Source organism: Pteropus vampyrus, unplaced genomic scaffold (genome assembly GCF_000151845.1).
Source record: "Pteropus vampyrus isolate Shadow unplaced genomic scaffold, Pvam_2.0 Scaffold1000003297, whole genome shotgun sequence".
In the NCBI taxonomy this organism is placed as follows: domain Eukaryota; kingdom Metazoa; phylum Chordata; class Mammalia; order Chiroptera; family Pteropodidae; genus Pteropus; species Pteropus vampyrus.
The window spans coordinates 1-68,084 of record NW_011917699.1 but is presented as its reverse complement, the minus strand read 5'-3'; the positions used below and the strand labels follow the sequence as shown (position 1 = coordinate 68,084).

General features: G+C 35.6%; 4 protein-coding genes and 1 pseudogene across 4 annotated transcripts; 2 read left to right on the top strand and 3 right to left on the bottom strand.

Moving 5' to 3' along the window:
- Nucleotides 1-11,984: 11,984 nt before the first annotated feature.
- LOC105311351 (olfactory receptor 11H6-like) lies at nucleotides 11,985-12,953 on the bottom strand. The gene has a single exon (XM_011387329.1). It carries the CDS (start codon nucleotides 12,951-12,953, stop codon nucleotides 11,985-11,987), a length of 969 nt encoding a protein of 322 aa, XP_011385631.1.
- Nucleotides 12,954-18,453: 5,500 nt separating this feature from the next.
- Nucleotides 18,454-20,000, bottom strand: LOC105311350 (annotated as a pseudogene).
- Nucleotides 20,001-31,817: 11,817 nt separating this feature from the next.
- Nucleotides 31,818-32,758, top strand: LOC105311346 (olfactory receptor 4Q3-like). Its single transcript, XM_011387326.1, is given in 2 exon segments — nucleotides 31,818-32,724; nucleotides 32,727-32,758. Coding segments are annotated over 2 exon segments (939 nt in total).
- A 15,783-nt stretch (nucleotides 32,759-48,541) lies between these two features.
- Nucleotides 48,542-49,480, top strand: LOC105311348 (olfactory receptor 11H12-like). Its single transcript, XM_011387328.1, has one exon. The coding sequence runs from the start codon at nucleotides 48,542-48,544 to the stop codon at nucleotides 49,478-49,480; it is 939 nt and encodes a 312-aa protein (XP_011385630.1).
- Nucleotides 49,481-60,840: 11,360 nt separating this feature from the next.
- Nucleotides 60,841-61,806, bottom strand: LOC105311347 (olfactory receptor 11G2-like). Its single transcript, XM_011387327.1, has one exon. It carries the CDS (start codon nucleotides 61,804-61,806, stop codon nucleotides 60,841-60,843), a length of 966 nt encoding a protein of 321 aa, XP_011385629.1.
- Between the last annotated feature and the right edge of the window lie 6,278 nt (nucleotides 61,807-68,084).

Genomic DNA, 68,084 nt, shown 5'->3' with positions numbered 1-68,084 from the left:
TTTCTGGTAGCTCAGGTGTTTCCATGGCTTTTTGTCCTTGTGAGTCAGGTTTTTTTAATTTCGGTTGGCTTTTGTGGGTTTTCCCTCTGGTTTTTCTTGTTTTATGTTATATACTTCAGTTCTGAATCTTTGGCATGTGGTTACCATTACGAATATGTAAAGGATAGTTATATATATACAGTCATCCATTTTCTTCTGCATGTGCCTTATCTCCATTCCCCTTTGTGAATTTGGATATTTGAATCTTCCCCTTTTCAGTCGTTGTTGTCTCAATTTGTCCCTATGTATGGTGAACATTCATTACTATCGTGCTAAAGCAAATCTCTTCTTATTTTTCAGCTTATAATGCCCTGTTCCTAGAAAGGGTTAAACTCCTCTGCTTCTCTTAACCTGCTAGTCACCTTACTACTAAATATGTATTTTTTTTTTTTTTTGTCATTTTGTTTTAGGTGAGCTGACCTCTTTCAGTATTTCCTGTAATGTGAGACTCGTGTGGAGAATTCCCTTAATTTTTGTATGCCTGGAAAGGTCTTTATTTCTCCTTCATATCTAAAGAAGAGCTGGATACATTAATCTTGGTTGGTAGTTCATTTCATTTAAGAGTTTGAATATTTGATTGCACTCCTTTCTAGCTTGTAAGGTTTGTGCTGAGAAGTCCAATAATAATCTAATGAATTTTTTTCTATTGTGTCTGTTCTCTTTTCCCTGGCTGCGCTGAGAAATCTTTCTTGTAGTTGATTTTTGATAACTTTAATACGATTTATCTTGGTGAAGGCCTTTTGGGGTTGAGATAATTGGGTGTTCTTGAATTCCAAGCTCCTGCTCATTCTTTAGATTTGGGAAATTCTCGTCAACTCTTTGTCTGAAAATGCTTTCTAATCCCTGTTCTTTTTCCTCCTCTTAGAGAATTCCCATTATTCTTATGTTTCCTCTCCTGATTGTATCAGCTAGTTCTTATATTTCTCTTTCATTATTTTTCATCTCCTGTTTCTCTCTTCTTCCTTCTGATTTATTTCTACATTTCTGTCTTCAATATCACTGACCTTTCCTCTATTTTGTCTCTATTTCCCAAGCTTGCTATTTCATTTTTCATCTCTTGCAGTGTGTTTTTTTTTTTTATCTCCAGAAGGTCTATTTTGTTCTTGATGAGGATGTCAATCTCCTTGCTTAAAGAACTTATTCTGCTCATATAGTTGTTTTTTCAATTCCTGAAATTGTTGATATGAATTGTTTTGAATCTCACTGAGTTTTTTCAGAAATATCATCCTAAATTCTCTATCATTTAAGTAACATATTTCTATGTCTGTAAGCTTATTTTCTGGAGATTTTTTTCTTTCTTTCTGAGATAGCTTTTCATCTTGGTTGTTCATAGTGTTTAATGGACTATTTCTCCACCTGGGCATTAATGGAAGTGTATCCTGCTGTATTAGCTTGTTGCAAAGAAGACATTTTTCTTTTGGTTTTCAGTAAGTGGCTTCTATGCCTCTCAGATCCCTGCTTTATGTAAAGCCTTAATGATGCCTTTTTTTTTCTTATGGATGTTTAATCATGTTCGCTACCCTTGGTCCCAGTACCTGTCAGTGTTAGCAACAGTTTCGATAGTGTTTGCTCAGTATCCCCTGGGGCTCTGCGGTGTTAAGTCTTAGAGGATATGGGGGGAGGGGGGTCTCTGGGTTGATGGATGGGGGCTGCAGCTCAGCTTCAGTTTTGCAACCACAGCTGGTAAAAATCAATTGTTATTTCTCTGCCATCCTGTTTCTTTGCTTTCTGCCCTGGTGACTGGGCACCAATGCCAGACATGTGGAGCTCACTGCTCTCTCAAACGAGGCTGTTCAGGGAACTCACCAGACCTTCTCCCTTCCTTCCTCCTCCTACAGGGAGCTATGGCTGCAAGAGGCAGCTTCTTTGTTTCTCCCAGTTCACCACCCAACACCCAGGATTCTGACCTGTGGTATTTCTTATCTGCAGATATCATGCTCAGATGTGCTGGTGTGCAGTTGGGTGTTTTTGTTGTTGTTGTTGAGTTTTCGATTTTCAGCTTATTGTTTCAAAGGGAGAGATCTGACGACGTTCTTACTCTACCATATTTCTGTAGTCACTCTAAACAGGGTTTTAAAGAAAACCTAACAGAGAGTTTAACATTTGAACAGAGGATTGAAAAAGTGAAGGAACAAAACAAGAGAATACCAAGATGTTTTAGGTAGAAGGAAGAGATAATGCAAGGAACAAGAGGTAAGAATATGATTGGCACGACAGGAAAAGAGCAGGGAGGTTTCTTGTGCTGGAGTAGTGAAAACTGGGAAGAATGGCCCTTTTCTGGCACCCAGTCTTATTATTTCCATTTCTTCTTTGTTTAGCATCTGTACTTCATTGAACTCTTCTTTTTTATATATAATTTTATTTTATTATTAGTTTCAAGTATACAGTACATTAGTTAGACATTTATGTAGTTTATGAGATGATCCTCCCTGATTATTATCTATCTGGCTCTACACATATCCATTACATTACTACTGACTGCATTCCCTATGCCATACTCACCATCCCTGTGACAATCTCTCAACTACTAATTTGTACTTCTTAACCCTTCACTCCTTTTTCCCAGCACCACCAATCTCCCTTCCCTCTGGCTGTCACCATATTGTCCTCTGTATTTTTGAGTCTGTTTTGGTTTAGTTCGTTTTTTTTTTTTTTATTCCTTAGGTTCTGCATATAAGTGAAATCATATGGTATTTATCTTTGTCTGACTTATTTCACTCAGGATAATAACCTCTAGGTCCATCTATGTCATTGAAAATGGTAAGATTACATTTTTTATGACTGAGTAATATTCCATTGCATATACAAACCATAACTTCTTTATATACTCTTTTTTTTAAAAAAATTTTTATCTAGATTTATTGAGATATAATTGGCATATAACAATGTGTGGGTTTAACGTGACAATGCTTTTGATACACTTATATATTGTAAAATGACTACCACTATAGCATTAGCTAACATCTGCATCACCTCACAAAATTACTATTTTTATTTTGTGGCGAGAACATTGAAGATCTACTCTCTCATGAACTTTAAGTATATAATACAGTTTTGTTGGTAATAATCACCATGATGTATTAGATCCCCCAAACTTATTCATTTTATAACTGAGTGTTTATATTTTTTGACAAACATCTCCTCATTTCCCATATCCCACACCCTCTACAACCTCAAATCTGTTCTCTGTTTTCATGAGTTCAACTTTTTAAGATTCTACATACAAGTGATATAATACAATATTTGCCTTTCTCTGCCTGACTTATTTAACTTAGCATAAGCCCCTTAGGGTCCATCTGCATTGTCACGAATGGCAGAATTTTTCTTTTTTGTGGTTGAAACTGAGAATAATATTCTGTTATATATATGTACCACATCTTCTTTATCCATTCATCTGTAGGCTGTTTCCATATTGTTTTCCCAAGTGACCATACCAATTTACACTCCTACCAGCAGTGTATGAGGGTTTCTTTTCACCCGCAACCTCTCCAATGCTTGTCATTACTTGTCTTGTTGATAAAAGTATAGCTACACCCACTTTTCTCTGGATGCCATTGCCTGACCACCATTTTCCACCCTTTCACTTTAAGTCTATATTTGTCCTTGTAACTGAGACGTGTCTCTTGAAGGCGGCCAATGGTTGGGTTTTTTTTGATCCAATCTGCTACTTTGTGCCTTTTTATTGGTGAATTCAGTCCATTTACATTTAGGGTAATTATTAATATACGAGGTTTTCCTATAGCCATTTTATCTTTTGTTTTCTGGTAGCTCGATGTTTTCATAGTTTCTTTGCCCTTGTGTTTCTGTCTTATTTTAGTTTGGTGGTTTTCTATACTTTTCCTTCTGTCTCCTCTTTTTTTATGTTATATGTCTCAGTTCTGGATTTTTTTGTGTGTGGTAACCATTACATTCGTGTAAAAGAAAGTGTCATATGTACAGTAGTCCTTTTTCTTCTGCATACATCTTATCTCCACCCCCCTTTTGCAAATTCAGCCTTTTCCCCGCCACCCCTTTTCTGTTTTTGTTGTCTCAGATTATCTCCATTTATGCTGCAAGTTTATTTCTGAGTTGCAGTAGCTATTATTCTTCTCTTTTTAAAATATTTTTACCTCCTTTAACTATTATGTAATATTTAAGTGTATAATACCATATTCTGAATAAGGGTTGCAATTTCCTTTTTCTATCTGTCAGTCATCTTACTCATAGTTTTGTATCTTTCTGTCTTTTTGTTTCAGGTAGAATAACCCCTTTTAGTATTTCCTGCAATGTAGGCCTTGTGGTAGAAAATTCCCTCAACTTCTGTATGTCTGAAAAGGTCTTTATTTCTCTTTCATATCTAAAGAAGAACTCTGCTGGATATATTATTCTTGGCTGGTAATTTTTCTCTTTCAATAATTTGAATATCTGATTCTACTCCCTCCTAGTTTGTAAAGTTTCTGCTTAAAAATCTGATGATAATCTAATGGGGCTTCCTTTGTAGGTAATAGTATTTTTTTTCCCGTGGCTGTCTTGAGAATTTTTCTTTCTGATTAACTTTTGATAGTTTTAATGTAATGTGTCTTGGAGAATGGTTTTTTGCATTGTGATAATTAAGCATTCTGTTAGCTTCTTGAATTTGAGGGTCCAGTTCTGTAGGTTTGAGAAGTTCTTGTCAATTATTTGTTCGAATAGGCTTTCTGTTTCCTTTGCTTACTCTTCTCTTTCTTATATTATTCTCTTCCATTATTCTTATATTGCTCTTTCAAATGGAGTCAGATAGTTCTTGTAGAGTTCTTTCATTTTATTTAACTTTCAATTCTCTCTTCTTACACCTTAGTCATTTCTAGATTTCTTAGAGCTCGCTAATTCTATCTTCTATCCGGTCTGCTTGGTTTGCAATGTTCTCTAATGCATTTGTCTCATTTATTGAGTTCTTCAGCTTCAGAATTTCTGTTTGGTTCTTTTTTTTTATAGTTTCAATCTTTTTGATAAAGTACTACTTTTGTTCACCGATTTTATTCCTGAGTTCATTGAACTGCCTTTCTGAGTTTTCTCATATCTTGTTGAGGTTTTTTGTTTGTTTGTTTGTTTTATAATTGCAATCTTAAATTCTCTGTCATTGAAATCACAGTATTTCATGTCTTTGAGTTTGGTTTTGGAGACTTTTTATTTTCTCTCTAAACTACCTTGTTACTACATTGGTTATTCATGGTATTTGATGGCTTGTTTTCTGCCTGGGCATTTGAGGTAGTGAACTTTTATTATTTTTTTAAGTACTGTTTTGCTCTTAACAATGCAGCAGGTTGATAAGTAAAGGTTTTTGTTTTATTTTCCAGTAGATGGTGCTATAGGACAAGTTTTTTATTTTTCTTACATGCACTACTGGCATTTCTGGTATCTTGGTGGGGTTATGTTACCTTGGTCATGGTATTCTCCAAGATAGTGGGCGTCCTCTCAGTGTCTAGGTTGCCTAGATCTCATGGCGCCACCCCCATGGTGGGATGTAGTGAGTGATGGGGCTCTGGATCTGTGAGTTCACAGAGCTACCTTATAACCAGAGGCTGCCAGCCATGCTGTGCTATCTGAGGTGTCTCTTCTGCCTCTACTGGGTTCTGTCTCTACCAGTTCCACCACAGTGGGTGGGGGAAGGGTAGGCATGGGGAAGCAGGTTCATGAGTTTGCAGGTTTACCTCCTTGCTAGTAATGGTGGCTGCTAGTCCACAGTTACCTCTGTGCTGTGTTTCTGCCCTTGTCACAGGGTTTAGTTGCAATGGGCACCAGCTACTCAGGCTGTACTGTTGCTTCTGCCCCTCCTACTCTCTGAGAGCTACAACCCAACTCCTCCGCTGCTACTGCCTCAGCTGGGCTGGAGTGGGTGCTTCTGTGGCCCCTGTTTCTGCCCTTCCCTCTGTCCCACCTCCCCTGCTTATTTCAATATGCCTACTTTCAGACGTTTCAATTCATGAATTTCTCATATATATTTGTGTGTCGAGTAGATCCTTTGTTGAATTACAGTTGTCCAACTTTTAACTTTAAAGAGAGAAACAAAGGAGTCTTCTCACTCTGCCATGATGTGTATGTCTGGGAGGTTTTGATTACTGTTTTAATCTCTTTATTTGTTACAAGTCTATTCATATTTATATTTCTTTATGAGTCAGTTTTGGTAGTTTGTGTGTTTTTAGAAATTTGTCCATTTCATCTAGGTTACACACACAATTGTTCATAGTACTCTTTTATAATCTTTTTTATTTCTGTTGATAGCAATGTCCTCATTTTGTTTTCTGATGTTAGTTATTAGAGTTTTTCTCTTCTTTCTTAGTTAATTTAGCTAAAGGCTATCAATTTTTGGACCTTTTCTATGTCCTTTTTAAAAAACCACTTGTGATTCTTAGAAGATTTTTTTCCTTTTTCTTTATAAGCAGGCCATGATTTAAACATTTTGTAATTATTAACTCACAGTAGTCCTATAAGCAAATCTATTGATATTATTCTCATTTGTAGATGGGAAAACAGGCACATAGAGATTGAACAAATTGCCTTACTGACACTGATACAAAGTGGCAGAGCTGGGACTTGATCTCAGGTGAACTGGCATTAGAGGCTATGCTCACAAGCACTTCACCATTCTTTTCAGTGAGAACTTCATTTCTTAAAATTAAATTAGGTTTTCTAGATATTTTGAAAGAGCATGTTGAACAAGTCTCTCCTTGCAAGATATTTTGTCCTGTCCAAAATGTCCACTGAGACATTTGGCCCATGACAAAATGTCCTTGATATTTGGTCATATTTGTTTTTGTCCAAAACACCCATGGAGATATTTGTTCCATGCTGTAAACAAATGTTATGGGCTATTTGAACCCAGGGATGTTTTCGAAGTGTGGATTTTTTTTTTTTTTTTGATAGAACCAAATAGCAAGGACCATTTGGCATGAACCAGATATGCCCATGGATGTTTTTGATAAAACTAAATTTTATGGACTTTTTGGTGTGGTTCAAATGTCTCTATGGACATTTTGGACAGAACCAAATGTCTGCTAATTTTCTCAATGGTTACAGGTTACCATGTGTTTGTGTTCTTTTACACCTTTCATCCAGCACTGGTTTTTATGTTAGTTTTATCCTTCCTATCTTTCCAATCTATCTCTCAAAGGTCAGCTCAAGCATGACCTCATGTTCTCTGTGAGAGAGTGATCTTGGCTTTCCTTCTTTAGTATTGATGAAGACTTTATAATAGCACCACTAAACATTTACTTGTTTTCATATAATAATTTTTAAAAATCTTTAAAAATTTTTTATTTTTCAGTTACAGTTACAGTTGACAGCATTATATTAGCTTCATGTGTACAATATAGTGATTAGAAATTTAGATACTTTACAAAAATGATCACCCTAATAAGTCTAATACCCATCGGACACCATAATAACTAACTTTTAATGAGAACTTATTCTGTGCTGAACTCTTCTTTTTATGTAATTTCACTAAATTCTCATAACATAGACTAAAATTTTAATCCCAATTAAAAATGAGGATTTGAGACACCAAGTAGTTATATAATCAACTCAAGGTAATACAGCTAGTTAAGAGGTAAGCTGAGATTTAAACTCATGTAGATTTGCTCTAGAGTACTTTCTCAGTCATGTTATATACTTCACATGTCATCACTGCCTTCCTTTTTCAGTTTCTGAGTCCTGTATTTTGCACTTGTGTATTTCCCCAAGCCAGGGCCTAACATTTAGCATATAGGAGAAACTCAGCAAATGTTTGGAAGGTGAATAAATAAAACAAATGAATAAATGGGTGAAGAAATGTTTCAAAGGAGGAAAAGAAAATCTTGAAAAAGAGAAAATATATCATAGTACAATATCCCAATACTGTATTCTGACAACTTAGTTTCAGCATCTTTGAGTATGTGTGTGATGGGGAAATAATGGGCATTTTGTCAATAGTAAGCCCATAGCTCAAGGAGTTCCTATAAGAATAATGTGAACAGAATTTGGTTTTCAAGGCGAGATGCAGTTTTAGGATCAATAATATCATTCATTTGTGCCTAAGATCTTAAAACAGAATCAGGTACATTGTGTGATTGGATAAAATTCAAGAAGAAACTCAGGAAAGATTCTTATTCCTGGATATATAGATAGGGAGGAAGTCCTGGAAGGATATAGGGAAAACTAAAGACACAACTATTCAGGAAATTAAACTTGTTGAAATATATAAATTGCATCATTTACCACCACACAGGGCTGATAGAACCCTGAGAAGGAGATTGTCTCAGGGAGACAGCTTCAAAAGCCTGAGACTCACTGAGTCTAAACCTCTCCCCAAATACCTCTTCTAGTCCACTCTGGTGCACTTTCAGCTCATTTCAATGGTAAATAGCACCATGAACATTTTTTGCACTTATATAACGGCTTTAATCGTTTTAAATTGTATACCACTGTAAGACATTTGCTTTTTGACATTTTACTAAGTATTTACATATGTCAGAAAATTACACACAACTTAAATGACTATTTTAGAAAGCAGAACTAAAAAATTGGCAAATAAGAAAAAACATTTTAAAATTATTAATAGCACTACTAGTCCATATAAATAAAATTGTTATTAATACCTTACTGTATTTTCCCCATTTTCTATTCCTAATATATTTGTAATCATACTATAACAATTTTGAATCTTATTTTTTTCACTTGATAACTTATCTTAAGTCTTTACCCATATTTTAGGACCATCTTTAAAACTATTTTAATACTGGTAAAAAATTCTATTATGTATACATACTACAGTGGTCTTCACATTTTTTTTTTAAATTAGGGGATGTTTAATTAATTTACAACTTCAGATTATTTTCTGGGGCTGATTTTCTATAAGAAAGTATGAAGAATTGAGATAGGTAAGAGCAAATGTATATAATATAAAGGAGAGTTGGTTTGAGGAGGGAGCACAAAACCAAGAAGTAGAAACTCTTGTTACACTTGGTCAACTTATGTGATAAGTTTACACCACTGGTGCTATTGGGAGGACATGGTTAAGGCCCTCAAAACAACAGATGCTTAGTGACACAGCACCTTGTGTCCTACATGACCTCTAAGCAGCAAGTAAATTTTCAAAGGACATTTATGAAAAGCACAAGATATAATGAATCTGTTTGTGTATGTGTGTATTTTATGTAGGTGTTATTTTGTCCCTGAAGATCTAGATATGTGTTCAGTATATTGGTTCTGAACCAATTTTAGTTGTGAGGATAGGTTCTATCTCCCAATTTCTTTCCGGATTTTGCTGCTAATGGTTCTTCATTGGCTGCTTCAGCTAGCAGCATGTGATCTCCAGATAACAGTTCCATTATGTTGACTCAGCTTCATTTCCTGAAGAAAGATTCCCCCACTTTACTCTGAGGCAAGAATTAGAAATAAAGAATAAGCCTTCTTAACACTGCCAAGATGAGATTTTTGAGTTAACATTTTATTTTAGTAAGAAAAAATAAGATTGCCATAGTAAATTTGTAAAACACACCAAAAAGCAGGACAAAATCATCTATAATTTTACTACAAGATTGCAACCGTGACATTTTTTATGTATTTCTTTCCTGTATTTTCTTAATTATAAAATAAGTTTGGAACCAATTATATTAGTCTTTTTTATTCCAGAAAAACAAATTTAACTTAGCATTAAGTTGTTAGCATTTTTCCAACTCATCAAATATATTTCAAAACATGATTTTAAATATCTGTATTCTATAATTTGGATATATAATAATTCATTGAATTAATCTCCAATTACTGAACATTTGGATAGTTATGATTTTGATATTATTATTATTTTATTTTTATTAAATTTATAAATTTATTTAGGATGAAATGACAAATTTACTCATTATATTCAGAAAAATGGTAGCTATCTCCATTTATTTGCATATCTATATATTTTTCGCTGTTTCAAGGTAAGCATTTGCAGTTTTCTTCATGTATACTTCATTCCTCTTTGGTGAATTTATTTAGGAGGTATACTACATTTTTGTTGTTATTTATTATGAATGGCATTTTCCTTCCATTATATTTTCTTCATGATTATTACTTTGTGTATATTTACTTTGCATCTGGCCATCATTTTAAAGCTTCTTATTGATTTTAATTATTTTTTGAAATTAATTTTATGAGAATTAACATAGAACATTTACTAGTCTTTGGTAAAGACAAATAGGCAGAAAAATAAGTACTGAAATGAGAGCAACTTTCTGAGTTTCAGTCCAAAAGATAATTGATGAGTATTAGTGTGCTATGTTTAATCCCTATCTTTTCCCTTTTTTAGGGGAGTTAGAGGGTTAAACATTTGTCTTCCCCTTTCATTCAATACTTCTAGTGAGAGAATGTGGGGATATGAGCTGCATGTGGCTCACTTCTTCCCTCCCCTACCAAGGAATATTGTTTAAGGCTCTGCAGGTTGTTCCTGGTATAAGGGAACCTGTCCAATAGAAGGAGGGCGACTGTTACCTAGCTAGTGCCCTGGGAACAGAGATGTGCTCCATGATGTGTGTTTAGGTCACTCCTGAAGAAGAGATGAATAAAGGTGCTTCTGATCAAGACTTGAAGCTGAAGGGCTGCTTTGAGATTTTTGTTATTTATGCAAAGGGCTCAAAAACTAGATTTGGCCTTGCATCCAAGCTTTAAGTCATGCTATCACTCTACATAGAACCTGACTTTCATCTCCCTTGAATAACTAAAATGGAGATAGACTAGTGAATCTGGTCTTTTGTGCTCTTAAAGCACAATTTCACTAGTAGATGATATGCCCTCTCAGAGTAAGATTTATTTACTAAAATGCAATATAATGATTCCAGGCCACTTTGAAAGTTAACTGGACAGTATTATACTTCATTTCAGATAATGGCCGTACTATCTTATTTCTATCCTCAGACACACACACACTATCCTCTCTGTATGGCTAATGATAAAGCACTTAAAATATGAATTATTGTTTCATTAAGTTTTTTTTCCAGGTAATCTTATTTCTGGGTCTCACTTCTGTTTCAGGTGGTACTAAAATAAAGATGGAATATATCAAGTTACAAAAACCTAAAAATGAAACCAGTTAGAGAAAACTATTTTCACAAATTTCTTTTCAAGAATTAGGTTTGCTAAGAAGAAATTTGACAAGCCTACTTAACAAAGAATGTCAAAGCCCAAAATGGCTTACATACGGACAAAATTATTCTGAATAAGCAAGAGAAAGATGTTCTGGCCACTCCTGTGCATGGTGAGAAGAAGACGAGGAAGGTAGGGAAAAAGGTAGCACTAGATATGAAAGCTTGAGTGGGTGGTCAGTACAGTGGCCCTTCCTCTGACTCTCCCTAACCTCAACCTGTAATCAGATGAATAAACCTACACGAAGCTGGAATGAGTTTGGTTTGGGGTAAAATGTTGAAGGGGATGAGTCTAACATCCAGATTGATGTGATCAAAACAAGACAGCAGGTGGATTCAGGAGTGTAAGGAGAAGCACACATGAACATGTTTCTATGGTGTGTGTGTGTGTGTGTGTGTGTGTGTGTGTGTGTGTGTTTGTGTGTGTGTGTGTGTGTGTAGGGAGATAGTGATGGGTACTCCAGACATTTAATCACTATGAAACTGGGGGTCCGACAAATTTACCTAAATCTGTAAAGGATAGAAACTGACCAGTTAATCTTTGGGTTATACACGATTTTTTTTTTCCCTTCAAAAATGCCTGAGGATGTCTGGCATTTTCCTGTTTCCATGCAATGCACAGAGGAATATCAATACAATAAAGCCTAGTACAAATAAATGATTTATGCAAGTTCTGGTAAGATCTTATTTGCTATTTGTTTCATTGAAATGCATCCCTAAATATATTCCAGGGAATATAGGAAACATATTTGTCTCTCAAATTTAATTAAGACCTTTAACCTTCTATAATTTTATATCACTATACATCCTACTCGTATATGGATTCTAATTCTTGAGAGGCTGTCTTTGACCAAATCTCATAATCCTCAACAGTTTCCTCAGGGCCTCCTTCATCTCCTTATTCCGGAGGCTATAGATCAAGGGATTGAAAAATGGAGTTAACATAGAATAAAATAAAGTCATAATTTTCTGAATCCCTGATGGATTATCTGCTGTTGGGCTCACATACATGACCATGATAGAGCCATAGAACAGGGACAACACTACCAGATGAGAGCCACATGTGGAGAAGGCCTTATGCCGGCCTTCTGCTGAGGGGACCCTCAGCACAGCTCTGATCACCTGGGTGTAGGAGCCGGTAATAAAGAGGAGGGTGGAGAAAATGAGAACTGAGTTAAAGATGGAACAGGTGATCTCAATGGTGGGATCTGGCACACAGGACAACTTTATAAGGGGTCCTGGGTCACATAAAAAATGATCAATAGTATTGGGGCCACAAAAAGGAAGCTGAGAAATAAGATAAACTGGGAGGAGAAAATAGGAGAAGCCACATGCCCAGCAGCAAGCTCCTATTCTCATGCAGCATTGAACTGTCATGACAGTGGGGTAGTGCAGAGGCCTGCAAATAGCAAGGCACCTGTCAAAGGCCATGGCAGATAAGAAGAAGGTCTCAGTGCAGCCCATGGAGAAGAAGAAGTAGAACTGCAGGAAGCAGCCAGAGAAAGAAATGGTGTTGGTCTCAGAGAGAAAGTTGGCTAGCATATTGGGGATGGTAGAAGTGACATACCAGATCTCCAGGAATGAAAAACTAGCCAGCAGGATGTACATGGGTGTGTGGAGATGGTGGTCCCACCGCACTGCACAGATAATGCAGAGGTTTCCAATTAACGTCAGGACATAGATCACAAAGAAGAGTGAGAATAGGAGGATCTGAATCTTCCAAGTACAAGGGAATCCAAGAAGAATGAATTCGCTGACAGAGTCAGAGTTATTATTCCTTCCTGGGTTTTTCATTTTTTTCTCCTAAAACTGCAATAACAAAAGTGAAAGTAACAAACAAATAAGACAAGCAAAAACTCATAGACGCAGATAACAGGAGGGAAAAGGAGAATAGGATGAGATAAAGGTAAAGGGGTTCAGATATATAGTGACGGAAGGAAATTCAACTTTGGGTAGTGAACACACAATACAATATACATATGACACATTATTGAATTGTACACTTGAAACCTATATAATTTTATTAGCCAATGTCACTTCAATAAATTTAATTTAAAAATTTATAAAGAAAAAAGACACCACCATATTATAAATTACAGATATTTTCTCATTAAGACGTTCTATGAATTTCTTTATAATTCATTTAGCAGGGTAGTTTTAGATTACTTCAGAATTTTCAGCATTCTTTGTTTCAGTGTGATACTGGAAGACATAAGGAACTTGAGTGTGTGGGTGCTTATTACAGCCTTACCATGGTGGTCACCATGCCCATTATGGTCCTTTAAATACCTGCCTCTGTTTAGCGTTCTCAGAGCTACATAAAACAAGTTAGATGCTCTCTTGCCAGTCAGAGGCTTTCAACTTAGTTCAGAAACATCACCTTTGGCCAAACATATGTAAGGATGTATGCAGGTTTAAGCAATTGTACAGTTCAAGGTCTGTATAAATAGAAAACATTGCAAGAATGTGTAGCCAGCCACAAAGCAAGATTTTGCTGACAATTGTAATCTTTCATAATAGCACATGCATAGTTTCAGATGGGTTTTATTTTTTCATATAGTATTGGGAGCATTGGAAAAGAGATGAGGAAAATGACTTTTAATCAATGATTGCTTATAGCAAGGTCAATTTTGACATTTGTATGCCTTCTTTTTTTTAAAAGATCTCTGTGTAAGAAATTCCACAATTTGAATTGTCAATTTCTCTCAGCATTTAGAGAGATATGTACAATTCTCCAAAGTACACTTTACTTTTCCTTGGTCCTCTTTGCAGTTAAAAATTTGTTGCTGAAGAGGATTATGCTTCATGCGTTGTCAACTTGAAAAAACATTTTAAATGATATTGGTATGAATAAAAGAATTTCAGACTATAAACTAACATGATTCTCTTTTAACTAAAATTCACCCTAAGTACAGTACACAGGTTTCAGTCCTCAGGTGAAATTTATCAGATGTTGGGAAAGTACCTCATGATGGTATTCTCTATATATTTTGCCATATAGAACAAAAATAACTACAGTGTTATATCTTTGAAAGCACTCTGAGATTTTAATCAAATTAATTGAGAATCTGTACATAGACTATTCATTCTCATTACTCCCTTATTACTTGACTATTTCAAGTGTGCCCTATATAGAGGCCTGGAATGTCCTCCCCCCCATCACCACCCATGGCCAGCTAATATTTACATGCCTTAATTTACTTCATATAGATTTTTGGTAAAAATCAGAGACTCAAACAGACCTTCCTTAATTTAGCCCATCGTTGCTACTCTGTTTCCCCTTCTTGTTTTAGTTATATTCAAAGCACACGTTAGTGTGTCTTTTCTGTCTCAATCACCTGAAAATAAGAGGAGGACATTATTTTGCTCATTAACATATTCCTAGATTCTAGGACAGTGTCCTGTATATTATAGGTGCTCATTAAATATTTGTGGTCTCAATCAGTGAACATGCCCTCATAGTAACTAATTAGAAAAACAATTGCTTGTAGTCAGAAAAAAATAAATTTAAAAAGGATGCCAAAACTGGAATCTCCAGTTTGCTAAAAACAAAAGCAAGGCAACAAGAACTTCATTTGTTATGGGGATACACCCTCAGTGCAAATAAACAAGAGGATATCCATGACAGGTGCCACTTAAGACAATCCCATTGACGCTACCTCCCTCAAATCACTTCATCTTTCTTTTTGTCCCCTTTAACCACTCTGCTTTGTGCTCTGTTTCTTATTGTTGCTAAGTTAAAATCTGTGTGTGTACACACTGTTTTTTTGCTGTCCTCTCTCGATCTTTTTTTTTTATCTGATTATCCATATCTTTAAATATTTTTATTGAATGGCTTTTATAATCTTTTTCTCTTATTTTTAAATAGGTAAGAAATCTATTCTAGATTTCTCCTTCTTAAAGAAATTGTGCTTATAGTTTATAACTGATATTTTATTCCTCTGTGGTTAGCCACTGAGCTTTAATAGAAAAATATTCTTCTCTCATTGCCCAATGTTTTCTTCTGCCCCATATTCAGGATCAGGAAATTTGATATATGTGACTTAAATGAGAAATAAGGTATAGAATAAAGCTGTCATTCCACAATCTTTTCCTCTTCTATGTGGTTTTGTGGTTCAATTAACATCTCAATTTAAGTAAAACGTTGTTATTTTTGTTAAATATATTTACTTATATATTTATAAATAAAACACATTAGCCTACCATTTATTTAAACCAGCTCTGACGCTAGAGGCTTTATTATATAGTTGAGAATCTAACCAATGTCTGTTATGAGGAAATTATTCTAATTTATATTTTCAGTGTTAGAGGAAAGTGAAAAAGATATTGTAAAAAAAAATCTTGAGTAGTGCCTTACCTGAAGCTGCCGTGTGAGAATTATAGAATCTAGTAAAGAGCAGACATCCAAATTTGGGTTTCTCTGTCAAAGAATCTATAATCAGCCTTCGTCTCCTCAGTTAGCATTAGCCTCGGAGCACAAAGTATGCAGCAAAGCCAAACATAGTGGTGCTTGCATCCACTTTCTTAAAAGGCTTCCAAAAGGGGGTGAGTCATGGAAGGTAATGCCAGGTAAAGCAATTATTTGAGCCCACAGAATCACCATATTGCTTAAGTAACTTGAAAAGGTGGTTACATGCAGTTGAAAAGGGCATTGTGGACTTTCCTAATTTGGGAAGAACCAATTACACCCCTGCCTTAAAGGAAAGTATGCAGCAAACACATTTGGAGCCGTGGCTATTGTGTCCTTGACAGCCCATCTTGGAGTGGTGGTGATCCAGAGGACTCTGTGTGTATACTGAGGCATTACTACTGAGCTCCAGGCCCCCGTACACCTTTTTAAGTGCCAAGGTTTATTTCTGACCTTCCTAGATCACCCAACTTTTCCCAGTGGCCTGATCTAGAGATGACAGTGCCAAAATTTTGGCCAGACCTCAGAAAGTATTTCTTCAACTGAGGTCTAAATTGGTCTGACCTTCAGGGGAAAGGGGAAAGATGATGAGGCCAGAGTCTAAGCTGGAGAATGAGTTGTCCTTACGTCTTGGATCAGAATAGTAACTGTAATGAGAAACATCTGTATATACTTATAGTAATGCAGTTACGTCTTCCCACAAAAAGAGATGATACTGGATTCAGGAATAAAAATGAGAAAGCAAAGGGTTCTATGAAGCCAAAGAATATAAAGACAGAGATTAGTTAATACAAAGAATTTACAAAACACTTTAAAAGCTTTCCCTATCTATTCCATTCTTTTCACAATTCTACACATGTAACAGCCCCAAAGATGGTGGGGGTAATGGGATTTGGGGATTATAACAACGGTTTCATTAGTACATGACTGTAAACTGTTGCCTCACTTGTTCTGTGAATTTGTCCTTTTAATCTTACTTCATCCAGAGAAAAGTAAATTAAACATTTAAGTTAACATATTGCCACAACTAAGTATGTGACTTCGGAATGTCTAAATGGAGGGAATGATCTACTCCTGTTTGATTTTACAGAGATCAAATATAGAGCCCTTCATAAGTTCTGGGTCTCACAATTTAAGAAGTAGATGGGCAAACTGCAGTGTATTTGGAGGAAGGCAACTTAGAGGGTCTAAGAAGTGTGGAAGATGAGTAAGAGTGGAAGAAAAAAGGATATTTAAATTGGGAGAACAAAAGACTATTGAAACAAAGAAAGGGTGATTGTTTTTAAATGTTTCATTTATTTTTTTAAATTTATTTTTTAATTACAGTTGACATACAATAGTATATTAGTTTCAGTTGTACAACATAGTGATTAGATATTTACCTTATGAAGTGAAAGGGAGATCATTTAACAGAGCAATTCAATTTGTCCCATTTAATCCCCAGAGTACAAAATTAAAAATAATAGTTAAACATTATAGGAAAATACATTGTAATTCAATATGGAAAATAATTTTATAACAGAGAAACCTATCTAATGATGGGACAAACTGCTTCAGAAGACTACTTTATATAATGGATTTATTCAGATACAGGCTGGGAAAGTGGTACAGGGGACTTGAGCATCAGAAACAATGTTCTTTCAATCCTGAAATACCATGATATACAACTAAGATGTGTCAAGAAAAGAAAAAACTATCCAGGTAACCTAAATGACATAAAAAATATGTAATGGGAAATATTATGTTAATGAGAACTTGAGGTCTTCATCAACACTGACAAAAACAAATTGTGTTTTCCAAGGTCATTAGCTGACAGCAGACAAAGGGAGGAAAAAGAAATTCTGAATTGTTGTTTGAATAGCAATGCCCAGAGTTATGCTATGAGACTACAACTAGTTCTCCTCTTTTAATTGAAGAAATTGGTACTTTTTCTTGAAAAAAAAATCTGTGTGAAATTCTTACACTCCCTGAGCCATTACTGAATGGCTCCTTAGTCTGATCAAATATGGTTCTGCAAGGATTGTGTAGGTCCGGGTTTGAGTTCTTTCCAGGCTGAACAAGGAAAAAAAGATATGACCACAATGTGGCAGTAGCGCATACAAGTTTTATTTGGCGACATTGACAGATTTGCATGCAGGGAAAGACATTTGCCACATTTTTGACTATTTTAACTTTGTGACAAAGTAAGTTGTCATTGGTTAGAGGTAACCGGAAGACAGTAGTGTGGAGAACATAGAGTACTGGCTTGTGACTCAGAAGAACTGGGGCCAGATCCAAACTTTATGATATCAGAGCTGAGCCAAGATGGTAAATCACTCAATTTTTGTGTGCTTAAATTCCCCACGTGTTATATAGGATCAAAACTATGGTTCTCCCCCCATGGAATACTGTTATTGTGAGAGCTTCATGAATTAGGAAAACTCTCTGAATTTTTGGACCTTTGGGGAATTGCAAACATGGTTTCACTCTAGCGCAGCGCACTGACAAATACCTCATTGATTCTTGTCCCATTCTACTGGAATAAAGTAGATTTTTTACCAAACAAGTAAATACATTGCTTTCATCAGGCAGAATGAATTCATTATTTAAAAAATGCAGGTGTGATTCCAGAGAACATTTTTGTGTGTTCGTTTTTAGGGGATTCATTGTGCTGAGAAGATTAACAGGTGTCAGAACTGTTTTTTGAATGAATATCTTGTTTCCAAGAACTTTCTAATGTTATCCCATTGGGATTTGGTTTCTTCATGTATCATTTTTAGTGTGAAAAGTGGGCTTGAACTGGGCATTACCTACAGACTACCTTTGTGAGGCTGCCCTCTAGGGATGGCGGCTCCCAGGTCCCTGCTGGGAGTTATTTCTACGTGGCTGAATCTCCTTTCACAGCTCTTAATCTTCTCTCTCTTGCCCAGCTTTTCTTAGCCTTTTTTGGAGTTGCTCACAGAAGGCATCCTTTTCAACCCTTCCTTGGGACAAAACAAAGTAGTCCTGCTTTTGCAGACACCGGACAAGGCAATGGTAGCTGTGCAGCTGCTGCTGATCAACAGGTTCCAGAAATAGCAGCAGAAGGTGGACAGTTCCAGACTTGGCCATCAAGTAGTTAGGTGGCAAGCCTTAACTCCAGATTGCATGAGGGACTTCCCAGGGCCTGGCAGCTGAGCACGGAGAGTGGCTCCGCTGCTCTCGGTGCTGGCAGCCATGGCATCCATCCTGTCCTGCCCAACCTCAAAGTTCCTTTAGGCAGGCAGAGCCTCACACTTTCACCAGCTAGAAGCTTCTCCAGGGTAGGAATCAGTTCTTCCAGCACACATTGTAGTGCAATTGGCTTCTGGGATGCTGCTCGCCCAGTTTCTACCACCAACATGAAATAGGGTCCAGAGGCGGTGAAGCCAGGGCCATTTAGGACAGCCAAGCAATGCAAGGAAGGTAAGCAGGAGCACCAGAATGAAGCTTGTTAAAAAGCCCTGAAACTCAGGATCATGTGAGCCGTGACCGGAAAGGAAGAAGAACAATGGCCTCTCGTAGTAACCAAAGACATTGGCATCGCAGGTGGATTTCTCCAGCTACTACTATATACAGGTGTTTGGGGCACATGTTGCCCAAAGCCCCAGTCAAGAGGTTTCATACTGGCAGGTGAAGGTGATATCTAAGAAATAAACATATGAAAGCATTTGGGGTATTAGTTCCTGGAGGCTGCTCTCCAGCTCCAGGGCCATTTGGATTTGAGTAGCAGCAGCACCAAAGGAAGCCCAAGCCCCTGAAGTTGGAGATGGAGAGATTCCTGAGGTTCAGGCTGCTCAATGCCAGAACCTGTAACTGAAGAAGCTCTTTCAGTAGAATCTCCAGCTTCACTGATCTTAGCTCATAGAAGAAATCCAACTTCCCCAGCTCCAGCACTAGCAGCCTGGACATCCCAAATAGATGAGATTTTTTGAACTCTCAATCAGACTAGAAGTTCAAGTGCTCCAAGAAAGGAAGCTGTGGGAAGACTCTCAAGGATTGATGACTAGAGAAAACGTAGGGGCTGCACACTTGCAGAATAAAGACATGCAAGGAGGGAAGTGGACTGTGGTGTTGTCCAGATACAGCCACATAAAGGTAGTTCGTAAGGTAAGGTTCTCCGAGAACAAAACGTGTTCTCCACTGGGGACCCTAATCTCAATGGAAGTGGCTGATCACACTTCCAAGCTGAGCAGTGCAAGAGGCCAGGGAGGATAGGTCTCCAGCATTTTAGAAGAATTCGGCTGCAGATGGCTCAGTTTCTGGGGACCCTGGAGCTACCTGCCTATGGTATTTTCTAAGTGGGTGTCCAGGAGATTCAGTGAGGAGAGAGCAGGAAGAGAGGAGAGCCAGCCTGGCTTCAGCATCATAATGTGGTTCCAAATCAGGTCTAGGGTCTTCAGCCACCTCAGTCTCTCCAGGCTCTCACCAGACATGGCAAATTTCCCTGAGTGGGGTGGGGGTTGGGAGTGGCAGGGAGGAAGACCAAGCCCTGTACCGAGAGAAGAAGAGAGTCCTTTGACGGAGAGTGTAGAAAGAATTCAACATACATGCCAAAATTAGAGTCAAAAAGAAAGTTTATTAGAAAAAGAGTAACACCACAGACAGAGAGTGTGGTCTCCTCTCAGAGGCAGAGTGAGAAGGACTGAGAGAGACAAAGTAAAGGCACTGAGAGGAATGGGAGAATTTAGTTTATATAAAATTCTTTAGTTCCTATGAGTTATAGTTTAATAGACTTTGCTAACCTATTTCCTTTGATATGGACATGCAATGAGGAAGGGGAAGAGTATGTGGCCTTAAGCGCTTCCCAGCCTTTAATCCTTAGGTTCTCCATAGTTTTAGCCACAGGGAATGACTCTGTTGTTTCCTATTTACTCTTCACAGGTGTGGAGAAAGGGCTGTTAGTAATCCCTGCAGAAATCTTCCTTTGTTCTGAAGGTGTTCTCCTGGTCTTGCTGTAGGGCCGATCAGCACATAGCAATCTCTGAATGTAGCTTGATTAACAGTTAATTCTCTTGCCTCCTCCCTACATTAGTTTCTAGGAGAGAACATGCGGCACAGCAGAATTCTTAGTGATATTGAAGTTAGCTGTTCCTTCGTTTATTTATATGACCTTGGACAATATTGTTGTTTTCTTTGGGTCTCATCTGTGATATGAGTATGAGACTATCCACCCTACTATGTTACAGAATTTGTGAGGATGAACTGAGAGAGTATGTCAAAGTGTTCTATAAATGATAAAGATCTTTACAAATATATATATATTAATAATATTAACTGAAATCAATTACACATATACTATGTATAAGATCATTTTTTCATCATAGCCACTCTGTGATGAAAGTATTATCATTAGTTCTAATTTATAGATTAAAAAAATAAAGGCCAAATAATTTGCATAAGCTCACACAGTTACTGATAGTATTTAGATTAGAAACCAGTCTATCTGATTCCAGTGTGCTGGCCTTTCTCTATAGTAGTAGGAAAGTGTGGGCCCTGCAGTTAGCCTGTCTGAGATCAAATACCATTTCCACCTATGCAAGTTACTCTTTGTACCTGTTTCATCCTTAGTAAATTGGAGATACAATAATTTTGACCTGAACTCTTTGGGTTGACATAAGTAAAGTATAAAGAACTTAGAATGGTGCCTGGCAAAAAAAAAGTGGCTCAAAATGTTAATTATTATTCCTTTCAATGTTGTCAATAGAGCAAATCCTGTAGTGATGAATTTGCACATATAAACTTGTTAACCTTATCAATCTATTTTCTCTTTTCTTGTCATAATGTTTTCTGATATACCCCATACCCTTATTTTTTTCTGAAATCTTGAACATATATAATGTTTGTTTTATAAAAAAAATGTTATCAGGGAGTTAGTTGCAATTGAAAGAGATTCAATGTTTGGTCAGCTTAACAAGGATTTAAAGGTGTTTAATAAACACCATGACTCATATTTGAAAGTAAAAAATCCCGACTTTCTTTCTTTATTTCCTCTGAGGAAACTATTAACCAATTAGATTGTTTTAGAATATCACTTTGCTGTAGTCTTTGGAAAGTTTAAATCCTAAGAACAATAAAAAAAACCACATTATTTTCTTACTGCCATTTCTAACGCTCTTTCTCCCTCCTCTCTCTTTGGGATGCAGTTTGGCTTTGAAAAAAATATCTTATATAAAGTATAGTGTTATGTCATGTAATTTAATGCTATGGAAAGGGTTGGGAACCAATCATAGTGTTTAGGGTTGTAAGAAGAAATTATTGAAAAGCCAGTGGCTGAGCAAGAGAAGGATGTCCACTTTCACCACTTTTATTCAACATAGTACTGGAAGTCTGAGCCAGAACACCCAGACAAGAAAAAGAAACAATAAGCATCCAAATTGGAAGGAAGAAGTAAAACTGTAATTATTTGCAGATGACATGATACTATACAGAGAGAATCCTAAAGATGTCTACCAAAAAACTGATAGAACTGATCAATGCATTCAGTAAAATAAATGAATACAGAATTAATATTCAGAAATTGGTTGTATTTTTATATACCAAAAATGAACTATTAGAAAGAAAAATTAAGAAAATAATCTCATTTATAATTGCATCACAAAAAAAGAAAATACCTGTGAATAAATTTAACCAAGGAGGTAAAAGATCTGCACTCTAAAAATTATTAGATTTTGAAAAAACTGAATATGATATGAATAAATAGAAGCATATTCCATGCTCATGGATAGGAAGAATTAACATCATTAAAGTGTCCATATCATTCAAAGTAATCTATAGATTCAGTGCAACCCCATCAAAAGACCAATAGTATTTTTTACAGAACTAGAACAAATAATCCAAAAATTTATATGGAACGACAAAAGACTTTAAATAGCCACGGCAATCTTGAGAAAGAATAACAAAGTTGGAGGTATCATAAAACCTGATATCAAACTATACTACAAGACTATAGTAACCAAAACAGCATGGTACTGGCATAAAAACAGACACATAGATCAAGGGAATAGAATAGAGCTCAGAAAATAAATGCACATCTATATGGTCATTTAATTTATGTCAAAGAAGGCAAGAATATACAATCAGGGTAAAGACAGTCTATTCAATAAATGGTGTTGGGAAAACTGGACAGATACATGAAACCGGGCCACCTTCTTACACTATATACAAAAATAAACTCAAAATGGATTAAAGACTTAAATGTAAGACCTGAAATCACAAAACATTCTATTGGATATTCAGATGGCCAATAGACGCATGAAAAGAAGAAAACATAAGTAGTAAACTCTCTGACATTGCTCTTCGCAATATTTTTTTTTTCTGATATAACTCCTTTGGCAAAGTAAACAAAAGAAAAAATAAATGGGACATAATCAAACTAAAAAGTTTTTTTTCACAGCAAAAAAACCATCAAAAAAGCAAAAACAGAACAGAATGGGAGAAGGTATTTACCAATGATACATCTGTTAAGGGGTTAATTCAAAATTTAAAGAACTCATACAAGTCAACACCAAGAAACAAACAATCCAATTAAAAAATTTATTCAGAAGACCCGAATAAGTTTTTCTCCAAAGATGACATTCGGATGGCCAATAGACACATGAAAAGATGCTCAAAGTCACTAATCATCAGTGAAATGTAAATGAAAACCGCAATGAGATATCACCTCACTCCTGTCAGAATGGTTATTATCAATAAATCAATAAACAAGTGTCAGCGAGGATGCAGAGAAAAGGAAACACTTGTGCACTGTTGGTGTGATTGTAAATTGGTGCAACTGCTATGGAAAGCAATATGGAGGGTCTTCAAAAAATTAAAAAGAGAACTACCTTATGACCCAGGAATTTTACTTCTGGGTACTTATCCAAAGAAATAATTAGAAAAGATACATGCACCCCTGTATATAATTATTGTGAATAATTATTCACAATAGCAAAGATGTGGAACCAACCTAAATGTCCACTGATAAGACGAATGAATAAAGAAGTTGTGGTATGTGTATGCAATGGAATATTACTCGGCCATAAAAAAAAGAATGAAATCTTACCATTTGCAACATCATGATGAATGGACCTAGAAGGTATTTTGCTAAGTTAAATAAGTCATAAATATCATATGATCTCTTTATAGGTGTAATATAAAGAACAAAATAAATGAACAGAGCAAACAGAAACAAACTCATAGATACAGAGAACAAACCGGTGATTATCAGATGTGAGAGGGATTGGGGGACTGAGTGTAAAGGTGAAGGGATTAAGAAGTACAAACTGGTAGTTACAAAATAGTCACAGGGATGTAAAGTACATCATAGGGAATATAGTCAATAATATTGTAATAACTATGTATAGTGCCAGGTAGATACTAGAATAATTGAGTGTATTACTTTGTAAAGTATATAAATGTGTAACCACTATGCTGTACATCTGAAACTAATATAAAATAATATTGAATGTCAACTGTAATTGAAAAGAAAAGAAAAGAAAAGCCATTGGCTGCACAAACATTCTAACCTAATAATCCAAGGTAGGGAATTCTGACACTACAGTGTTCTGACATTATGACTACTTATTCTTGAGTCCTTTGCTTATATGATCTCAGGAAACTTAAAGGCCATGTACCCTGGGAAAGGTTATAGTTAGAAGACATCTTTAGTGGTTAGGTAAGTGAGAGATATCTGGCAGCATTGTGATAAATGTGATTGACTAAGGAGCTTGACAACTTCTCACATTAAAAGGTTAAAAACTGGAAAAAGCAAGGATGTGGGTTCTCTCCTAGAGCCTCTTTAATGCACCCTGCCTACCCCTTGATTTTGCAAACTTCCGACTTACAGATTTGTGAGATATAAAATTTATTTGTTGAAACCAGCAATTTGTGGTAATTTGTTACATTACAGTGGCAATAGAAAAGTAATAGTTATCTTTGGCTTTGTCTGTTCGTTGCCCTTAAGAAGTTGTTTGCGGAGATTCTCTAAGACCTAGGAGGGAAGTGTCTTCCTCCACAGAGGGCCTGGATTTGGTCTGTCAGGCACTCGAGGACACTATTTGTTAGGGATATCCTTGAGCGAAGGCAAGGTGTGAGATTCCCACCATGTATACTAAAGCTGCTGCCTTTGTGAGGGCCTCTCTGTGGCCTTAACTTCTTGAGGATTTTTTTCTCTCCTTTTTTTTTCTCCCCTTGTTCTCATTGTCAAGGCAAACTTTTCTATAGCTCACTAGAATTGGGGTGGAAAACACGCTTAGTTCTGTTTTCCAATTATCCTGAAGATACAGCTCTTTGTATCCCAGCTTAAGATGCAGACTATCTCCTATAAGGCTCCCCATGTAGAGGAGGCCCTGGGCCTTAACTTCATCTTCTTTGCAAAGTTTCTGAAGTGAATCCCAAATTTGCCATGATTGGGAATGCTCTCAGGGAAAAAAAAGATTTGATGCTGCAGCGTTTTTCTCATCTCCCTGGTTCTGAATTACCCAAAGAATCCAACATTGTCCTTTCCTTCTGTTAGCTTTTTTGATGTATTTTGTCAGTCTTTTTTTTCTGTTGGTAGTAAGTCTAAACAATTTAATTTTTCATTACTAGTAATTAAGGCAACTCCTGTCATTTCTACTTCTAAAAATGTCTTAGTTTGTCCATTTCTCTTCATTTCTGTGCTTTCTCATTAATCCATGCTTAAAAATGCCCAATCTCTTAAAAACGACTAATCTATCCATTTATGCCTATTTCCTCTGCCAGTATCCTAATGTAAGCTATTATTGGTTCTTTTTTGGAAGGTAGCCGCCAGTTACCTGCTTTCCCATTTTCCCCTATATGACCCTTCCAGTGATTGAAAAATATTTATGAAATAATTTTAGTTACTTTTTAAAAATCTTTTCAAATTTTCCCAATTCTTCTTAGAATAAAGCCAAAACTCCTCGCCATGACTTAGAAGACTCTACAAGCTCTGACTTCTGGCTACCTATTCAAATTCATCTCATACTTCCCCTTGTTCACTGAATTTCAATCACCATATTCACTGTATTTCAGTTCACTGTATTTCAGTCACTTGGTCCCTATCACATTACCCTGCTTTATTCATTTGTAGCAGTTACCAAAATCTGCAATTATTTTGTGCATTGTCTATTTTTCATATAGAATGTTTACTCTGTGAGAGACAGTACCTCCTCTACTCTGTTCAAAAGCACTATCACTTCAGTCATTAGCGCAGTGCCTGGCATATATTTATTTGCAGCGCAATACTATTTGTTGAATGAAAATATATATTCTTTTGAACAAGTCTCCATGAGATATTAATAGGCATTAATTAAAGGAGTTTGGTGTTAAAATAAATGTGGTAAATACTAGTTTGAATAAAATGAAATTAGGTCTGGTTTTCCCTAAGGTGTCTCAGAGTCTTTGCTATGTTAAGATGCATGGTGAATTTTCTAAATGAGACAGTGTGGAGAAGCACTTCCCAATCTTGTTGAACCCAGAGGCTTTGTTTTAATTTTCCTTTTTTTTTTTTTCAAAACAATTCTCAGGATTGGTGTTGTATGGAATACAATTTGGGAAATGCTCTTCCATAACTTTATTTAGCATGTTACCAAATTGCCTTCTATTGTTTCTTATCTAATTTTTATATGTGTATCCTGTCTTCTTAGTTGCTATTAGAAAGTATGTATCGTAAGTTTTTACATTCCTCACATAGAGGTTGCTCAATAACTATTTCCTGCTGATGACAACAAATTTACAAATATTACTATAATTATATATTACTATATTAAGAAATATTATCAAAAACTTGAAAATGAGACAAAAAAGATGAGAATGCCATGTTAAGGATAATATAAGAAGCTCATCTAGTGACACTGTCAAGACCTGCTTGTCTGAAAAATATTCACTGGATCTAAGAACAGACCTTGGATCTAGAAACGTTACAAAAAGTGTGCTTTGAGATCCTTTGTGTCTCCTTGGCTTGCCTGAATCCAGAGATTCTATAAATAATCAGAAAAGATGAATGAGGTTTATTTTCAGATTTCTCATGTGTCAAAGATTGCTGGCCATTTACCTGTGTAAAATGTCTATCTTTCAGAAGTTATAAGTCAAGAATGATTGCTATTTAGAGACTAGTAAGGCCCGATTATCCTAGACAGTATATATTTCAGACAAGAATCTGAAAGATCTGGCCTACTTTGGTGAGAGGGCATGGCAGCAATTTTGTCTCCAGGGCAAACCTCCGGCTGCCATCAGCCTCTCTGATTCAAGACTGGGATCCTGTCCGTATGTCTAATGTTTGCACCTGAAAATCTGTGCAAGCTTCAGAAAATGAAGTAGAACAGTGAACTTGCAGACATCTCTCCTATGCTGAGGGCTCTGAATTCTAGAGTGAATGGGAAATAGAAGGGGCCAGAGCCATCTGGTCTGTACACGCTCTGTCTGAACAACAGGTAAAGGCCTAGTTCTAAAAAATTAGATAATATACATTCCCAGGAGACTGCTTCCCTGCACTGTTCATTTTTGATTATTTTATTTTTCTATGTAGGTGTGTTAACATGTTGTTTATGTTCGTATTTGTTTTTCACCTATGGCTGAATTTATAAACTAAAGTTTAAAGTCCTCTGTGTGTCTGTAAATGATAAAATATTTTATTTTCCTTGTGTGAGCATCGAATATTTTCTTATTTCCAGAAAAAACTCATAAATTAGCTAATAAATCTTCTTCAATTTAATGGAGCTCTAATTCCAATTGATTATAGAGCATAATAAATGTTTTCATAAAGTTAAAATAAGGAAATAGAATTTCCAGAGAATAAAAAAATTGAATTTTAATAATTTAAATATGTTACCTTTTTAAAGAAAAAAAAAACTTTTAACTGAAAGAAACTGCTAGCTCAAAAGCATTTATGTTTAATAATCCAAATTCAAGTATTCAGAATAAACCCTTGGACAAAACAGATTGGTTTGGTCATTTTGATTTAGAAAGAGTTGTATGTTTTTCCCCATCATTTTGTAATAGGAATATAACAAATAAGCATTTTATTTTTTGCAAGACTGTTTTGTTTTTACATAGAAAAACTCATTAATCTGAAGTTAATAAACTTCCTCTACTCTCTTCACTAACCTCATAAACTAGCATTACTTCTGCACACCTAGCATTATTAATAATGTAAAATTATGTGTTCGACTAAATTGAATTTTATTTCTGATAAATGTTTTTGTTATCAGCAGTAATTGTATTGCTTTGTAATGTGTCATCTTATACATAATTTTCAATAACAAAGGATATTGTTAACTTTAAAAACTTGGACTAATATAATTGACAATTAGTGCAAAATCATTGGATACCTAGATAATTTTTTATAATGTAGAATGCTATAACATTGATTATCAGACATAGTTTTAATTTGCTTCCTATTTTACATGTTATAAAATGGCTATCAGATAAGTTTGATAGTGTCTTTAGCTACCTTTAGACCATGTTAAAGAAGCACATATAGGCATTCATAAAATGTGTGTTCATTACGGATCTGCTGAGATGCTTGTGTGTGATAGAAACTCTCAAGTATCAACTCCTATTTTTCTCTATGCTAGTGAGGAAATAGAAGTTGGTTACTGTGTTAGTCCATCCAGGCTGCTATAACAAAAATACCACAGATCGCATGGCATGTACACAACAGAAATTTATTTCTCACAGTTCTGGAGGCTGGAAAGTCCAAGATCAAGGTGCTGGCAGATTTGGTGTCTGGTGAGAATTTGCTTCCTGGTTCATAGATATGCCCTCACATGCAGGAAGGAGTAAGAGAGCTCTCTGGAGTCTCTTTTAATCATAGCACTAATCCCATTCATGAATATACCCTTATGGTGTAATCACCTCCCAAAGCCCTCACCTCAAAATACTATCACACTGAGGGTTAGGTTTCAATATGTAACTCTTTTGGGGCCTGAATCTTCTAAGCAAAGATGGATCCTACACTCACCTGTGTGTATCTCAGCTTTTTGGAGGAGAAAGTTTAACTGGACTGCCATGAGAACTCCTTCTTCGTAAGAGAAATGTCTAATATTATCTTGCTGGTATGCTGTACTTCCTGTCTTTATCCTAAGTGAAATCCAAGTACAGTGTGACCTTTTAATGTCATATCAAATATTGTTTAACAAACCTACTTTAGAGTCATCTAACTCTAGGGAGATGTAATTTTGTTAAATTTAGTAGTTACTATTTATGGGATCTCAGATGTTACAGTTACATAGTTAGATGTAATAAAATGCTGAGTTGTGTTAATTTTTTTTCTAGTGTGGTAGAAAAGATAATCCCAAAGTTTAAGTTTCTACTGCCCTCTAGAACATTAACCGGTTTACATATAACTTAGAAATTTTCAGTGTTCTTTTTTATACTCTGATTATATAAAGTCACATTTTAATACTCTCTTTTGTATTGGTTTTGCCATTCTACTGTTCTTCACTAAAGAATTAAGTGCAGTTTTTGACCTGTGTACATCATCTAGTTGTTTGAGAATTATGTTTTATAACATTAAAAACTACCCATCGAGAGCAACAATTTATAAAAAGTATTCCATTACTAATGACAACAGCTGTATTTTCTGTGTAAGATCCATTCACAGGCACCAATTCAGTAAGCCGCTTGAGGTATCACTAAGAGACTCAGGTGTTGTATTAAGGCTCTATAATAACTTGAAGGGTGTTTCTGCTTCTACAGCTTCCAGTGATAACTTGCTATCTGTCATTCAGTCATGCCCACTCCAGGAAGCATGGTTGAAATAGAAACCAGTTTTATTCAGGTACAGACTGATGCATGGAAAATTGGTAGCGTATATAGTTGCCAAATTAATCAATCCAAGGTAGGTAAAAGGGGTGGATTATATTATGCAATAAAGTCTGACTGTTTCAGAGCTTGCAGTGCTGAAGGTCAGTTTTCCAGCAAGAACTGAGATTCAGACAACTCAAAGAGCAGCCCAGGGAATCCCAGGGCTCATTAGGCTGAGCAGTGGCATAAGGACTATAAAAGCCTCAGATACAGCCAGAGCCCTAGGGACAAGAGATTGTTCCAATCGGGACAGCCAGCCATCAATTAGGGCTTGATTTATAATGAAGCAGTTAGGGTGTAGACAGGGCAACTGTGATGGTCATCTAAGAATTTTTCATTTTGCTGGCCTGAAACAATGAAGAAGGGGCTGGTGAGTTGAAGAGCAGGGTAACATAATCCTCCTTTAAACTCACATAGTTTCATCATTGCATAATGATGTAAGTTTCTCAAACACATTTATTCAAAGCTCCAGTCACCTCCCATGCTCCTCTTTCTGTCTCTGAAACCAGTTTTATATCTCCTGTCGTATGTATTTTTTCTGTATATACTCTGACCGTCATCATTTTTTAAATTTAAGAAATCTTTGGAGTTTTGTCGTTTTAGGTTTAATTGACAAGGTTTATACACTTAAAAGCATTCACAGAACAGCAAAATTCCTATAGCATTAAGGAATTCTAGGGCCGGTGGTATCTTGGAAGGTGGTTACAAGGTTTGGATAAGGTAGGATCAACTTTATACAACAGAAGGCACTGGATTCACCCTATATAGTTTTTAGACTACCTAATTCTACAATAATCCCTCCGAGATCCCATTTTCCATTTCTTAAATTATTTCAGTTGCTTTTTGCTAAACCTTCTTCACTTCCCCCAAATGCAGTATAAAATGCAATATTTCAAACAAAGCCAGAGATGTTTACAGCAGGAAGATTATGCCCTTCTCCATGGGAAATACCGTGATGAGTACTAGCTTCAATAAATGGTGTCTATTTCTTGGTGTTCCATCAGAAAAATACAAATTTTGTCTCACTTAATATTTTGCCTAGAGCTAGTTTTATATTAAAAAATATTATAATCTGTTCATTCTTAACTACTTAAATGGAAAAATATATAAATGTTTCCCAATTTTTTATTTGTAATCCAAGATTTCCCACCCAGTGTTAGATGCAAGTGTAGAGCAAGAGAAATAGATAAAACAATATCTTTGCTTGTCCTTTATTTATCTTAAGTGTACTTATAGTTATTGAAAAGCCTAATAGCAGCATAATTATGATTTCTCTTATTATCTTTTCCTAAAAAATGAGTCATGGAGAGCCTCTTTTGTACATGCCTCAGTAATATGGACATTGCCTTTGGTCTGTTCTTTTGGTAATTGTTAGTGTAGTCCAGGCACTGGCCTATTCAACCTGAGTTTGATGTTTCTCTAAATTTAAAGATAAAGATTTTATTTCTTCTTTTCAAATCTCTACACACTTCCCAACCTCTGTCACCTGGATAATAAATAAAGACAAAGACCATGAGCTACTTTTCAATTCTTCCTCAATAATTCTTTTTTCTAACATATACAGTTATAATAACTACTAACTTATAGCAATTCATGGCACAAACCAGTCTTCCTTTAATTTGATAAATTATTATGTAATAAGTATTATGATCTAAGTATGAAGATGAATAAGAAATATTCCCTTACTTCGAGGGACTTAGTCTTTTTTGTGTGTGTGTAAATGTATGTTGTTCATAGACAAATTGCATTTGACTTTTAAAATAACTTTGGGAGATATTACTCTCCCTATATTAGGTTGAATAAACAAAGAATAAAACTCAGGTTTAATACCTTGCCTGAGGTTACTCCATTGGTGAGTGGTAGAGCTGGGCATTGAATATTTCATTCTGAAACTCTTGTCCTTAAAGCAGTGGTCCCTAACCTTGCTGGCACCAGGGACTGGTGCTCCTATGAGAATCTAATGCCCAATGATGATCTGAGGTGGAGCTGAGCCGTTGAAACTAGTGCTGGGGAGCGAGTGTGAATACAGATGAAGCTTTGCTCACTCGGCTGCTGCTCACCTCCTGCTGTGTGGCCCGGTTCCTAACAGGCCACGGATCGGTACCGTTCCGCAGCCCAGGAGTTGGTGACCCCTGCTTTAAAGAATATAATTCTGTCTATTAAAAAAATAAAATGATTCTCATGCTCTCATCACCTCAAGCCCAGATCATTGTCTCCCTTTCTAGTTTGTTGTAAATGCAATTTAAAAGCATTACAGGAATAAAGAGTTGGCAGGGATGCAAAATGATGGTCCTTCTTTTATTTATACAGGAATGTACATTTCCTACATTCCTACTTTAAGTATTTTTCATCTTGGAATATGATTCTATAAAATCTGATGACTTTTTTTTGTTTGCCTTTTGTCTAACTTATATCTCTCGTTCCAATTTAATTCTTTTTCTAGGTCACTTGGTATTCTTGACTTGATGAAAAAAGAAAATGCTTCTAAGGTGACAGAATTTGTTCTTCTGGGCCTATCATCCTCTTGGGAGCTGCAGCTATTTCTCTTCTTAATATTTTTGTTGTGTTATATGGCTATTGTCCTGGGAAACCTCTTGATAGTGGTAACAGTGCAAGTTGATGCTCACCTACTCCAATCTCCTATGTACTATTTTTTGAGCCATCTGTCTTTCATTGACCTGTGCCTGAGCTGTGTCACTGTACCCAAGATGTTAGGGGATTTCCTACAGCAGGGCAAGACCATCTCTTTTCCAGGATGCCTGGCCCAGATTTACTTCCTGCACTTTCTGGGAGCCAGTGAGATGTTTCTGTTGACAGTCATGGCCTACGATAGGTATGTTGCCATATGTAATCCTTTGCACTACCTGACAGTCATGAACCGCCAGCTGTGCTTTCATCTGGTTTTTGCCTGCTGGTGTGGGGGTTTCATTCACTCTATCACACAAGTCATACTGGTCATCCAGCTGCCCTTCTGTGGTCCCAACGAATTGGACAACTTCTACTGTGATGTCCCACAGGTCATCAAGCTGGCTTGCATGGACACATATGTGGTGGAGGTGCTGATGGTCTCAAACAGTGGGCTACTGTCTCTTGTCTGCTTCTTAGTCTTGCTCTTTTCTTATGCTGTCATTCTCATCACCCTGAGAACTCGCTTCCGCCAGGGCCGGAGCAAGGCACTCTCTACCTGTGCCTCCCACTTAACGGTGGTCAGCCTGATCTTTGTACCATGTGTATTCATTTACCTGAGGCCTTTCTGCAGCTTCTCTGTAGATAAGGTATTTTCTGTCTTTTACACGGTAGTCACACCTATGTTAAATCCCCTCATTTACACACTCAGAAATACTGATATGAAGACAGCCATGAAGAAACTGAGGAAAAAGCATGTGGCATCCTGCTGCCATGTTAAGGAATGAGCAAAAAGAGGTGATTTAGAAAACATACTCTTTCTTGGGATACTTTTTCATGCATGAAAACCAATTTGGTGACTTTGGTATAAAAGAGAAGCCAGCATATAAATTATAATTGCATTGTTCTTGATTATAGTTGAGAAGCAGACGTTAAATATTAAGCAGGGGACTCAGAAGTGTTTACTGGCCCACAAATGACAACAGTCATTAATTGAGTACTAGAGTCAAGAGGATGCCTTGAAAGATCGACTCTTCTATCCTTTGTCTGTTAGTAGTCTTCCTTTATTTTACTCATTTCTCTTTTAAACTCTATTCAAATGAAAGAAGATATTACATCTTTTTTTGTGGCCTGCTCTGGTGTCAGGAAGTTCCTTCTCATGTCTCATCAGAGCCTCTTTGGAAGCAGTGTGACTCCGTTTTGTCCTTCTCTAATGAAGCCTGAAAACATCACTAATCACCCTGTGTCTTAGTGTTCACTAAAGAACTGTGTTCTGTGTTGTGCCAAATTTTAGAAATGCAGTCGAATAACTCACTTGAATGAACCCACGTTCTTAGAGAAGTTCGTGTGTGAAGAAAAGGAAGTCTGGGAGTCTGGATGATGCAAGCTCTTAGTATTCTGCTATAGAGGCCGTTTGGGGAGAGGCACCCCATTTCTTTAAATGGTAATATAGTGGGGGGAAGTTGATAAGCTGGCTCTTCAACTGACTATAAGAGTTTAAGAGCTCTGAATTCTAAAGTAAAAGAGAAAGAAAGAAATGAGGTATGTTTTAAAGCACTCCTCTACCCTATCCTTATCCTTGAGGTTCTCATAGTTATTACCTCTGAGTATCAAAAGTGCTTTAAGGAGTAGGTAATTTTTTTAATTAAATTTATTGGGCTGACATTGGTTAATAAAATTGTATAGGTTTCAAGTGTACACTTTAGCAATACATCATATGTATATTGCATTGTGTTCATCACCCAAAGTTAAATTTCCTTCTGTCACTTTATGTTTGACCCTCTTTATCTTTATCTACTTCCCCCCACCCCCCTTTCCTTCTGGTAACCACTAAACTGTTGTGTCCATGAGTCTCTGTTCTTTTTGTTCATTTGTTGCTTCCAGTTTTATATCCCATGAGGAATAAGGAGTATTATTCAATTTATTTTTACAAATGAATGCAGATTTGTTAAGTGACTTGCTCAAATCACTTAGAAAATGTGTAATCAACCAAGGAAGCTACTAAATTTACATAATTAAGATTAAGTTAATATTTTTTTTTCTCTCCAGAAAGAGTATTTATCCCAGGTACATGGATTAATTGCTTAATTTCAACTATACAGCTCCAGAATCAGGATCTACCTAAAAACATTCACTTAAACATTTATATTTAAGATTATCTATTTCTGATATAAGGCTCTTTGTAACTTTATGGCTATAGAAAGGTATTTATTTTATTTACTAAATAATAATATAATGACGGACTTTGAGGAATATTTTTATATTTGTTCACTTTATTTCCTAATCCAATGCTATGGAGAGAGACCTTTCTGATTGCTTAGCTAAAAAGCATACCTCAGGAAAAAAGATGTCTGAAATTCTGCCTAATGCTAGGATATACTAGGAAATTTACATTACCCCTCATTACATGAGTTTTCTTTACTTTGGAATAACGAATGGATTTCTATTTTTGTGCTGTGAGTTAGTGACTTTATGTTCAAGAAACCTTATGTATATATGTATGTATATATATATGCATGTGTGTGTATGTATGTATGTATGCATGTATATATGTATGTATTGCTACAGAAGGACTCACAGATCAGGAGCAAGGCTAACACTTGGGTGATTTCTTAATAGGATGAGAGAGAGTGAGCGTGGCTCCCTAGTACAGATCACACTCCCCTCTTTCCTTTTCACTTCACAACATTTCCACAGAGATCCATTGCCTGCAGTGAATATGCAGAAGAGCAGACAGTAGGAAACTGCCAGACAGAGAGAGTAGTGTGTGGGCTGATGACAGGTAAATGGTGCTAAGTCAGCAAGGCAAATTGCAGGAACATGAAGCTCCAGGCTTTCTTTTCATGTCGGCTGGCTGCAACATCCTCTTTTTCTAGTGTTCCTCTTTCATAGCAAAATTTAAGGTCTTGGAAAATCATTTTAAATGTCCTGTTGATAGCTGTGATTAGTAGCATAATATTCAGAAAAGTAAGAATTTTGTATACTCCTTTTTGAATTTTCAATACTTGCTTAAATTTGCATTTGCAATACTTGCTTAATCAATTATCTATATTAAAATTATCTTTATTAATGCTATACATGACTGATATTATCTACAGAGTTCCCTGCTCAAATGCCCTGAGCCCACTTCCAGGGTCTGCCTGAGCCTCTTCCTTGGAGTCAGATAGCCTCATCATAGTTCAGCTTCACCAATTATCAGATGGCAAGCGACTTACTTCTCAATATCCCTTTGACTGTAAAATATGGACAGTAAGAGTATCTGCTTCATAGGATTCTCAGGAAAACTAAACAAAATAATGCTTATAAAGCTCTAATAAGCATGTCTACCTGTGGTCAGAACTCAATAAATATTGTCTGTTTATGTTACCATTATTGCTAATTGTACCATTAAATTAAAAGGGAAATAAAAATTGCAAGAAGGTTGTACAGTTTTTTGATCTTAGAGAATCACAGGACAGAAGAAGAACTAGAGCTTTTGACTGTAGACTCCTGCCAAAAAATCCCTAATAACTTCTCCGTTCATATTGAAACCAGCCTCAATACAAGACATTTCATGTTAAATGATAGTATATGCATCCTCAAAATTATATTTTTAAAAAATCTCATTTTATGTTTTTTTTTAACCAAAAAAATGTTCTGGTTAACATCATGCTTTCAAGGCTTTTATGCCATAATTTTAAACTTAAATAATTTTTAAAAATTTTAAATAGTTTTAAATTTACAGAAAAGTTGCAAGGATACTACAGACAGTTCTGTATATCTCACACCATTTCCCCTATTGTTAACATCTTATATTACTTTGGTACATTTGTCACAATTAATGAATCAATACTGATATATTATTATTATGAACTAAATCCCATATTTTATTTATATTTCGATAGTTTTTCTTTAACAAATAGGGTTACCCAAGTTATCTATTTTTAATATATTATCATGCTAGTTATTGATTTATTATCCTTATGCTCTTTAAGTTCCTAAGAAATTTTTTTGTAATTATTCCATAAACAAACACAAGCACCTTGTGAGCTTCTGTTACTTAGAGGAAATGCTAAAATCTATGTACAGTAAAATGTAAATACAGTGCAGTTTGTTCTTACTTCTTAATTGAGTAACTGTGTTTGACTTCCTATCCTTAACCATCTCTTCCTTTTCTTCCTTCAAGTCTGTAGTTTCTCATCTGCAAGTTCTATCCTGCCCAGATTCTGGTACAAATATTATTATGGAAGTCTGTAAGAGTATGGGGTGTGAATGGGGATAAGAACATCTGGGATAATGCCTAGGAATCCCCACATTATTGACTTCTCTAGAATACCACTGCAAACCTTGGGCCAAGTTCTAGTGACGAAGCTTGTTCTGAGACTAAGTCTCAGTCCTAGTCTTCATTTATTGTCCCTGTCCTCTCCCATAATACGAACCTCTGAACTATTTGCAGTTTCCCCATACCTTTAGGCCTCTGAACATGTTGCTTTCTCTGCTGGAATTACCCACATTCCATCTTCAATATCAGATTAAGAGTATTAACTTCACCAGAGGGTGGGGGGAGAGGAGAGGTAGATGGGGAAAATAAAAATTAAAATAATTTCTTCAATTAAAAAGTAAATAAATAAATACAAAAAAAGAGTATTAACTTTTTGGAAGTTGTTTTTGATCCTGTCTTTGTAGAGTTTTGTTAACTGATCCTTATATGAATTCTCATAGCATGCTATACTTATCTTTAGTCAGCATAGCATTTATCATATTTATTGCAATTTTCTTTTCATATACTGGACTGCCCATTATTCAGTGGTCTTTGTTCAAGACTATCCAGCACAGTGCCCAAGAATAAATACTCATCATCTTTTAAATTGAGATATAATTTACATATAACATTGTGTAAATTTAAGGTGTACAAAGTATTGATTTGACACATTTGTTTATTGCAATATGATTACCACCATAGCATTCTCCTTTCTCCCAACTCCTGATAATGACTATTTTACTTACTGTTTCTATGAGTTTGGCTTTTTTTTCTTTCAATAATTCTCTATTTCAGTTTTTATTTTATTTTATTTATTTTTTTAAATTAAAGTTATTGGTTAATAAAGTTATATAGATTTCATGTGTACAATTCAATAATATATCATAGGTATATTGCATTGTGCGTTCACCACCCTAAGTTAAATCTCCTTCCGTCACCATATATTTGACCCCCTTGAACCTTATCTACCTCTTCCCTCCCTGCTTCCCTCTGGTTTCCACTAATCCACTGTCTATGTCCATGTGTCTCTGTTAGTTTGTTGCTTTCAGTTTTATATCCCATATATGAGCGAAATCATATAGTTCTCAATTTTTTCTGTCTGATTTATTTCACTTAGTGTGATCATTTCAGGATCTACCCATGTTGTCACAATTGACAGTATTCCATCCTTTCTTACAGCTGACTAATATTCCATTGTATATATGTACCACATCATCTTTATTCAATCATCTATCAAAGGGCACTTTGGTTGTTTCCATGTCTTTACAAATAAATGTTTTGAAAATTCTGGGGTAAATACACAGATGAGAGATTATTGGGTAACATGGTAATTTTATTCTTAATTTTTTGTGGAACTTTCATACCATTTTCCAAAATAGCTATACCAATTTACATTCCCATCAGTAGTGTATGTGGGTTCCTTTATCCCCACAACCTCTCCAATACTTGTTAATACTTATCTTGTTGATGACTGCCATTCTAATAGGTGTGAAGTGGTATCGCATTGTGGTTTTGATTTGCATTTCCCTAATAGCTAGTGAAATAGAGCATGTTTTCATATGTCTGTTGGCCATTTATATGTCTTCTTGGGCGAAGTGTCTGCTCAGGTTCTCTGCCCATTTTTTAATAGGATTGTTCATTTTTGTTGTTGAGTTGTAGAGTTTTTATAATATATTTTGTTCTTTATCAATAATCATTTTATTTTATTTTATTTTTTAAATAAAAAATTTTTATTATGGTGACATTGGTTAACAAAATGCAGTTTCAGGTGTACAATTTAACAGTAATATACACATACATATATATGCACATACATATACATATACATACACATATATACAGCATTGTGTGAGATTTTTATGTATTTTAGATATTAGCCCTTTGTCAGAGGCATTGTTTACAAATATCTTCTCCCATTCATTTGGTTGCCTCTTTGTTTTGTTGATGGTTTATTTAGCTGTGCAGAAGCTTTTTAGTTTGATATAGTACCATTCACTTACTTTTGCTTTTACTTCCCTTGCCTGTGAGGTAAATTCATAAAATCCTCTCTGAATCCAAGGTTTATGAGTTTAGTCCCTACTTTTTTTTTTTCTATGAAAGTTATTGTTTCAGGTCTTATATTTAGGTTTTTGATCCATTTTGAGTTAATTTTGGTATATGGTGACAGCAGTCTAGTTTCACTTCTTTACATGTGGCTTTTCAATTTTCCCCAGCGCCATTTATTAAAATGCCTTTCTTTTCTTTATTGTATGTTTTTGCCTCCTTGCCAAAAATTATTTGCACATACATATGAAGGTTTATTTCTGGGCTCTCAATTCTGTTCCATTGGTCTGCATGTCTGTTTTTCTGCCAATACCATGCCATTTTGATTATTGTCGCATTGTAATATAATTTGAAGTCAGGCAGTGTGATACCTCCAACTTTGTTTTTTTTTCCCTCAGGATTGCTTTGACTATTTCAGGTCTTTTGTGATTCCATACAAACTTGATGATTTTTTGTTCTGTTTCTTTAAAAAATACCATTGAGATTTTGATGGGAATTGCACTAAATCTGTATTTGCTTTGGATAATATGGCCATTTTAACTACATTAATTTTTCCAATTCATAAACATTGAATATCTTTTCATTTCTTCGTGTCTCCAATTTTTAAAAATAATGTCTTGTAGTTTTTTGTGTATAGGTCCTTCAGATGCTTTGTTAAGTTTATTCCTAGATATTTTATTCTTTTTGTTGCAAATGCAACAGGAAACTTTTTTTTTCCTTTTTTTCTTCTGAAATTTCTTAGTTATTGTATAGGAATGCAATGGATTTTTGTATATTGATTTTGTATCCTGCAACTTTACTGTATTAGTTTTTTGTTTCTAATAGTTTTTTGGTAGAGTCTTTAGTTTTTTTAATATAAAAAAATCATGTTGTCTCCTCTCTTCTACTCTCTTCTCTCCTCTCGTTTCTCTCTTTCCTAATCTTTTCCCAGAAATATTGCATAATCTAGTAGAGGAAATAGATTCATAAACATAATACAGTGTAACAAAGGCAGAAAATGCAGACATAGAAACATGCGCTGCATACTATGAAGGGGTTACTGTAAACTGAAAAACTGACCAAATGTTAAGGGAGGAAAATTTTACATATTTTGGTCTTGAGCAATATTTTTTAAGACCCTATTGGAGAATTTGAATACTCATTATCACCCCAGTATTATATTATTTTTACTGAAAGTAATATTTATTTTTTGCAACACATAAAATATATTAACTAAAGCGACTAAAAAGAATTTACATTTGAACTATAGAAATGATGAAGTCAAGGAGATGTTCTATTATAAATTCTTAGTTAAAATTGTTTTAAGAGGATCTTTAGAAACATAGGGGAGTGAGAGACGCCTCCAGATCTCTCCCCTTGAAACAACAATAAGCTGAACATCTAAAACTCAACAAAAAACACCCAAATTGCACATCAGCATGTCTGAGTGTGGAATCTGCACATAAGAGCTACCACAGGTCAGAACCCTGAGTGTCAGGCAGTGGACTGGGAGAAATAAAGAAGCTGCCTCTCGCAGCTGCTAGAGCTCCCTGTAAGAGGAGGGGGAGGGTAGAAGGTGCAACGAGTTCCCTGAACAGCCCTGCCTGAAATAATTTGTGGTCTGATGCACCCAGCGGCAGGACCCAGACATCAGGCAAAAAGCAGAGAAGCAGGACAGCAAAAAAAACAAGTTGATTTTTGCCAGGCATGATTGCAAAACCAAGGCTGAGCCACAGTCCCCAACTCCCAACCCAGAGGGCCTTTTCCCCCAGGCCCTCCAGAACTGATCACCATGGATTCCCAGGGGAATCTGAGCAAATGCTACCAAAACTGTTGCAAACATTGACAGGGACTGAAACTGAGGGTAGCAAGCGTGATTAAATATCTGTCAGGAAAAAAAGTCATTACTAAGGCTTTATATAAAGCAGGAATTCAAGAGGCTTAGATGCCACCTACTGAAAACCAAAAGAAAAGCACCATCTTTGCAGCAGGCTAAAGAGAGACCTTTATATCAAAATCTTTCTGGGAAAAAAGCAGAATACATTTGCATTAATGCCAAGGAGGAGAAATAGTCCATTAAACACCATGAACAACCAAGATGACAAGGCATCTCAGGAAGAAAGAGAAAAATCTCCAGAAAATACGCTTACAGACATAGAAATATGTGACTTAAATGACAGAGAATTCAGGATGGTACTTCTGAAAAAATTCAGCGAATTCCAAACAGAGTCATATCAATAATTTCAGGAACTGAAAAAACACTTAGATGAGCAGTACAAGGAGATTAAAATCTTCAAAAAGAATAGAATAGATCTTCTGGAAAAGAAGAACACACTGCAAGAGTTGAAAACTGAAATAGCAAGCTTGGGGAATAGAGCTCACCAAATGGAAAAAAGGATCAGTAATATCGAAGACAGAAATCTAGAAATAAATAAGAAGGAAGAAGAGAGAAACCGAAGAATGAAAAATAATGAAAGAGAAATACAAGAACTAGCTGATACCATCAGGAGAGGAAACATAAAAATAATGGGAATATTCAAAGCAGAGGAAAAGAAGAAGGGATTAGAAAGCATTTTCAGACATACAGTGGATGAGAATTTCTCGAATCTAAGGAATGAGCTGGAGCTTGGAATTCAAGAAGCCAACAGAACACCCATTCATCTCAACCCCAAAAGACCTTCTCCAAGACACATTGTATTAAAGTTATCAAAAATCAATGACAAAGTCAGATTCTCAGGGCATCAGGGAAAATAAGATGGTAACTTATAAAGGAAAACCCATTAGATTACGGTCAGACTTCTCAGCACAAACCTTACAAGTCAGAAAGGAATGGAATCAAATATTTAAACTATTAAGTGAAAGCAACTACCAGCCTAGAATAATGTATCCAGCTAAGCTCTCCTTTAGATATGAAGGAGAAATTAACCTTTCCATACATACAAAAACAGGGAACTTTCCAATACGAGGCCTGCACTAGATAGAAGAAATACTGAAAGGGGTCAAATTACCTAAAACAAAATGACAAAACAAAACAAAACAAAAAACCATAATTAAGAGTAAAGTGACTATCAGGCAAATAGAAGCAGAGGAGCACAACTCTTACTAAGAACAGGGCATTATAAGCTTAAATAATAATAAGAGAATTGTTATAACAAGATAGTAATGAACATTCAGCATACATAGGAACAAATTGAGATAACAATGACTGAAAAGGGGGTATTCAAAGATTCAAATTGGCAAAGGAGAATGAAGATAAGTCACGCATGGAAGAAAATGGACAACTGTATACATATTCATAATAGTAACCACACACCAAAGATTCAGAACCATTGTATATAACATAAAACAAGAAGGATCAGATGGAAAACCCGCAAAAGCCAACCAAAATAAAGAAAACAGAAACGTAAGGACAAGGAAGCAATAGAAACAACAAGTTTCCAGAAAGCAAAAGATAAAATGGCTATAAGAAGATCTCATATTTCGATAATCACCCTAAATGTAAATAGGTTGAACTCACCAATAAAAAGGCACAGAGTTGCAGAATGGATCAAAAAACAAAACCCAACCATATGCTGCCTCCAGAAGACACATCTCATTTCCAAAGACAAATATAAACTCAAAGTGAAAGAGTGGAAAATGATGTTTCAAGCAAATAGCATTCAGAGAAAAGCAAGAGTAGTGGTACTAATATCAGATGAAATAGACTTCAAAATTTAAAAAGTAAGGAAAGATACTGAGGGACACTTCATAATGAGAAAGGGACTCATGCACCAAGAAGACATAACACTTATTAATATCTATGCTCCCAATCAGGGAGACCCGAAATAGATAAAGCAATTACTAACAGAACTAAAGGGAGAAACAAATCAAAGCACCCTAGTAGTAGGGGACCTAAATACCCTACTGTCAGATATGAACAGATCATCCAAACAGAAAATGAATAAAGAAATAACATTTTTAAATGATGCATTAGATCAACCAAATTCCAAAATAGCTGCTTATATATTCTTCTCTAGTGCACATGGAACATTCTCAAGGATTGACCACATATTGGGACACAGAGCTAGCCTCAACAAATACAAGAGGTTTGAAATCACATAAACTATATTCTCTGATCATAATGCTTCACAACTAGAGATCAACTGTAAAAAAGAAAATGGGAAGAGCCACAAGTACATGGAGATTAAACAACTTGCTACTGAAGAATAACTGGGTCAGAGAAAAAACGAAAAGAGAGATCAAGAGATACATAGAAACGAATGATGATAGTACAACATACCAAAACTTTTGGGACATGGCAAAAGTGGTCATAAGAGGAAAGTTCATATCATTACAGGCCTATCTACAAAAACAAGAATGAGCTCAAATAAACAACCTAATGCTTCATCTTAAAAAACTAGAAAAGGAAGAACAAATGAAGCCTAAAGTTAGCAGAAGGAAAGAAATAACCAACATTACAGCAGAAATAAATGAAATTGAAAACAAAATAAAACAAAAAAAAAAAAGAAAGAAAGAAAAAATAAACACAACAAAGAGCTGGTTATTTGAGAAGGATAATAAGATTGAAAAACTCCTGGCTAGACACACTAAAGAAAAAAGAGAAAGGACACAAATAAACAAAATCAGGGATGAAAGAGGGGAAATTATGACAGACACTGCAGAAATATAAAGGATCATACTAGAGTACTATGAAAAAGTATATAACACCAAATGTAATAACCTGGAAGAAATGGACCAGTACTTAGAAAAATACAACCTTCCAAGACTGAATCAAGAAGAACTGGAAAATCTAAAGTGACTGATCAGCAGTATGGAAATTGAAACAATCATCAAAAACCTACCAAAAGTAAAAGTCCAGGACGAGATGGCTTCACCAGTGAATTCTACCAAACATTCAGATTTAATACCTATTCTCCTCAAACTCTTCCAAAAAATCTTAGAGGAGGTAATACTTCTCCACTCATTTTATGAAGCCATTATTACTCTGATACCAAAACCTGGTAAGGATAACACAAAAAAAGAAAACTACAGAACTATATCTCTCATGAACACAGATGCAAAAATTCTAAATAATACAGCAATCTATTAAAAAGATTATACATCACGATCTAGTGGGCTTCATCCCAGGGGCACAGGGATAGTTCAACATATGCAAATCGATTAACGTGATATACCACATAAACAAATTAAAAATTAAGAATCATATGATCATATCAATAGATTCAGAAAAAGTCTTTAACATGATCAAAACACTAAACAAAATCTGTACAAAAGGATTTCCTTAAAATAATAAAGGCCATCTATAACAAACCCTCAGCCAACATTATACTTAATGGTGAAAACCTTCCCTCTAAGATCAGGAACAAGGCAAGGCTGTCCACTATCACCACTGTTATTCAATATAACATTGGAGGTCCTAGCGAGTGCAATCAGGCAAGAGAAAGATATAAAAGGCATCCAAATAGGAAATGAAGAAGTCAAACTGTCACTATTTGCAGATGACATGATTCTCTACATAGAAAACCCTAAAGACTCCACAAGAACACTACTAGAAACAATAAGCAAATACAATAAAGTCTCTGAATACAAAATCAGCGTTCAGAAATCCATAGCGTTCCTATATCCTAATAATGATACGTCAGAAACTGAAGTGGGGAAAAAAATTCCTTTTGCAATTGCAACAAAAAGAATAAATTACCTAGGAATAAATCTAATGAAACATGTAAAAAACCTATATAATGAAAACTACCATATCCTATTAAAAGAAATCAAAGAAGATACAAAGAAATAGAATGATTTTCCATGTTCTTGGATTGGAAGAATTGACATAGTTAAAATGATCATATTTCCTAAAGCATTATACAGATTTAATGCAATCCTCATCAAAATCCTATTGGCATTTTTTAAATAAATGGAACAAAAAAATCATCAGATTTGTTTAGAAGCACAAAGACCCAGAATTGCCAAGGCCATCCTGAGGGGAAAAAAATGAGGCTGGAGGCACCACTCTGCCCGACTTCAAATGATACTACAAAGTGACAGTAATCAAAACGGCATGGTATTGGCAGCAAAACAGACACATGGACCAGTGGAACAGAATCAAGAGTCCAGAAATGAACCCACATTTATATGGGCAAAAATTTTTGACAAACAAACCCAAAACATACAGTGGAAAAGGGAAAACCTCTTCAATAAATGGTGCTAGGAAAACTGGAAAGCCACATGCAAACAATGAATTTAGACTATTGTCTATTGCCACACACCAAAATTAACCCAAAATGCATCAAGGACCTGAATATAAGACCTGAACAATAAAACGCATAGAAGAAAACATAGGAGCTAAACTCAAGGACCTTGGACTTAAAAAGGATTTTATAAATTTGACCTCAAAACCGAGGGAAATAAAAGCTAAAATAAATGAATGGAACTCCATTCAACTAAAAAGCTTCTGCTCAGCAAAAGAAATCAACAAGATAAAGAGACAACCATCTGAATGGAAAAATATATTGCAAGCAACACCTCCAGTAAAGGCCTAATATCCAAAATATACAAAGATCTCAGACAATTTAATAACGAAAAAAAACAAATGATCCAATCAAAAATGGGCAGAGGATCTGAATAGACACTTCTCCCTAGAGGACATACAAATGACCAACAAGTATTAGAAAGATATTCAACATCGTTAGCTATTAGGGAAATGCAAATCAAAACCAACATGAAATACCATCTCACACCTGTTGGAATAGCTATAATCAACAGGACATGTAATAACAAATGCTGAAGAGGATACGGAGAAAAAGGAACTCTCATACACTGCTGGTGAGACTACAAATTGGTACAGTCACTATAGAAAACAGTATGGAAGTTCCTCAAAAACTAAGAATTGTTCTACCATATGATCCAGCAATCCTTCTACTAGATATTTACCCCCAAAAGTTGAAAACCCATATCAAAAAAGGTATTTGCACACTGATGTTCAGAGCAGCATTATTCACAGTGGCCAGGACATGGAAGCAACTGAAGTGTTCTATGATAGATGATTGGCTAAAGAAGCGTTGATACATATATACAATGGAATATTACTCAGCCATAAGAAGAGATGAAATACTGCCATTTGCGCCAGCATGGATGGACCTTGCAATAATCATGCTATGCAAAAGAAGCCAGACAGAAAAAGTTGAAAATCACATGCTATCACTTATATGTGGGATATAAACCTAAAATCAACAATTGAACAGGACAAACAAATAGAGACTCATGGATATGGACTCTAGACTACTGGTTACCAGAGGGTAGGGGATGGGGAGGAGGGTGCAGGTAGAGGGGTAAATGGGGTCAAATATAGGGGAGTAGGGGGAGGGGGAAGTTGGTAAAGGGGATCGAATAAATGGTAGCTGAAAGAAACTGAACTTTGAGTGGTAAACGCACAATAGAATATACAGATGTCAAATTATAATGTACACCTGAAAATTATATAATTGTATTAACCAATGTTACCCCAATAAACGTAAGAATAAAATAAAATAAAAATCACACCAAAAATAATTGTTTTAAATTTTTTAAAAAGAAAAAATGGATTAAACACTTCTTTGTGTGTTCTTAGTAAAGTTGGATAGTAGCTGGATATTCTTAATTCTTCAGAAAAAAGTTTTTATTCTGAGGATCTTTTTAGGTCTTTTTTCATGACATATCTTTCAGTAATTCTGCCATGATTATTTTCATCAAAACTTATTTTCTGTATACCTTAAGCATTCCTGTATATATTTTATAAAATGGTATCAGACACTTAATTTTTTTCTGTCACAGAGCTCGATACACAGTCAATACTTATGATAGAATCTGTGGTTGTACCCATTGTTCCTTTTTTCCTTAGTAACGGAGACTTGATGTTGTTTAAGTGATCATGCTAAAATATTGCATTTACCAGTCCATCATTTGCAGCTGAGAGTGGATAATTTGGTGTTAACAGTAGCTGGTGATTGGGACTTTAAAATGGTTTCTCTGCCCATCAGCTGTTCCAGCTGTGTGTTAGGTATTACTTTGGGCATTAGAGATATAGTAATGATAATTAGCTCTCAGAAAGTTCATATTCTAGTGTGAGGAGACAGAATTAAAGAAATAGAGAAATAAATATATAGTACACAATATTTCTGGTGGAGTATATATGCATGTGCATGCATGTGCCTGTATTTGAGTGTGGGTGTACATATAAGTATGTGCACATTCATATAGTTTTGATCTGATGTCACATTTCATATGATAATCACTGAAGATGAAATATACTCAAGTGTGTATGATGCATGTTAATTAGCTTCATTGCTCCTGGGGTTGAGATCTCTAGAGACAGTCTTCAGAGTCTGGAAGGGATAAGTAATGGGAAATGGAGAGATCTGTGGCATGTTCTATTTTCTGAGTAAAACCTGAAAGGGATCTTTGTGAGGAAAGGAACCAAAAGATGTTTTACCAAAGAGATGACATCTCAGACTCCTGGACTGCATTAGGATAAGTATGTATGGGCACATGGAACAGTAACTTCTTTTCTATGTCTGAATGTCCATTTTGTCTTATGTATTAATATAAAAAAGTAATAAATGTTCATAATTATTTTCCTTTACAAACACTGTTTCTATTACATAAACCTCATTACATGCAATTAAGGAAATGTTCTTTGTCAAATTATCATTTTGTCTTTGCAGGTTATCTTCAAAAGAATTGTATTCTTAGCTGACAGGAAAATGGAAAAATTTTTTCTTTAAGACTTTGGCAATAATCTAGATGACTCTCTTGTTTAGTATTCTCTTTCACAAAGATGACAGCATAGCAAATCAATACCCATTGTGTGACTTGTAGGAAAGGAAAACTTGGTAAGTAGAAGCTAATTTATTTAATGAAATATAATACTTAAGATTCCAGTCAAAAAAAAAAGCAGGGAACTGGGAAATCAAGTGGAGTCTAAGAGATACCCAAAGGCAAAGGAACCTACTCTTCAGTATGTTGACTTATAGGAACAGAAAAGCCCTTAGAATGTGACTATTGGCTGGGAGTGGCTCTCCCCTGTGAGTCATCCTAAGTGAGAAGATAATCATAAGAGAGCTAACGAGTATGACTGTGGCAAATGGAAAGCGAGACCTCTCTTTTCTGTATCTTTCTCCTCTGCTCCTTGAGCAGCATTTAATTACCTCTGCTGGTTTTCAGGACCCAGGAGATTAGGTTTCTACACATCTCGTGAATCCATCGCTGCTATCTTTTTGTTTATACGTTACCCTAGGGTAGGCTCTTTGTGTTTTTTCCTAAGACTACTGAAATAGCTTTCCAGTAGTTTCCTGCTAATTTCATTACCCTGTAATTGTCTGGTAAATTATCTTGCAAATACAGCTTCCATAAAATTTTGATCATTTTACTCTTCTACTAAACCAGCTCTTGTTATTTTCCATAGACTAGCAAATTAAGCCTAAACTAGTCAGACTGGCAGTGACACCCCTGTGACGTGGCCCCATCTTTACATCGTATATCTCACCATTCTTTTACAAGTACTCTGACTTTTACTCTTTGGGATTCTTCTCTAAACGTAATGTCTTATATACAAATCTTTTCACATTATTATCATATGCTATTTAAGTTCTGCCTCTATCATTACCCTTGGAAAATTCTATGTTTTGCCAAGGTCCTTTTCCCTCTCAAAAACCTTTTATTATTTTTTCCAACTGAGTATAATCTTCATGTCTCACATGACAACATTTTGTTTTGATTTGTCATATTCTGTTGTTACCGTGTCAGTGGCAGCACCGCCATATGGGTGGAGGGATACTAACATCCACTCTATATGCTGTATCAACTCCCCATGAAATTGTCACAGATAAACATACAATCTAAGTAAAAATAGTTTCTTTGCTAGGCAAATGAGGTTCCAAGATAAATCTCCTTAAATCTCTTTCAATCAAATTTAAGCTCCTAAGCTCCCTCTAGATAAAAATTCTAGAATGTATTGTTTGAATTTGCTTTGAACAAAAGATATTTGACATGAGCTCCAAAAGGGTAGAAACTCTGCTTTTTTATTTATTGTTCTTTCCCTATCTCCTAGATCAGTGCCTGGCAATAATATGTGCAAAATAAATGTTTATTGAGTAAATGCAGGAAGAAAGGAGACAAAGAGAAAAAAACAACTCATCTTCTTAAAGGAAAATAGTAATATCACAAACCCCAAATGAGGAAAATAAGCATATTTCTTCATCAGGAAGAAAAAAAATAGTGTAAATATTTCTATGTCTCATACTGTCTCTGTCCCTTCCACAGGTCAGACTAATGAGGACCCTGGAGCTTACTAATATCTCTGGGTTTGTGAGTGAGTTCATTCTCCTGGGCTTTCCCTGTCACAGAGACATCCAGAACCTCCTCTTTGTGCTCTTCTCCTTCGTTTACGTTCTGACCCTCCTGGGAAACACATCCATCATCTGTGCTGTGTGGTCAAGCAGGAAACTCCACACCCCCATGTACATCCTCCTAGCTAACTTCTCCTTCCTGGAGATCTGCTATGTCAGTTCTGATGTGCCCAAAATGTTAGCTAATATCATCTCCCAGACCAAGAGCATCTCCTATGCTGGTTGCCTGCTCCAGTTTTACTTCTTCTTCTCCATGTGTGCCGCCGAGTGCTTATTTCTGTCAGTGATGTCTTTTGATCGATTTCTTGCCATTTGTAGACCTTTGCACTATCCTGCTATCATGACCTATCACCTGTGTGCTAGGTTAGTGGTCTTCTGCTGGGCAGGTGGCTTTCTCTGGTTATTGACTCCCTTGACTCTAATATCTCAGGTGCCCTTCTGTGGTCCAAACATCATTGACCATTTTCTCTGTGATCTGGCACCTTTGCTGGCATTGTCCTGTGCTCCAGTATCTGGAATTACTCTCATCTGCGGTATCATTAGCTCCCTCATCATCTTTCTCACCTTCCTGTACATCCTTGGCACTTACTTCTGTGTACTAAGTGTGGTGCTACAGGTGCCTACTGGCTCAGGAAGGCATAAGGCTTTCTCTACTTGTGCATCCCACCTTGCTGTGGTATCTCTGTTCTATGGCTCGGTCATGGTGATGTACGTTAGCCCAGGTTCTGCAGACTACCCTGGTATGCAGAAATTTGTGACTTTGTTCTATGCATTGGCAACCCCACTCTTCAACCCCTTTATCTACAACTTCCAAAACAAAGATATGAAGGATGCACTAAAGAAAATTCTGAGTGTGTTGTGAAAAATCTCTAAAGGCTTCAAAAGTCAAATTTAATAATGCATTGTTAATGTTTAGGAGGATGGAAGATCATGAGACAAATGGTATTGTGGTTTTTTTCTCTTCATTTTATTTTCATATATTAGAAAGATAATTTTAAAAAATTCATTTGACTTATGATTTGTCTTAGAAAGTTATTACTCTCTTGTTCCAGATGTAACTGTACCTTAGATAGACTTCTTTATTTTGAAATCCAACTTAAGATTTTCATGTATTTCTCTATAATTGAGTTTCTAGTTTCTCTTTTGGTTTTTATTACATACTGCTTGATGTATTTCAATAGTCTCAAATTCTGCTTTCCTCAAAGCCAGTTGTCCTTTTCTAGAACATAACAAATGTTGAATGTATTGCAAACCCAGAAATGGTTAACCAACAACCCTTCAGGTAACCAGATTTAAAAAATAAAACATCCTTCAATATCAGGGACAAATTTAAGCACTACTTTTGTATATTCCATAATTCCAAGTATACTTTTGGGAACCAAGAAGTGTCTTCAGTGAGGTTACATTGGCTTGATTGACTCTCCACATTTTGCCAATGCTGTCACTTTAAGAAGTAGGTCCAAATCTTTCATATTCAAACACATGAAGTTTAGTTAATACTTACTGTAAACCAAAGAATTATAGACTGTGAGATCACTACTATCAGGCCCAAAGTGAACTTATTTTGATATAGTTCTCTGTAAAATTCTGGATATAAGTCCCTCAGAGGTAATTTCTACTCTATAACTTATTTTCTAGAGTAGTAATTTAATTACAGTATTACACTTCATGAGGAAACCTCTGGCCGAAACTTTCTTCTGGGGTAACTCCAGCACTAACTTTATTTCTAAACCTTAGTCAAACATCTGCAACCTTCTGCTGGATATTTTTACATGAAGAGTCACTTCAAATTCATATATTTAATCCTAAATTTGTTAATCTCCTTTTAAATTAGCTCTAGCCATCCTTATTTTCCAATGACTCCACTCATTTATAACCTGAACTTAAAATCTTAACGTTTACAATACCTCATTTTCTCATATCCAATACTAATGTTATTAAGTTCCGTAGCATCTCCTTTGTAATCTTTTGTCATCTTTATTCATCATTTTTGTCCAGGTATCAGCACTCCATTACACCTGTGAAGGAATAATAATTTCATAAGTGGCCTTCCTGTCTCAGATAGCTCTCATGTCAAATCATCTTTTTAAACCTCCTTTCTATCAGTCCCTACACTTATTTCCACTCCACTTACACAGATTTTTTTTTTTTTTTTGGTGGGGGAATCCCAAAATCTTTTTCTTTCTTTTTCTTTTTTTGGTGTGGATATTTATCATTATAAATTTATTCAAACCCGTAGAATGAATATACAGCACCAAGAGTGAACCCTAAAGTAAACTATGGACTCTAGGTGATGTAACGTGTCAATGTGGTTCATCAGTTGTAACAAATGTACTATTCTGGTAGGGATGTTGATAATGAGGGAGGCTACACATGTGTGGGGTTAGGTGGCATATGGGGAATCATCATAAACCTAAAATAACTGCTCTAAAAATTAAAGTCTAAAACAACTAAACATATTTATATATAATATAAATAGAATATGTTTATATATATTTACATAAATATAATATGTTTATATATTTATATAAATATAAATATAATATATATATTTATATTTTCTTCACATAACCAGAAATCTGCAAGTGGCCTATCCATAGCCACTGCTCTGTTTTGGATCTGTGACATTTAGCTTGTAGATCCTTATCCTCACGTTTATTACCTTGTGGTTGCAAGATAGCTGCTAAATGTCCAGCTATTTCTCTGTTCCAGAGTGGAAGAGCATGAAGAATTAGTTCATATTTCGGGAAAGCAAAAGCCTTCCCCAGAACCCTCAATTCATGTCTCATTAGCCAGAACTATGATATACATGACCAAGCTAGAGACAAGCTGAAGAAGCCAGAGTTTTCAGCTGGACTTATTGCTACTCTGAACAAAATCAGGATTCTTTTACTAAGGAAAAATGGGATACACTAGGGTGAGCAATAGCAGTTCCTACCATAGAGGGATCTGGAGAGTTTCTCTAATTACCTTAGATATAAAGAAACTGAAACAATTGATAACATTGACCTTTGACAAGTACGAAAAAGTTGAAGAAGAAAAGCATACAAACTTCCAAGAAGCTATCACTTTTATAAATCTGACTAGAGGCCAATAGGTCTGAGAATTGTTTGTTGACTAACCACTTGAAATCACTTTTTGATTGTGATTTTTTTAAAAATTCAATTTATTGAGGTGACATCGGTTAATAAAATTATATGTTTTCAAGTGTACGATTCAATAATACATCATCTGTATATTGCACTGTGAGTTCACCACCCAAAGTCAAATCTCCTTTTGTTACCTTATATTTGACCCCCTTTACCCTTATCTACCTCCTTCCTCCCCTTTTTCCCTCTGGTAAACACTAAACTGTTGTCTGTGTCTATGATTTTTTATTTGTTTGTATAATGATGGTCCTATAGACAACTGGTATAACTAAATTTGAATAGTAATAAGCTGTTTTAATGTTGATCAGAATAATATTGAGCAAATAGCGTTTCAGTATAAAAGGGAACCTATGAGTTCAATGGTGAGGAAAACAATTTGGAAGAGAAATTGCTAAAGCGAAAAAGCTATTTGAGCCCTAGTTTTCAATGCTGAGGAAAACAATTTGGAAGAGAAATTGCTAAAGCGAAAAAGCTATTTGAGCCCTAGTCTGATGATTAGAAAGGAGTCAGTTGAATTACAGAGACCATAAATATTGTCATCCTACCAAGAGGAAATAATATCACCCAGCCAGTCATTCATCTTGCCGCTTTATGAGATGTGTCCTTAGAAATGGAATGGAATAAAACAGAAGAGAACAGTACAACACATAAGAGAAGAGAAGAGAAGGGAAGGGAAGGGAAGGGAAGGGAAGGGAAGGGAAGGGAAGGGAAGGGAAGGGAAGGGAAGGGAAGGGATAGTAATGTATCATTTGTGATAAGGGTGGTATTGTTCTAAGACACTTCTGTTTCAGTTATATATGTATGTGTGTACTGGGCATAATGTAAAATGAATTTCTGTGGGTTGTGGTCAAAAAAGTTTAAAAAGCCATTGTCTTAGCAGTTTCAGAATGCCTAAGCATAGGTTATTCAAAAGAAAACCCAGCCTTTTAAAATAGCACAAGAACTCAAAACAAGCCAAAGACATTGATGTCAAATGTGGAGTAATAGAACCTCCAAATGTGTGGAGTGCATAGAAAACAGCAGGAATAGCACCAACAAATGACTATTTGTAAAAAAGTGGGACATTTTTATCCTGTCATAATTATCTTAACGCATGGTGAGTTGGAGAAGATGTGAACATGAGAACAAGGGAGAAAAACCAAGTGGCACCCTAGAAGAGAAAACCAATGTGAAAAGACATCACAAAAGCATGAAAGATGCCACAAAAGCATGAAGACCGCGATTCTGACCGGCCACCTATGAGAGGTGCCGCCCTAGAGAGAGAGGATCAACAGTCAAACAAATTTACACTTACAAATGTCACATGTAATTAGTTGTGTCCAAATTTTTTAGTTTGTATGTAATTCAAAGCTTCCTTCAACTAGTCCTCAAACTTTATTTCTACCTTATATGTTCCATTACTCCTATTTGACTTGCTTTCCCCAATTAATATAGTACAATCTTAGTTTTACAATCTGATCTTAAAATTGTTCTACCCATTTTTAGGTACCAGTTATGCTCTTCTTGACACTTTCTTTGCCCATTATAGCTTATAAAAATATTCTTTTCTAAATTTATAGCATTTTTTTTTGAGTTTTGCCAGATGTTTACTCACGATTGGGTTGCCTTTTCTGCCAGTTAGGTTGTAAGTTTGTTGAAGGCAAGGATACTTCCTCAATAGTAGGAACTTAATTAATTGTTTATTTAATCAACAAATCCATTAAACACACATTTATTGAGCTACTACTGTGTGTTAGGTATTACTTTGGGCATTAGAGATATAGTAATGATAATTAGCTCTCAGAAAGTTCATGTTCTAGTGTGAGGAGACAGAATTAAAGAAATAGAGAAATAAATATATAGTACACAATATTTCTGGTGGTGATAAATTGAGGAAAAATAAAGCAGGTGAAGGGGATAGATAAAATGGGAGTAGGAGATACCCTTTTACATAAGGTAGTTTGAGAAGGTTTCTTTTATGCTGAATTTTGAGATGAGACCTAAAGAAAGTAAGGGAGTTCTGTTTTGGCCATTTCATGTTTTAGGTAAGCTAGAAAGCAAACAATTATCAACTGAGTGTGGAAACATTTTACCAAGTATGATTCATTAGCCAAATCAAAATGGTGTAATTAAGAAAGGCAAGAATATTTGGGATCAAAAGTACATCTGAAAATATACCATTGACAAGTTCAACAAACTCAAGATGGATTTTAATTTTGGTTGGTTGATTGAAGATTCATCAGATGTCAGAATTCTTTTACATGGATACTGATTAGAGTAAAAACATCTCCTGTGGTAAGAACAAGTGTGTAGAGTACTTTGGGCATTTCAAAAAATATATCTTTGGAACAAAAGGATCACTGTTGGCATTAAGAAGGTAGAGTTTATTCCTAGGTATTTTATTCTTTTTATCACAATTGCAAAAGGAATTTTTTTTTCATTTCTTTTTCTGAAATTTAATTGTTAGACATGGAAACAGTCAAAGTGCCCTTCGATAGATGATTAGATAAAGAAGTTGTACATACATACAATGGAAATTACTCAGCCATAAGAAAAGATGAAATACTGCCATTTGCTATAACATGAATGAATCTTGAGATTATCATGCGAAGTGAAATAAGTCAGACAGGAAAAGTTGAGAATATGATTTCACTTATATGTGGAGTATAAAACTGAAAGCAACAAATGAACAAGATAAAAACTCATAGACACAGACAACAGTTTAGTGGTTATCAGGAGGAACGGGGTGGGGGAGCTAGATAAGGGTAAAAAGGGTTAACTATATGGTGACAGAAGGAAATTTAACATTGGGTGGTGAACACATAATGAAATATACATATGATGCATTGAATCGATGCCATGGCAACTGAGGCTCTGTGATGTCACCAGAGATCTCATTGCCTCTTTTCTCCCACACAACCTGTCAGTGGGTGGCTCATTCTGTGGGTGCCCTAACCAAGTCGATTTGGATATTACAAGGCAATGCTAAGCTTAAGTCAAACAGGATATTTTACTGCTAAAGAGAACATGTCCGTTGGGCCTGGAAGTCATTGTTTAAGTTAGGAGTAACCAAGGGAAACCAAGTCCTGATTAGGTTTTTGGATTCAAACTCTGGGAAGAAATCAGCACTGGACCTAAAAACCATCAGTAGGAAGTCATGCACCTGGGGTAACTCTGACCTTCTCAGATCCTCTTTCTGTCAGGCAGGTTGTGGTAGAAGGTATGGCACCTAACCCCTAAGGGCTGTATTGGGCCAAGCTCTGCTTCAGGCCATATGTCCCAGGACATCCAGGTCTCTGTTTTGTACAATCTTCCCCAGGCCATGTGTAAAGGCTTGTAGGGCTGCTATGTCCTCTGTGGAATTTGGGCAGAAGAGAAAGTGGTCAAATATATATACTTGGTCATTTCATACTGACTTTAGATCAATGATATCCAAACATTTGGAGCTGGTATAGATAGTGCCTAATTTTATCATGCTTCCTCTTTTGTTTTCTGCAAACGTCCTGTATACTAAATAATGAATTTCTAAGGAAAGTGAATTAATTTAATTTTGAGAATTTTCAATATATGTATAGTAATTTTTTAAACCAAAGTTATTTTTTATTTAGTCATATTTGTCACTCTTTCTCTTTATGGTTTATACTTTCATTTTATGCTTAGGATTATATCCACACCTTGAGATTATATATTTATAACATGTAAAATGTAGAGTTGAAAAATATCTCTATTTGTGAATAGAAAATGTCTACAGTTATTAAAAAGGAAGGAAAACCTGTCTCCAGAGTAAATGGCAGTTTCAGAAAGGGTAAATCATTACTTATTCTTAGAGGAATGGGTTGATGTAATCAACTTGCCAACACATGACTAGCTGCTTTTCTCAATGAATGGTATCATATTGCTGGCTCAGCATCAGTCTCTGCTACTGGTGGCTGGTAATTAATTAGTTACAATAACTAGATTAGTCTTGATAAGAGGCCCATGTTTTGGGTTTCATGCAGAGTTTCAATCCTACCACTACGATTCTTTCATTTGTGAACATATTGTACAAGCACCTGGATGACAGGTGACAGAAGCTGCCCGGCATGCAGTATAAATCATTCTATTCACTTGGCTCTCAAGTTCATCTACTGTAGTGGGCATTGATATGAAACACCAAGATTTGTACATTTTGTTTCCACTCCCACAGTTCCATCTACATGCCTCCTTCTCATCTTTTTTAATTTTCCAATCTTACTTCTTCCAGATCCTTGACTGACTAGACAAGCCATTTACTACAGCCTTAGATCCCATGTACATTCTTACCTTAGGCTTTTTTCTCCATCATAAAACTAGACGATTAAGTTTACTGCTTTCATTGGTATACTGGAAGAACTTGACTTCACCATCATCATTTAGAGTCAACCTCTGAGTTAGGTTGAATGCAGCAACCATCTATTGTTGGCTCACATAAATACATTGAATCAACACATACATAAATTGGGATGGTTGTTGTGAACCTCTGATGAGGCCATAGGTGTAAACTGAGGAAGAGGTGTTGGTATAGTAGAGGTAGGTGATGTGTCCCCTGAACCTGCCCGGACACATTCATGTATTTACCATTTCTAATGCATCGTGACTTGCTTCTGCTCTTGACTGAATTTATGACTTGTGGATGTGACAGTATCCATCTTGTATGGGAAGTTCTGTTTGCTTAACCACTTGATTTCCCATTGTAAGGTGCTCAGTCCCCTGCCCCCCACCCAGGCCCCCGCCAAATGGATATCAGGATATGTTTCTCAAACAATGAGCAGTTCTACGCAATAGAAAGAATGGCTTTGTTCTAGGAGTCTAGGGGAATGCTCTACAAGTCTAACGATGCTTATCGCATTGTACTATATAGCCTGAACAGCAGGGAAATATGAACAGCAGCCGGAACCTATTGTAGAGGTTTCTTTTTGCTCTGGGTCCTACTCAAAATTAGCAGTCTTTCAAGTCAATCACTTAATAAATGTAACAGAGCAGTATTCGACAAAATGTGTCAGAGGTGTATTCAACAAATTTGGTTTTATCTGCCTCCTAAATATCACAAACTCCACCAAGTCCTGTGTCTCCTAGTAGCAGAGGTTACAAAATACAACATCTTGTCTTTTATTATAGAGGAGATATGCCCCGACTTGATAAATGGTTGATTGAATTTATCATTCTTTCTTAAACATGTCAAGGAAATAATTCACCCAATTCTACAGCTTCTATAATTATCATTGTCTCCATTCATTGTAGTGCTAGAGCTATTGTATATATAGTGCTTTCCCTTCTGCCTGTGCCTCCTCCTAATTTGTCACAGGTTAAAGTCATAGAAAATGTAATGGTCTTCTATACTGGGATTATCACTACCTGACTTATTCCCTGCAATGGGATCTTTGCTGCTATCTTTCCAGGGTTGGATACTGAGGGTTGGATTTCTAGAGCCATTTATATTATCATTTGTGTTCATATGAGCTCTCCTGAAAGCAGAGCCAGAGACTAGGACTTGGATGTAGTTGTTACATATGAAAGGTTACCTTAGAAAGGAAGGAGGAGCAGAGGGAGTAACCGGGAGAGGAGGAAAAGCCACTGCAGCAGGAGACTTGATTCCAGAGTCTCTGAAATGTATTGGGAATGTCTCCCAGAAAGATAAATGTTTGATGTATTCATCCACCTGTACTGATCCCATAACACTTCAAGGCTGCACCTAACATTGACTATGGGGGCTCTGGTAGCTTCTGAGAACCCCTGAAGTAGAAATTGGAAAGATATGTGGTGCTTTTCACTTGGGACACTGTCAGTATGAGTTAACATTCACATGAAACTATTTAATACAGCTACTAATGTCAGCCCTCTGTAGCTGCAGGTTCAGTATCTGTGAATTCAACCAATCACGGATCAAAAATATTTGGGAGAAAAAGCTATGTTGTTGCTGGCATGTACTATATAGTTAGGCCATGGCATCTGTACTGAACAAGTACAGATTTTTTTCTTGTCATTATTTTCTATATAATACAGTATAAAAACGATTTACATAGCATTTACATTCTATTAGGTATTACAGTCATGTGCCACTTAATGATGGGATACATTCTGAGAAATGCATCATTAGGCAATTTTGTTGTTGTGTGAACATCATAGCGCGTACTTACACAAACCTAGATAGTCTAGCCTACTACACACCTAGACTATATGTTATAACCTATTGCTCCCAGGCTACAAGCCTGTACAGCATATTACTATGCAAAACAACACTAGATTAAATCAACCACAAGAGAAAATGGTTCAATCAAGAGTCATGGTAAACATGACATGTATGAGGCTGCTGCCAGAATAACACAGTATACTTTTTTACGGCAAAATTTTTTATAAGTAAAAAGAGTATACTCTAAAGAAATGATTATTATCATTATCAAATATTATGTACTTGCATAATTACATGTGCTATCCTTTTATATGACTGGCAGCACAGTAGATTTGTTTACACCAGGATCACCATAAACATGAGTAATGTGTTATGCTACAACATTGTGATGGCTGTGATGTCACTAGGCGATAGGTATTTTTCAGCTTCATTATAATCTTTTTTAACTGTTGAAGAATGTTTATAAACTGTTGAATTTTCAGGCTTTTACTAGAGATAATTTCTTAAGACTAAAATCTGTTCTAAACTATTTTTTAATAATAAAAAGCATTGCTAACAGTTTTAAATTTAGCCTTTTCCTAACACCTCTTTAGAGTTCATTTTAAATATATCCTGAGATTTTAAAAGTCAAATTAATCTTTATGTTTCTATAGCAATTTAATCTGATATAATTGATGTCAGAACATTTTTTATAAATATGATCATTTTTCAACTTGTAATGTTATGTAAGTTAGGTAGTATATTAGTTTCCTAGGACTGCTAGCACAAATTACCACAAACTGGGTCGCTTAAAACAACAGAAATTTATACTTTCATGGTTCTGGAGGCTAGAAGTCCAATATCGAGTTGTCCTCAGGGCCATGCTCCCTCTGTCATTCTGTGTAGAATCCTTCCTTGCGTCTTCCTTGCTTCTGGCGGTGGCCTTCGATCTTCATCATTCCTTGGCTTGTAACTGCATGACTCCAATTCTCTGCCTTTGTAGTCACATGGTCATTTCTCTGGGTGTCTCTGTGCCCAAATTTTCCTCCTCTCTGTAACACATATGATTGTTTTTTAAACAAGAATCTATTTGTGGGGAATTCCTCTGAAACCCCTTTGCATGGTCAACTGCCTATTGGTTGAATGAATGCCTTCTGATTGTATGGAGCTTCACTGTGATCCTTGATGTTCTAACCTGCAAACTCAACTTGCATCCATTGTCTGTGCCACATACTTAGAGAGTTTTCAGTCCTCAGCTCCCAAGAATCATTTTCTTCATTTCACTGCAATTTATTTCTGATTGTCAAACTATAGCTGCATGATTCTGGAGAAGAACAAATCTGTTATATGAAAGGTTCTGGGGCACCTGATCCAGTTGCCAATGACAGAGATAAGTTTCTGTCACTAAACCAATTTGACATTTCTTATATTTCATTCTAGTGTCAGGACCCAGGTAAAATTATATAAAAAGCTTTATATTTGCCATTTCCTGTGCTCTTCATTTATTTGCATGAATCAAAGCCTCTCCATGACATTATATTCCTCTGCTTGAAGCACTTCCTTTGACATTTCTTGTAGACTACTGCAATAAATTTTCTCATTTTTTTCTTTATTTTTTAAAAAGAAATTTATTTATTTCTATTAGTTTCAAGTATACAGTGCATTGGTTAGACATTTATATAGTTTATAAAACTATCACCCTAATTACTCCTTCTCTCTGGTTTTCCACCTAGCCAATATATTAATGCTAACTGCATTCCCTATGTCGTGCTCCCCATCCCTGTGACCATCTATCAACTACTAATTAGTACTTCTTATAACTTCATTACATTCTCCCAGCACCCCAAACTACCCTCCACTCTGTCCGTCACCAAATTGTCCACTATATTTGTAAGTCTGTTTTTGATTAGTTTGTTCTTTTTGTTCCTTAGATTCCACATATAAGTGAAATCATATGGTATTTATCTTTCTCTGTCAGACCCATTTCACTCAGAATTTTCTCATTTTTTGCTCATGGTTTGTTGGTGAGAGTTTCGATTTGCATGCCCTTTCTAGAGATCATTTAGGCAGACACCTCTACCTGGTATAGTTGACCTTTGAAGAACATGGGTTTATACTGCATGAGTCCATTATTACATGGATTTTTTTTTTTCCAATAAATACAGTCAGCCCGTTCTATCTACAGATTTCACACTTGTGGATTCAACCCCAACCCTGGTAGAAAACCTCCATAATGATCTTATGGGACCACCATCATATATGCAGTTTATTGTTGGCTGAAATGATATGAGGTACATGACTGTGTAAGTAATCTAGAGATGAATTAAAGTATTTGAGAGGATGTGTATAGGTTATATGCAAATACTACACCATTTTATATAAGGGACTTGAACATCCATGAATTTTGGTATCTGCACAGGGAACGGGTGCTGGGGGAAAGGTGGGCCCTAAAATCAATTCCCTGTGGATACCAAGAGACAGCTGTACTTAATAACCAGCTAAAGCTATTAGTTTGTTTCTTTAAAATCCTTAGAGTTAAAACATGTATCCTTCTTTGGAGGTAGAGTAATAAAGTCACACCTGCAAGGCTATATTTATTTCATGCAGAAATCCTTCCTTTTAGTCAATAATTATCAGTAGAGGAGACTTTGTTTATAGTGTTATTCCCCGAACAAGTTTATGACCTATGTTACATCCTTATATGTTGCTCCAATTATAAAATACAAAGCCAATACAATTATAAAATACAATTATAAAATACTTCCTTTTAGAAATTCAGTATATACAGAGTTCAATGTTCTTAAGACAATTTTATTTCTTAAATAAGACTAACACATCATGTAGTGAATGATATTTAAGATGATAATGAGATTTATTGTAACAGTTCCCTAACCAAAATTATTGAACTCTCTAGAAAATTCTCTTGTTTATATCTTATTAAGATAAGTTATGAGGAAACTTTATTTACTATGACATCTGACTTGTTTTATGAACAGGTATTTTAGTCCCAAAGACTTTCTTTAGGGCAGTCTTCATCTCCTTGTTTCTGAGGCTATAAATTAGAGGATTGCAGAGAGGTGTTATCACAGAATAAAACAAAGCCACAATTTTCTGCATTTCCACTGGGCATCCTGATCCAGGACTAACATATAACACTATAACAGAACCAAAAAATAAGATCACAATAGCCAGATGAGAAGTACAAGTGGAGAAAGCCTTGTGTTTGCTTGCAGCTGAGGGCATTCGTAGCACAGCCAGAATCACCAGAGCATAGGAACAAAGGATAAAGAGAAATGTGCCAATCATGAAAACAGCATTGAAAGTAAAGTAAACGAACTGTGTAGTGGTGTCTTTAGAACAGGACAGCATCATCAGTGGGAAAGGATCACACATAAAATGGTCGATGGTGTTTGGGCCACAATAGGGCAACTGTGAAATGAGAACAACTGGGGTCAGGAAAAGGATGAACCCACATGACCATCCGAAGATGATGAGGCCAGTGTACAGCTGTTTAGTCATGATACATGGGTAATGCAGAGGACGGCAGATGGCAAGGTACCTGTCGAAGGCCATGATGCAAAGGAAGAAGCCCTCATCACACCCAAAAGAGAATAAGAAGTAGAACTGTGTGAAACAACCCACAAAAGAGATGGACTTGCTTGTGGAGAGGAAGTTGGCCAGCATGTTAGGGGTGGTCGTGGTGACATAGCATATTTCCAGGAGAGAGAAATTCCCTAAGAAGATGTACATTGGAGTGTGAAGGTGCCGGTCCCACCACACGGCACAGGCAATGGCTGTGTTCCCCATCAAAGTCAAGGTATAGGTTGCTGTGAAGATCCCAAAGTAGAGGAGCTGCATTTTTGGGCTTGAGGAAAAGCCTGTGAGGATAAAGTGGCTCACAGAGTTGGTGGTTTCTCTGCCAGACACATTCATTAGTCTGGAAGACATCGGTTATTGCATGTTAATGGAATATGCTAGTTCTTTTTGAAACCACCAAATTTCTTTACAATATTTTTTCATAAACAATGAAGTTTCTGTTAAAGCAACAAAACTGTGATCATCACAACTTGCTCCCCAAGAGTATGATTTCATTTTGATAAGATGCAAATAATATAAGTAAAAACATGGCTTGAGGGCAATCATTAAACTAGGTCAAGATACTAGATTACACATAAGAAGTGCAAAATTTGTAATTTTGAATATGTCGCTTAACCTTATTTGTGTATTTCCTCATGTTTGCCATATAGAGTATAGTACATACAAATGTGTGTATGTGAAATTTTTCTCTAAAGAATTATGCAAAACTAATTTATTACAATTAGTAATTTTGTTAATAGTACCAATACTTAGTACCAATACCAGTAGACCCAATACTTCTTACTTTAAGACATTTCGAAAGGCTCTGTCTCACTGAGATACAATGAGAGGGCACAGGGAATATTCTGTTTTTGTGCTTTTATTATTCTTTATTTTTTTATTTTATTAAATTTATTGAGATGACATTGGTTAATAAAATTATATAGATTTCAAGCGTATAATTCAATAATACTTAATATGTGTATTGCATTGTGTGTTCATCAAAGTTAAATTTCCTTCTGTCATATATTTTACCCTTATTAACCTGCCCCTTCCCCCCTTTTTTTCTGGTAATCGCTAAACTGTTGTCCATGTCCATTTTTCGTTTGTTGCTTTCGGTTTTATATCCCATATATGAGTGAAATTGTATGGTTCTCAACTTTTTCTGACTTATTTCACTTGGCATGATTATCTCAAGATCCATTTATGTTGCTGCAAATGGCAGTATTTCATCTTTTCTTATGGCTGAGTGATGACCCTCTCTGGGCCTCTCCGGGTCCAGCAGAGATAGTATATTATTTGACCATATCTAACATATGTTGGTATATAAGGAGTGTTTTCTCTCTATCTAGCTGGTCAGATTCAGCTCCACAGCTTGGGAAAGAGTCCTACACTTTGGCTCCTAAAATTCACTGGTTGAAAAATTTTGATATACCATCTTGTGAATGTGAGAACTAAACTGCCACTTGGGGCTCCTGATTTAGGGAGAATAACTGCTTGAGTGACTGAACTTGTGAATGTGACTAGGGTTAGCCAATTTTGTTGTAAAAAAATGTTGTGAAATAGAGAACATTTTTTGATTTGTGTGCATTGCATTGCCATATTGCTTTCATAACTGCTTTCTATGTTTGGTCTTTTTCTCTTTTTTACACATTTTTATACCCAGTCTTGACATTTTCTTTTGAGACAAACTTGAAACATGGAATACCTTGCTTCACTAATTCCTGCTCTCTTCCCTCATTTTTTTTTTTTTTTTTGTTACTGAATCAAAGCTTTCATATGTCTTGTTTCCTCAGAAGCCTGCTCTTGGCTACCACATTTTACATCTAAAGTGGAAGAACTGCTGTTTATGTATTCTCATTGTGCACAGGGCAATGTAGTTTGTATAAAGTCTGAATGCAACTTGGTGGTTCAGTCTATTTGTTTCCCATAGCGATCACATCATATCAGGTGGCAATGTAGGGTAGGTACTAGGTTTCTGAAATTATAAGAGTTTTTTTAAACTTTTCCTGGAAGACAAATTCTCCCTTGATCTGCTGTGATTATGTAGTAAGTTTACTTTTTAAAAAATTATTTAGGATTTTTATTCTGAATAATTGTATAGTTTTCTCAGCTGAGGCTGTTGTATAATATCTGAGAAAGAATAAATGTCATCTTGTTTAGAGAGAGCAGGCTATGGAGCTAGTGAATCTTGGCCATTCACTAGAAATGAAAAAACAGAGTGTCTCTAACTGAAGAACATTTAAATAGTACTTAAGTGCATATAATGAGTACAAAACATTATTGAGGTGACATTGGTTAATAAAATTATATAGATTTCAAGCGTATAACAAAGAGAAAAAAACATAATATTAATATTAATGTGAGGCAATTGATATAATGTGAATGTTTCAAAAATATCCCAACTTATGGAATGTCCACAAATTATTCTGCCACTTTTATTGAAGAAAAATCTAAAGCATCTCATTTAGCTGCCACACAGGTTTTAGTGGTTATCTCCATAATTAATTTGACTGAATTCTTTAAATTCATTTACTTTTTGTCTTTTATACTTTGACCTGTGTTCTGATACTTTGGTACTCTACTCTTAGCTATCTTAATTACTCATTTTCACTGTTAATGGGACCCTAATTGTGGTATATCAAATCAGTGTCAATACTCACCCTGTTTGGGTCTCCTGTAACAGTATTTCTTGGGAATATGAACTGTATAAAGTCACAATCCAAAGAAGATTCTATAAATACAAGAAACAGAAAGCACACAGATACTGAATGGTTTTATCATTTAAGGAAAAGTTATTTCACATAAAACCAAGATATATTAAACTAGTGAAACCGAGAGCAATAAATAGGTTAGAAAGATATGAGTGTAATCAGAGATTTGTCGTATTTTCCCTACTGAGAAACAAAATTGATCATAATATTGATAATAAGTCCACCTTCAGAAATTTACACATTTTCATACAAAATTCCTAGGCCATTTTGTAAACAATACTATTTAAAAAGGATAAGGAAATTAGATAAATGTACTTCTAAATACTTGGAGAAAGAAGAGAAAAATTAATATTTTCAATTTTATTGTACACATTTTATTTTAACCAGATATTTACATTTTCAGAGCAAAAAGAGTATATCAGTAAATCCATTTATGAAGAAAACTCAGCATTTGTAATAGGGCAGGCAAAGTTTTAACTCACTCTTTGGATATGTGCCAAGAAGAAAAGTCAGAGGTGGGAAATAAAATATTACCCCACAAAGTAAAAAGCATATGATGGATGTCTGGAGATTTGGATGATCCAGTTTATAACCTGCCATGAGTTGCAGAGAGTGAATTTAAAAAAATTTTTCCTCTCCAGCTTTAAAGTTTATTTATTTTCAAGATGAAAGTCCAGATGAAGGTATTATCTCTAGTTTATTTCCTGGCATCATGCCCTTTTGAGATTTGGGACTCTCTCTCCTGAAACAGAAAGTACTTTGTTGTGTAAATTGTATTTATGATGAAATCTCAAGCCCTGCAATTCCCTGAGGAATAATGCACTTACAGAACTAGGTTCTTTTCTTCTCTTGTGCTTCTGCTAACTAGGCATTGTAAAAGTTTCCCCAAAATTAATTAGTCATAGAGATTGTTGTAATAGGTACAATAGGAAGATGTACCATTAGATTCTCTGTTTCTATTTTGAAGAAGGAAAAATTCTTCTTCCACCAGTATTCTCGTATTTACTATTTAGAGACATTTCAGTTGCAATTTTATGATAGCGATGAGAAAAATGACATTTAAAGAACTAAGACCGTATTTTTGGTATAAGGTTATTCAACAATGTTTATCGAGTGCTTAGTGGATACTGGGGATATAGGAGGGTAAACAAAAAGATTCCTGCCTACCTAGAACAATTCAATTGGGGGATGGGGAGCAACGGAAAGTAAACAAAATCAGCAAATAAACAACTGAATTATAATTTTTTTCATTTGAGAAAAATGAAGCATAAGAATGGGCAGGACTTGTGATTTTAAATAGAGTTTATTATTATTATTATTATTATTATTATTATTATTATTATTATTTCTTTTTTTAAATGCCAGTTTATTTTTTCATACTTTATATTTAACTATATAGTTAATTATTTCCTCCCTTTTGCCTCACCCCTCCATTCTGGTACCCATTGTCCATGTCCCTGAGTCTCTGTTTGTCCTGATCATTTGTTGCTTTTAGGTTTATATCCCACATATAAGTGATATCATGTGATTTTCAACCTTTTCTGTTTAACTTATTTAGCTTAGTATGATTATTTCAAGGTCCATCCATGTTGTTGCAAAAGGCAGTATTTCATCTCTTCTTATGGCTGAGTAATATTCCATTGTATATATGTATCAACGCTTCTTTAGCCAATCATCTATCATAGAACACTTCAGTTGCTCCCATGTCCTGGCCACTGTGAATAATGCTGCTATGAACATCGGTGTGCAAATATCTTTTTGAATATGAGTTTTCAAGTCTTTGGGATAAATACCCAGTAGAAGGATTGCTGGATCATATGGTAGGTCAATTCTTAGTTTTTTGAGGAACCTCTATACCACTTTCCATAGTGGCTGAACTAATTTGCGGTCCCACCAGCAGTGTATGAGGGTTCCTTTTTCTCCGCATCCTCTCCAACATTTGTTATTACTTGTCCTGTTCATTATAGCCATTCTAACAGGTGTGAGATGGTATCTCATTGTGGTTTTGATTTGTATTTCTCTAATAGCTGGTGATGTTGAGCATATTTTCATAAATTTGTTGGTCATTTTTATGTCCCCTAGGAAGAAGTGTCTGTTCAGGTCTTCTGCCCATTTTTTGATTAGATTATTTGTTTTGTTGTTGTTGTGATTGAGTTGTATGAGTTCTTTGTATATTTTGAATATTAGGCCCTTATCGGAGGTGTTGCTTGCAAATATATTTTTCCATTCAGATGGTTGTCTCTTTACCTTGCTGATGGTTTCTTTTGCTGAGCAGAAGCAGCTTTATAGTTGGACGTAGTCCCATTTATTTATTTTTGCTCTTACTTCCCTTGCCTTTGAGGTAAAATTCATAAAATCCTCTTTAAATCCAAGATCTTTGAGTTCAGTTCCTATGTTTTCTTCTATGCATTTTATTGTTTCTGTCTTATATTCAGGTTCTTAATCCATTTTGAGTTAATTTTGATGTGTGGTGATAGACGAGTCTAGTTTAAGTCTTTTGCAGGTGGCTTTCCAGTTTTCTCAGCACCATTTATTGAAGAGCCTTTCCTTTCTCCACTGTATGTTTTTGGCTTTTTTTGTCAAAATTATTTGCCCATATAAATATAGACTTATTACAGGACTCTCGATTCTGTTCCACTTGTCCGTGTGTCTTTTTTCTGCCAATACCATGCCGTTTTGATTAGTGTTGCTTTGTAGTATTATTTGAAGTCGGGCAGAGTGATGCCTTTAGCCTCATTCTTTGTTCTCAGGATGGCTTTGGCAATTCTGGGTCTTTTGTGCTTCCATACAAATCATCAGATTTTTTGTTCTATTTCTTTAAAAAATGCCAATGAGATTTTGATGAGGATTGCATTAAATTTGTATAAGGCTTTAGGTAATATGATCGTTTTAACTATGTTGATTCTTCCAACCCAAGGACACGGAATATCTTTCCATTTCTTTGTATCTTCTTCGATTTCTTTTAATAGGATCTTATAGTTTTCATTATATAGGTCCTTTACATGTTTTGTTAGATTTATTCCTAGGTATTTTATTTTATTTGTTGCTATTGCAAAAGGAATTATTTTGTCCACTTTTTCTGTCACTTCATTATTAGAGTATAGGAACGCTATGGATTTTTGAACGTTGATTTTGTATCCAGAGATATTACTGTATTTGCTTGTTGTTTCTAGTACTATTCTTGTGGAGTCTTTAGGGTTTTCTATATAGACAATCATGTCATCCACAAATAGTGACAGTTTGACTTCTTTGTTTCCTATTTAGAGGCCTTTTATATTTTTTTCTTGCCTGATGGCACTTGCTAGGACCTCCAGTGTTATATTGAATAACAGTGGCAATAGTGGACAGCCTTGCCTTGTTCCTGATCTTAGAGGGAAGGTTTTTAGTTTTTTACCATTAAGTACAATGTTAGCTGAGGGCTTGTCATATATGGCCTTTATTATGTTAAGGTACTTTCTTTCTATACTGATTTTGTTAAGTGTTTTCATCATAAATGGATGCTGTATCTTATAGAAGGCTTTTTCTGCATCTATTGATATGATCATATGATTCTTATTTTTGAATTTGTTTATGTGGTATATCACATTAATTGATTTGTATACGTCAAACCATTCTTGTGCCCCTAAGATGAAGCCCACTTGATCATGGTGTATAATCTTTTTAATATGTTACTGTATTCGGTTCGCTAGTATCTTATTTAGGATATTTGCATCTGTGTTCATGAGATTTTGGTCTGTAGTTTTCTTTTTTTGTGTTATCCTTACCAGGTTTTGGTATCAGAGTGATACTGGTCTCATAAAATGAGTTGGGAAGTATTGCCTCCTCTTTGATTTTTTGGAAGATTTTAAGGATAATAGGTATAAAATTTTCTTTGAATGTTTGTTAGAATTCACTGGTGAAGACATCTGGTCCTGGACTTGA

What these genes read in the sequence shown, in the direction of transcription:
- LOC105311347 (XM_011387327.1), bottom strand. Translation starts at nt 61,806, where the DNA reads ATGAATGTGTCTGGCAGAGAAACCACCAACTCTGTGAGCCACTTTATC.
- LOC105311351 (XM_011387329.1), bottom strand. Translation starts at nt 12,953, where the DNA reads ATGAAAAACCCAGGAAGGAATAATAACTCTGACTCTGTCAGCGAATTC.
- LOC105311348 (XM_011387328.1), top strand. Translation starts at nt 48,542, where the DNA reads ATGAGGACCCTGGAGCTTACTAATATCTCTGGGTTTGTGAGTGAGTTC.